The following is a 52,830-nucleotide window of genomic DNA, read 5'->3' as shown; positions in this document are numbered from 1 at the left end:
TTACCCCCAGTTTTCTTTAGTCCATTATTATCTGCCCCAGACTTGCCCCAATTGGCCTTTCATGATATAGAAATACTTAAGTCATAGAGCTTCATGGCGCGTGTTCATGAGAGTCGAGGCGATGTCATGAATGAATCTATGAATCTGCAGCTGTTCAGCATGAATGAATATATCTAATCCGTCCATCAGCACAGCCAGAGACATCAGCCGAATATGATCAAATACTGCCATATCTGTCCGAAAGAACAGATGTTCAATTACAGAGAGAAGGTTTAATACACACAAATATCGAAATGAAAGAATCTTTCGAGTCGAATCTTTTTGAATGATTCACTCACGATTCGGCTGCGATTAAAAGCTATCAAGAGGTAAGGTCATCAGTGATTATAATATAACGACTTAAATTGCAGTTTGTTCGTCACATAAAGCTATCATATGAATAAATAACTATATTAATATAACGGACGAGTCGTATTAGATCACTTTTATGATACTTTTGTGATGTTTTTTTGTCTTTTATTATTATTATTTTTTTGCGTGACAGCCCCCAGTAGGCTAACGTTACTCATTCACTTTCATTACATCGACAAGAAGAGTCTCCATTAGGCTACATATTCAAAAATGTCCCTTTGTCTTCCACGGAAAGTAAACTTAAGGGTTTGCACATGAAGGTGAGTAAATGACGGCAGAATTGTCATTTTTGGAAGAACTAGTCCTTTAATATGCATTTCAAGGATGATATTATGCATCGTCTGCAGAGCTAACGTTACTTACACAAAATAACATCTAAAGCGCATGTGACGAAGACAATATCTTTATGAACTTCAGAAAAATATTTCTTAGATTTAGGTAGGTACTAACAGACAGACAAACAGTTATATTCAAAACAACCCCAAATCTTACTAACTTACCATGATAAAGTGCATTTAAACAGATCCAACAATAAAATGAAGACAAAACATTATCTGTCGATATCTGTCTGTATAATGTTGGCCACTGAGAGTATAATGGAAATATAATTAACCACAAACCAACATGAGACTTCAAGTCTTTTAAATAAATGATTCTCTCTTCTTTTGGTATAGAATAAAATACCAGTTCAGGGTTCCTCTTTAGGCTGTTGTTGCAGCCAACTGCACAACATATTGCAGGCATTACTGAGACCGGCGGTCGCAAAGATGGCGGCGCAAAGCTACAGTGACGTCATGTGAATCGAATGAATAGCAGCCCGGTCTCACCCCAAAACGTCATATACTGACGCGTCTTGACCATGCGTCAACATACGACGAAAAGGGTACCCCTTTAACGTCAATATGAGACGCAGACAGAAGCGCACCAGCAGCGCCTCCTAGCGGTACCCTAACGCATACCTAAACCTACCCATAACCCGAATCGTCACATATGGACGTTATGGTGGTACCCTTTTCGTCGTATGTTGACGCATGGTCAAGACACGTCAGTATATGCGCCAGCCACAAAAGACGCGCTCGGCTGCTATTTGTAACCGAACGCTGCCAGCGTTTTTTTTTTGCTAAAAAAACGCCGTTGTCAACTTTTTCTTGTCAAAAAAGACGCTAAGTGTGAACATAGCCCTAATGCATTTGTTTAAATGTAGCTAAAATCAATTGTGTGCAACCACGTACCATACATTTTTTTAATTAAATTCAACGAATATTTTTTTGCAGTTTTAATGTATAACAAAAATCTGTACATACATTCATTTTTTGTTGAACTGTTTCCCGTTCTTTTCTTTTCCAGGTTAACCCTCACGGAAAATCTCAACACAGCAACAACGAGAGTGAAAAAGAGATAAAGGCACAGCACTCAGCACTTCTTTCTTTATTACATTGGAGTGCTACTCCACCTTTACTCATAGCATGAGGTCGATTCCTCCTGAAACAGCGCTGAGAGCCGAAAGAACAAATGCTCATTCCGTTGGAGTTTCTGAGATGCCATTAGAGAAGTCACTCGGGTTCATTCTTCTCTTGACACATAATGAACAACAGTAGCCAGACACAAACCCATAATCTGCTAATGTGTTGGGTCCTCATAGCAAGCTTCACTGGGCAGCTATGCCGTAATGACGCTTTTGCCCTCTCTTTTCCGTGTGCATGGAGACGTGAAGCTTCACAGCATCCAAACAATATGAACATAGATGATGTTTGTTTCTGGCCTGGTAAAGTCAAAGAGAGGATCACTTCTTATCATGTCTGATACAGCCATCCCTCTAAAATACATTCAAATGTGCCTTCGGTAAAGCACTGGTTTTCAATTTCCGCTTCAGAGACCACAGAGAGTATAATAAATAGTATAACCTATCTTTTGAATCACCCATTATGAAAAAAGAACTATAATAAAAGCTATTTGTACTTGAAACAGTTTTGTTGTTACACCCTAATGCACTTTTACTCTTTTAACGGAGTCCATAACTTCATAAACACGCTGAATTGTTGTGGCTATAACGTCAACAGTGCATTTTGGTTCAGCTTGTATTCTGATTTAATATGCATCCTTTGCTATTTATAGCGACATGTTGCTTGTCACATTTTAGAACAGACAGAATTCCCTCTTTAGTGGATGGCGTATTGTCAAAGTGATATAATTAGGTGTTCTCTTTAACAAACCGCCAGAGGCAGTTCTACACCCCTCCATTTCTTGTCCCTGTTCAGCCCGTGTATCTTCCTAAACAGGGTTTAGATTTCATCAACCTCATTTGTTTTCTCAGAATTGTCTGTTGCTGTTTAAAAGACAGATTTGCTTGAGTCTCTGTTCAATATATTTGGGCTCCTTCTTGAACGCTATAAAACCTAGTGTATTATATTTAATACATACATTTATCAGGGCTCTAAATGATCAGCATGATCAAAACTGAAAAACCTGTTGCACACAATCTACTACAAACCTCTTGCCCATTGATTGATGATTTATACTGTTTTAGTTAATAAAGGACCTTAATTCTAAATTCAAAAAATTGAAGTATAAGACTTAATATAACTGAAAAAATGTCCCCCTTCATGTTTTTTTTTTCTTTTTTCTTCCTGTGAAATCTTTAATGATCTTTATTCAGTAAACGTTAAATGTTATATTGTTAGTAATATTTCTAGATAAACATTTACTGGACTGAAGAAAATTATGTTTACTTGATTATCCAATATCCATACATCATTTTTATGCGTTTACAGTTTATTCTTGCATCAGGCTGTTGGGTAAACTTTATTTGTATCTCTTATCTCTTATTTGTATCTATATCTTTCAATCATCACTGTACTGAATTACATCCTGTTTTGCCCCCTACAATTCAAAGTACAGAGCTTTGATCATAAAATTAAGCATTTAAATATCATTGAACTAAATGATATGATATATTAATTTAACAAGCTATCAGAATTTCATCTTGCTTTTCAGCCATAACTGCACCAAATTGCATATTTTTGCTCAGTTTGGGCCTCTGAATAAAACTGAGGTGTTTTTTCTCATCAAGTGTGACTGTGAGCTATCATATACAGGTCATAAAAGCCTGATGTTTCAAATATAAAACAAATATAAAACACACAAAAAAATTTCAGATTGTGTCTAAAGGTTTCATTTAAAGAAAAATAGATTTTTCCTGACTATTATTTCATATGCCAGGCTTTACAGGGATAATTTTGTTATGGTGTCTCTTATTTTGAAAGTCTCTTTTCTGGTCATCTGTTGTTTTCTTGCCGTCGCCACATTTTTAAAGTGCTTCTTAAGAAGTCATAAGTGGCTTAGCTATAGTGAAAATCTGCACATAACTCTTCATGCCTTCTCAGGTTTTTGAGCTGAGAGGATTTTAAATGCAACTTCCAAAAAAAAAAACCTTTAAGCTTTGAGAATTACATTGCATAAAAGTCACATTCACAATCTCATATCTACAAATAAGTTGCAACTTCCAAAGTTCATTTGCGTTCCCACTTTATATTACAGAGATAGATTAACCAAAAATGAAAATTCTGTTATTAATTCTTCACACTCATGTCGTTCCAAACCTATACGATTTTCACATAAACATTCACCAACTCACTCATCAGTTGTGGTAAACGAAAGCTCAAGGATGTTCGCTTGACGTGTGAGAACAAATGAGGTTCATTCTCGTGTGTTAAATTAAAACTAGTAATTGAGTCTCTTCAGAAAATTGACTAATGGACTAAAAAATGGACTAAACAGCTTGATTCATATGGACTAGATTTATGATCTCTTTATGAACTTTTTGAAGCATCAAAGTGGTAGTTGCACAGCTGTCAAAGGAGGAACAGAAAGCTCTCAGATTTCATCAAAAAGATCTTCATTTGTGTTCCGAAGATGAACAAAAGACTTACGGGTTTGGAACGACACAAGGGTGAGTAACTAATGATAGAATTTTTTGGGTAAACTATCCCTTCTGTAACTACAATGCACTAACATTTAAATGAATCATTGATACAATGCACTGATTGTGAACATACATGTTTTTACATTGTACATATTTTTAATTTGCATGCAATTAGAGTTGCAATTAATTTGTGTAATAAAATCCAATGCTTGAAGTGGAAAAAAAGGGCCGGTACTCCTGTTGGGTGTTCAGACCGGCAACATGTGAGAAGTGCCGGCACGCAAGAAAAAGTGAGGGTACGCTACAGATTAAAATATAGAAGTTCAGGAACTTCAGGTACTGTGTACCGGTGCGTAACGGTCCACTTTGAGCACTGATTACACCTACAATTACCGTGTTGACCCTACACATACCCCTTAACCCACTGTTAAACCTATACCCACCACCAAACCTGTCCCTAACCTTAACCGTATCCCACCTCAACGGCAGCAATACACCATGAACACAATAAGTACATTGTACTTAACAATACATTTTATTGTTAAATATTAGTACATAGTAAAGACACCCAATATGTGTGACCTCATTTGCTTGCTTTATAATGAAACATTCAGTCATCATACCCACCCTCAAAGATTTCTTTTTATTCTGTGGCCTCAAACAAAATAGGAGCATGACCCTCACCCTGGTGGTTCTCATGTTTTGTGTGTGTAGGATGTTTGGGAAAGCAAGAGGACGTCATGTCGGTGCTGACTGTGGCTCTCAGAAGAACAGGTCATCCGACCTTCATGTGTGCGCAGCAGGGTTCGAGATGGCTCCCCGTACGCCACAAAAAGGTCCCTTGACACACAAACTAATTAATGTTTAAGAGCAAGAAAAAAGAGCAACCTTGGACTGTGTCCATTTACTCATTTTCTCTTGCCTTTATATTAGTGCATTCACAGTGCAAATCACACACGAGCAGTCCATACAATTCACAGGATGTAATTTAAGCCATTTTCTCTCTCTTCCAGGTAGATCCCTAATGTGTTTTGATATCTTTTTAGTATAATGTCATGAGACTCGTAGATGTGTGTGTTGAGCGGGATTCGGACCCTTTTGGGACGTGATGCACATGTAATAAGAGCTGTTCCCTGCGTGTCTGACCTTGCAGTGCATTTGGGCTGAGCTCATGCATAAATGCAGCCTCTTACAGTCCTTTTGGACATCATTATCAAACAATACACCAACTAGACAGATATTATTTGTTGGATGTTACATATCAACACTGTCAGTGTGGCTCCGAATAAACTAGCACATTACACAGATCTGTTTCATATCCTTTGTTGCTTTTATCATAGTGCTCATTTACAATATTATTTTTCATTTGAACAATATTAAGCTCAATCACATGCATCCAAATGTTACTGAGAACGTACGCCTCATAAAAACACATCCCACAATTCCTTCACTCTACTGCACTGTGATTGTCTGCCGCTAGATTTATCTTTATTTGAACTGAAAACAATGTGTGCATGCACTGCCATGGTCTTTAGGTATTCCGAGACTGTGAAAATGTCTTGCGTGTCAAGAAAGTGATATAAATTGAGAATGTGTTTGAAGTGAAAACAATCGCTGGTAGCAGGAAATCTACAAAACTCATCTGTAGAAATAATTACAGTTTGTGGAAGCTAATGGCAGTAATAAAAATGTTAAAAGCCTTTGAAGACGAGGCCAAACCATAAGACATCAATTTGGCGGTATTAAGGCACATTTCTACTTAGTTTAACACTGAGCACTTGGAAATGAGGGCAATAAAACAAGACTAAGTGCAGAGTCGTCTTGATTCAAAATGCATCTGCTGAAACTCATCATCCATTCGCCGCTGTAAACAGCTTTTTATTTGTTTGAAAAAGAATGGCTTTATAGGTCATATTAACTCATGTAAGTTTAATTAAAATGTTAAAGAAGATAAATGAATGGTTGGATAACTAGATGCATTTTGGTAGATGGATGGATGGATGGATGGATGGATGGATGGATGGATGGATGGATGGATGGATAGGGACTCATCACCTATTGGTATTAACAAAAAACACAATAACTAATAAGTTCATGTACATGCATGAATTCTTGATTTATCAGCCTCAGCGTGAATGCGGTTATGTGAGAGACCAGGAACTGTTTTATGTAGAGGTGAGGCAGAATCACAAGAATCGTGATGAGAAAGAGAGACAGACCTGGTACATCGCATCAACACTTCGAAAAGACATTTCCTGAATTAACACAGCAAAAAGAAATAGGCATTATATGAAAGCATTTGAGCAGAAAAGACCAGATCAGAGACCTTGCCCGATGATCTAATTCACATATAATATAATGCAATTGCATTTAAAGCTAATAAGAAGCGTCTTTTTATTTGAAACCGCATATAAATTGAAAGCAATACAGTCAAGATCAGGTTTTGTGGCTGAATGGGTATGGAGCTTATAATATGACAAAATGATTTGAATTTGAATTGTGTAAATTTGAATTATTTGCAAGTGTAATCTAACTAAATTGAATTTTAGGTGGTAGTTTAAATAGTTCTGAATTTGATTTGTTTTAAACGAATATTGAACGTTTGAAATTTAACAAATTGAAATGTTTTTATGGCTGAATTTTATAGACATGTATTTTCAAACAGCTAGTTTTTTTGTTCTGAATTCGTATAGTGCAAATATTCAGTTTAAAAAAATACAGATTCAAGTTTTCAAGATGAAGAAATTCTGAACTTCAAATTCAGTTTTCTAAAATTCAAGTTCAAAAATTCAAGTTCAAAAATTCAGATCTTACAGAAAGTAGGTCACAGGTCATCCACAGGGAAGAGTAAAGGATCTCAGATAAGTCGAACAGAGCATTTTGGCTGCACTGCAGTAGTTTTCTGCCGCAAACGCGGTGGTGGTTCAAGAGAATCCGTGTATCTTTCGTTCAGTCGTTTTTTTATTTAATATTAAGAGTAGAAAAATGAGAAAACAGCTTGAGTATTAGATTTCTTCTAATATTCTAGTAATAATAGTCCGCTGCAGCAGTTGCACGGATCGAGCTTACAAAACGCGTGTATTGCAACTATAGGCTACATTTAATTTTCTCATCAAACAACTAGACTAGCGAATGGCTCGGCACAACAGAAGACCCTAGAAAGGGCTTTCTCTCTGTGTAGACCAGCAGTTGGTCTGAATTTGCCTATTTTCTCGACTGTAGCCTATAGGCTAAGGCACGTTTTATCATGAAATACGCTCCGAATTATTCCAAAGTGACTCAGGCATATATAATGCATTTAATGTTAAATAATCTAAATGTTGACTTTCAAAAGTAGGCGCGCCAAGAAGGCTATTCTCTGTATTTTGGTTCATTTTTGGTGAGCGCCAGAAAGATCTAAAGAGACCGAGACGCGCTAAAGCAGCGCATCATGTTGTTTTATTTATTTTTCAATGGCATGATATTTTGTAGTCATTTTGAATGTACACAAATAAAAATATACATTTTACTGTTTCGGATGATGTCATATTATCTGTATGACTAAATAACAAAGTATTAAGTTATTTCCCAGCAGTGGAACAAATCCAAGTGATGGCGCTCGCGCATCGCGCTCTCACACAACATAGTAGGATATCAGTTCTGGCGTTGCTTCATATCGCAGACTGTTCATTATCAAAATGAAACACAGTCAACCAAACATATAAAAAGTTATTCTGTATAATTTAATTGGTCTGTTGTACAATATAAAGGGCAAGCTGTGCCACACACAGTCCCACTCCAAACATTTCCCTTGCTGTGAAGACGCTGATTTAGCCTATAGGCCTACGTGTATTTTGGGACTCGACTGAAGTATGAAGCCTTCTTTATATTAATAGTTAGCATCCACATGTTACATTGCAATGAAAACTTTTGACTGAATGAGAGATGCGCGACCGTTTCGATTTAAATAAATTTGTTTAGGCTTGGCGTTTATAAAGGGCACAATATAGGCTATTTTTATAGTCTGTAGCCTATATATTATTTTATTATAGCCTAGCCTACATACTTATTTTTCATTCTTGTTGTTTTTTGCATTCATTTGTCATAAGGGAAAGTAAAATAGGCAACACATAGCCTACATGTTAATAGTGTTTATCATGTAAATGCTGTATTTTATTTACAGGTCTTTTACACTATTGCTGAATAGGCTAATATATAAAAAAATAATAATAATAATTATGACGCCTTTCTCTCTCAACATGATCCAGTGTGACTTGCACTCATGTGCATGCGACTTATTTTCTGGCAAATACGGTCAGTTAAAAAATGTTGCTGTATTGTTACAAAATGCATAGAGTGGAGACCATTTGGGCCAAAAAACTAATAAACAAAAAAAAAAAATATTGTGTTCATTACCCCCACCCACATTTGGGCTTAATCACTGTTATTATTAGGAAATTGATTTAGGTGTAGACAAAATCAGTTATGTTTATTTATAAATATGAACGTACCTCGCATTTCCCGGACACTAGCCGTTAGTCTACTTCTTTGGCCTATTTTTTTTAGCTGGCCAGTTCTCAAAATCTGTGTGGAAAAGCTGCGGAGCGAGGAGAGAACGCACAATGGCTTTGCTTTGGAAGTTTTTTTTTTTTTTTTTTTTTTTTAAGTTTAGTTGCCAGAGAAAATAACACACCGTTTTGTTTAACATCAATTGATACTCAATATTAATTAAATAAATAAATATAATGTCAGAGAATGCACAAAGCGCATCCTTGAGATGTAAATTATAATAGCCTACATTTTAATAAAACACACAAGGCCTAGGCTACATCATAAAACTCAGAAGATTGTGTATTTTAATATATTATATTATAATACAAATAAAAAGGCGTCATACTTCAGTCGAGTCCCAAAATACACGTATAGGCTAAATCAGCGTCTTCACAGCAAGGGAAATGTTTGGAATAACAAGTAGGACTGTGTGCGGCACAGCTTGCCCTTCATATTGTACAACAGACCAATTAAATTATGCAGAATAACTTTTTATATGTTTGGTTGACTATGTTTCATTTTGATAATGAACAGTCTGCGATATGAAGCAACGCCAGAACTGATATCCTACTATGTTGTGTGAGAGCGCGATGCGCGAGCGCCATCACTTGGATTTGTTCCACTGCTGGGAAATAACTTAATACTCTGTTATTTATTTATAGTCATACAGATAATATGACATCATCCGAAACAGTAAAATGTATATTTTTATTTGTGTACATTCAAAATGACTACAAAATATCATGCCATTGAAAAATAAATAAAACAACATGATGCGCTGCTTTAGCGCGTCTCGGTCTCTTTAGATCTTTCTGGCGCTCACCAAAAATGAACCAAAATACAGAGAATAGCCTTCTTGGCGCGCCTACTTTTGAAAGTCAACATTTAGTCTTCTGTTGTGCCGAGCCATTCGCTAGTCTAGTTGTTTGATGAGAAAATTAAATGTAGCCTAGTTGCAATACACGCGTTTTGTAGCCTAAGCTCCGTGCAACTGCTGCAGCGGACTATTATTACTAGAATATTAGAAGAAATCTAATACTCAAGCTGTTTTCTCATTTTTCTACTCTTAATATTAAATAAAAAAACGACTGAACGAAAGATACACGGATTCTCTTGAACCACCACCGCGTTTGCGGCAGAAAACTACTGCAGTGCAGCCAAAATGCTCTGTTCGACTTATCTGAGATCCTTTACTCTTCCCTGTGGATGACCTGTGACCTACTTTCTGTAAGATCTGAATTTTTGAACTTGAATTTTTGAACTTGAATTTTAGAAAACTGAATTTGAAGTTCAGAATTTCTTCATCTTGAAAACTTGAATCTGTATTTTTTTAAACTGAATATTTGCACTATACGAATTCAGAACAAAAAAACTAGCTGTTTGAAAATACATGTCTATAAAATTCAGCCATAAAAACATTTCAATTTGTTAAATTTCAAACGTTCAATATTCGTTTAAAACAAATCAAATTCAGAACTATTTAAACTACCACCTAAAATTCAATTTAGTTAGATTACACTTGCAAATAATTCAAATTTACACAATTCAAATTCAAATCATTTTGTCATATTATAAGCTCCATAAATGGGAAATAGAATAGAAAACCGTGCAAAACACGCCGTATAGCGTGACAGAAAACCTGCTCTGCTGAGAACACCATTTTCTCAGTGAAAAGAAAAACGTAATAAATTCTTAACAAAATGAGTGAACTAAGACCAGGAGATGACATATGATTCACTGCGCATCGGAAAAGAATAAAACAAGCGAGAGAGGTTTTAAAATGAAAGTCATTTTCTCTCATAACAGGTGCATGCGTACGTTACTGTTTCTAGTGCTCTGTTTACAGAGAGGGCATTCCTGTTTCTTGCATTTTGTGTGTGGCTCTTACGCACTTAAACCTTTATCTTTTAAGAGTGGACGCTTGTGAGTGTGTGCCCGGTTCATCGTGCCTAACAGCGGTGCGACATTTTCATCAAAAGAGCAGCACTGCTGTGACCTACTGCTATAGCACTATTACAAACTTTGTGCTAAATACGTCGGCCGTTCAGTGAAGGTCAGACCATTAATCTCACCCTTCAGGAGAGCTCCAGTGTACTGGGTTTCGCACATGAGCACACAGTCCTAATGTATAGCGTGGCCGAGGTCCAGGGAAAAAAACTCTTTCCCTTTACAGAGCTTTTATGCTTGCCATTTTATGAGGTAATCTGCAACAATTACAGTTTTCACCAAGTAGAATATGCATTCATTATTCTCTGCTGTCTCGTCAGGTCAGTGCAGTTCTATGCAACGGTGTAGAAATAATTAGAAAAAAGTGGTAGTGGCAGGGGCAGTGTTTATCTCCCAAAAAGGGACATTGATAGAAACTTCAAAAGCTCCGTTTTATTTAAACTAGTAAGCTGCCTTGTTTCTGCTTCAGAATAAAAAATAAAAAAGGTACCTGTGACTTTTTTTCCTTAATATTTGCGACTTCACATCTCACAATTGTAACTTTATTTCAATTGTGACTTCATATTTTAGAACTGACATCATTTATCACAATTTTGCAACTTCACACTTTATTTCTTGTAATTACAGTTATTTATTACAATTACACATTTTTATCTCACAATTGTTACTATTTCTCACAATTTTGACTTCATATTTGATCATATTGATTTAATTTCTCAGAATTGCAACTACATACTTTATTTCTTGTAGGCTAATTGTGACTTTATTTCTCACAATTGTGCATTTATATACTCTATCACAATGAGACTTCATATCTTACAATTGTGATATTATTTCTCACAATTCTGACTCATAATTGCAACTTCATACTTTATTTCTTGTAATTGCAACTATTTCACAAGATTGTGCATTTATATCTCACAATGCGACTTCATATTTTACAATTATCTTTTTTTCCCTTACAATTGCAACTTTAATTCTCACAATTGCATATTTTTATTTCACAATGTGAATTCATATCCCACCATTGCAAATGTATTAAACTTCGGCATGAAACGGATATTGCAAAAATCTATTCCCCCCATTGTGATGTATATTCGAGTGAAACAACTTCTCAAATAAGAAAAAATGTCGGACGGGACCTGATTTTGATCATCAGGAATTGATTGGACTGATTAGAGATGTCGTTGCAAGAGGGAGGGGACATTTCTTTGATTTAAGATTATGAGGGCACATGAATAAAATAAATAAATAATTATATGCATAGATAAATAATTTATAATAATACTCCAATACTCAATTAAAAAACAAGAATTGTCAATTTTGATTTCTTGGTGACTTTAATTGACAAAATATTTTTAATTCATTACACCATTTTTTTTTTTTTTATCTTAACTAAGTTTGTCGCAATGTATTCTGGGATTGCTTTCTCAGCAAACATATGACACTACCATCACGCCTATAGCGCACTGCGTACGAACAACACTGATTCAGATCCTACGGTTTTACATGAGAAATGTGGAATAGAGGTGATGTGCATATACACAGTTTAAGTATATATGTACACAGCATGACACAACACACTCACATTCGACATGAGTTTTTCAAGCTGAATAATGTTTAACGATAAACATTATTAAATATTTGAGCAGAAACAGAGGCAATACTGAAGAAGACAGATCTAAGAGAGTGCTGTATGATAGACCAGTCCCTTGCGCAGACAAATAAGACTCCTCAGCCAGCGCGCCTGTGTAAATATTTGAACTCTACCCAGCAGATATCAGGGCCTCTAGAGAGAAAGACACTAGTTCAGGTGAGAAAGGGTTCATTCCCGTACTGCATGCCTGCTGCCTCTGATCTCTCCCGCAGCTCATGTATTCACGCTCTGCATACAATAAGTACATAAACAGAATGAAATCATCTGGGGTGCTTGTCAAGTCAAGTCAAGTCAAGTTTATTTGTATAGCGCTTTTCACAATACAGATTGTATCAAAGCAGCTTCACAGTATTAAATTAAAATAATACAACAAAGTTTGTTTCAAGAGGAATTTATTGATTGATAAAATTAAATTAAATATCCCCAAAATATCCCCAACTGAGCAAGCCAAAGGCAACAGTGGCAAGGAACTGAAAAAATCCATCAAGTGACCTAATGGTGTCCTAAAACTCCATCAGGTATGAGGTACTCCATCCATATGAAGACGTTGTTCTGCTGGTTCGTCGTCTTCATTTTCATCTCGCTCCGGCTCCGACTCTGGCTCGAACACGTAAGGCTGGATGGACAAGTCTTCCGTTGTTGACATTTTGTTAATAACGTGTGAATAAAAGTTTCTGTGCCGCTAGATAATCGTATCTCTGCTATCAAACTACAAAAATGGCCGAACGGGGTGGAGTTGAACCGAGTGTCACCGCTACAACCTGGAGAGGGGGCGGGGTATGAAGTGTCTCAATTGCATTTAAAGAGACTGCACCAAAACGAATTGCTCTCAGGCGCACATCAGAAAAGGGGTAGAAAAGGGGCCTGTGGAGCTATAATAATGAGGAATTAAGACCCAAGCATTGCAGTTCCGCTTTATATAGACCACAAATGTATGATTTATATGTAAAAAGGAACGATTTAAAAGCATGATATGTCTCCTTTAAGTTTATGAAGCAATGAGAATACTTTTTGAGAAAAAAAAAAAAAAACGTTTTCTCTTTTTTCTCTTCCGTGTCAGTCTCTGACGCTGTTCTGTGTTTTTTTTGCGCACAAAATTATTATATATAGAGCCGACTCACCTAGTTACCTCAAAAGTTTTCTGCATCCGGAACTCGAACTCGGCTCACCCGAGCTGCCCATAAGGCTATCAGCGCAGACAATATACCCAGTAAACAATTACCGTCTTTCAACGTTGAAATATGGTCGAAAATATGTCGGTTTCATCTAAGATCATCTAAGATACCACATGTTTTCAACTTATAATCTAAGACAGGATAAGTCTGTTATACAGTACATGCTAAAATAAAAAAAAATAAAAATAAAAATACCAAACCATGTTCATTATTATCTCAAATAAATTTAAAGAGTTTTACATATTCCATCAAGACGTTAAAGATCGACCTGTTTTCAATGTTGAAAAGTCGTAATTAGACGTTGAAGATTTACATCTATTCAACGTCTGATAGACAACTTTTTGCTAGCAGGGTTTTTTAACGCATCGCTTATCTTCAGAAGGACTTCATTAACCACCCAGAGCAGTGTGGAGCACTTTAATCATGGATGGATGCACTTTGATGGACTTCCAAAAAAATATACCCATTCACTCCCATTACAAAGCTTGGAAGAGCCAGGATATTTTTTAATATAACTTTTATACACATAGGATGGCTTCAGGCCAGGGTGAGTAAATCATGGGCTAATTTTCATTTTTTTTGTGAACTATCCCTTTAAGGAGCACTGAAAGAGCGACTGAGTGAAGGAGGGATGGTATGGGGGGCACATTGATGTCACTTCACAATTAGAGTTTCACCCACAACAGACATTTTTAAGTCCGGTTAATTGAGTTTGGCATTGTTGATTAACTATTGATGCTTGTGTGTAGACAAAACAAGAGTGAATAAAGAGAAAAGAGTATGTAAGCTATTAATAATGGTAGAGCTGTAGCGGTGCGTCGATGACGTCGACGCCAAAATTACGTCGACGTCATATTTTTTGCGTCGACGCTTCTTTATTTATTATCTATTTATTTTTTTGCACCATTCCCGGAGGTACAGCTCGCCACACACACACGTCTCCTTTCTCTGCAGAATGCCACAAATCCGCTCAACCAATCACAGCGCACCATTCCACGCATTGTAAACAGTAACGGTGGCGCTCTGACACCCGGCATCCTAGTTTTCCTTATCTACTTTGCACTTTTTGATCAACAAAAAATAAATAAAAATAATACATTGATGAACCTGTGGTGGATTCTGCCGTAGGGAAGAAACGTAAGCCATCGAAATCTAATCATTTACGTGAGGAGATTAAGAAGATGAGGCACGCGGGAGGAAGAGAAATGCCGACTGATGCTTGTTCTCACACGACAGCGTCAAACTTCTGTCGAATGCTGACACGTTAACCCCAGGGGATCTTTTAAAAAACGTTCAATTCTTGTACTCAAAGTCAACGAAAACCGAGCAGGACCTAAGCCATTTTACAGCTGATCGCCGTCAAAAAAGAAGGTCGCCGTCGTTCAGAAGGTATTTCTAGCGATGGCTGATTGAATGTAGCCTATGTTTAGTCCAGATTAGTATTGACCGAGTTCAGAGGCTGTCATATGTGGATCAACTTACTTTGTTGTGTATTTTCAACAGTTTCAATGTGAAAATTTACTTTTATATTGATTCAATGGATTAATTGCATGAAAAAAAAAAGGATTTATCACATTTATACTATATTATTCAGAAGTAAACATTGTAGCTGACAGTGTGTTTATGTCAGAATGTTTATTTTTAAACCACAACCTTCTAAGTGCTTCTTTTACCAATATATTTAACATATCTTTTGCATTTCTCATCCAAACAACGTCAAACTTGGCACTGCACTTACTCGTGCCCAGACAGCTGTCGAGTTTGAAATCCATCGGAGTAACGGCTCGACAGAGATATGCGAATAACAGACAGGATAAATAATTCCAATTAGTCGTTAGATTAGTCGACTAATCGATAAAATAATCGCCCGACTAATCGTTTAATTAATAATCGTTTACCCCAGCCCTAAATAATGGTCTTGACTGAGTTTAGAAAATGTCAGTTTTTAATTTATTGTCTGAAAATGTGTACAAACTAAAATGTGTAAAGGGCAATACATGTTTTAAGGCAAAAACTAGCATGGGTGGCTATGTCAGCCTATTACATTGTGCGGGTTATTCACATTTATAGCTCACCTTTTTAACAATTTATCAGTAAAAATCAAAGACAGAGTAAAAAAAGTCATAGGCTAAAATCATAGGCTATAAAATAAAAAAGTTTAAATGACTGAAGAGGAGTAAAATACAGATAAAATACTTGAATATATTCAAACTACAGTACATATTAACAAGGAAATATACAATCATGCAAATACGATTTAAAACATAATAAATAAAATCAAAATGTGTATGTTAAGGCACTTTGTGGGAATCCCGAAGCTGTCAACTGTGATTGGACGAGGTGAAACATTTTAATTCTTTTTGGGCAGGTTTTGAGCCAGCTTTGGGCTGGGACCTGGCAACCCTGCCTGAGATAGGAGGGCCTGCGAATATTATCTTGGACAAAGGGAGACAAACCACTAGACTAAACTAATGTTTTCATGTTATTGGTCATACTACACTTTATACTGAAAAATGATACAAAGAAACCTCTGACAGGTTGTAATGAAGTACTGAAAATGAAAATTGTCATTGTTCCACCTCAATATTTGCTGCTATAGGAAATGTTTGCAAAATTCAAAGGAAATCTCACTTTGCAAGTTTAACATTCTGAAAACACATACTGTAGAAAGAAGAAGAGGATTCTCACCACTCTTTGTTTTTGCAGCAGGGGAAGTGTGAATCTGTGGGGGTTGTGTTCAAAGGGCAAATAAAGGCCAACCACTTTTACAACCTCACTGTAGAACAATTCCTGATAAGAGAATGTCGAGAGAGACAATTTCCTCACGTTACAGCTGACATGCATGTGACTAACCTAACAGTGTGTTTTAACTCGAAAACACTTCCCTTGTCCACTATTCTCTTAGGACAGTATGAACATCTACATGGGTTTGCTCTACCTAACACGGCTTTAATATTAAGAGACGGTTTCCTTCTTCCTTCCTTGTCTCTAAATCTGTCACTGCAAAGCTGAATATGTCGGCATGGAAAGAGAAACTAAGGAGAGTTGTTACAGTGGAGCCGGTGATTTTCCTCTACATGACCAGCACTTTCATCGTAACACCTGCATATCAACAGATGATTATCACAAAGGTAAGAGAGCTGCTACTTTTTGTGATTTAAAGCAAGGGAGAGAGTGAAAAGGAGAGACATTAATCAAGTTGGTCCGGCGAGTCAGTGTTTTGTTCTTTGAACTGAAAAACAGGTCAGCAGGGTCCAGTTCTAGTACACAAAACGGAAATGCCCGAAGCAGAACCACGGAGCGCTTGGAGAATAGCAGTGGAGCTCGAGATGTACTCAAAACCCAAAACTGCAGCAGGCATTAATCAAGCCGAACCAGCCATGACAGTCCCAGAGCAAAACAATCACTCATGGACCAGATTAAACAATCGCTGACAGTCATTAGTCTGTATTCTGTTGCTGAGCTTCAACATAGACTATGCCTGAGAAACTTCAGGATCTTGATTTGAACTTTGTGGGCAACTGACTTGAGATTGTACTTTTTGGTAAGTTGACATGTCCAGCGATGTGACATACAACATCTGCATTTTTTTTTTTTTTACATCTTTTGCCATTTTAAATAAATAAATAAATAAATTAGAACTTAATATAATTAGGAGACTGCTTTGTATTTGAAAAATCTATTTTCATAATACATTTTTCATGGATTAGAAATGGACAAGCACAGGCAAAAAGATGATTAAAACAAATCCAGCCAGGCTCATGTCCTAATCTTCATCATTTTGCATTTATTGCACTTTCATTGTACATTTTAAAGTAATTTATACTTTTTACTTTGTCAGTCCAAACTCGCACATACTCACACACACACACACACACACACACACACACACACACACACACACACACACACACACACACACACACACACACACACACACACACACACACACACACACACACACACACACACACACAATTATAACATATATATTCAGTGTGTTACAGCAGTACGCAGGTTAATCTCAAGAAACCTGTCAAGATTACATTTAACCTCAAAATTATTATTATTTTTGTTGCATTTTTTCGAGTCAATTAACCACAATGTCCCCAAAATACTGTAAAAGTTCCTGTAGTTTATAATAATTAATAATAGTAATAATAACTATTATAATTAAATATTTAAATTAAAGTAATTTCTTTTATTTATTTAATTAAATTATTTATATTTATATATTTATAATTATGCATTTGGCAGACGCTTTTATCCAAAGCGACTTACATTGCGTTATCCTATACATTTATACATAGGTATGTGCAATCCCCTGGGATCGAACCCACAACCTTGCATTGTTAACGCAATCCTCTTACCACTGAGCTACAGGAAAGCTTATTAAATACATTTATTATTTGATAATATGTTTAATTTTAACCAGTATACATTATATTAATTAATTAAATAATTAAATCAAGTACAACAAATATACTATAATCTATACTTTCCATATTTCCATATTTGGATTTCATGCAAGTAAGTATAATACTATACTAAAATATTGACCAACTCGAAAATGTGTTGGTAATGTCCATTAAAATAGATTTTTTTATTGTAATTTTTATTGTAGTTTTTATTTATTTAATTGTAATTAATTGTAGTTGTTTAAATGTCACACACACACACACACACACACACACACACACACACACACACACACACACACACACACACACACACACTTTTACATTCAGATTAAATGAATTATATTTTTTATAATTTCAATACATTTACATCCTAATAAATAATAAAAGAGAGAACTTATGTCCAAAAATAACAATAAAAAATAAATAAAAATAAAAATACATATGTATGTATTTTTTAAAGTAAAGTATAATAGAGAGGGGAAAATGCATGAAAAATAATATGTGAACTACAAAGACATTTCTATGAATATAAATAATGCAGTGAATATATGCATTTGCTTAAGGGAGACGCTCTCCAAAACATGCAGCTGTTTTTAGTTCCTGCTTCTGTCACTTTGCTTTTTTTTCTGAGTGAGTGTCCTTCCTTTCCTCTCTCCTTTAAATTCTCTTACCCTTCCAATGAACTCTGCAGCTCCACACATAACAGCTCTCAGAAAAATGTGGATGAATATATCATATGAATGAGCACAACTCCACGCAGTGAAAACTGTGGAAAGATTAAAGAGGGTCCAATCATTTATTGCAAAGTGCTCATTTACGCCACTCTTAATGGCCTCGATTCTTGCCATTTGCTCCTTGATATCATCATATTTGTGAGGTTGCGGTTCGTGAGGTTCCCCGAGGCTTGTTCTTACAATAACTGAGGGCGTCCCCTGGTGCGATGAGTTACTGCCCGGGTTGTGCATCATTCCCATAATGCCTCAGAGCATCATTACTGACAATGAATAAAAACGTAGAAGTAGAAAATCCTCAAAGAAGCAATACCCAGTTTTCAATTTTAAAACATTTGATCCAACTAAAAATAAAGACTGTTAAAGCTCTAGTCTTAAAATGCTAAGGCCCACCTTAAAAATAATGCTGATCTAACTTTAGCAACTATTGTTAGCCTGTACTGTTATCTCATCTAAACATGTTATGAACACTTTTGTTCACTTACACTATGTTATACACAATATAATACGAGCAAGAGTACTATTGAGCATGGAGCCAGGGTTCACAGAAGCAGAAGTCATCATAGCTGGGTTAACTTCTATAGTGGAAACTACAACAAATATATTTTTTGTATTCCTGCATGTTTTCTCCAATAGCAAAAGAAAAATCCATGTTCGCGATTCTATGATTTGATAGATTTGACAGATTATGTTGGACAGTCACAGAAGAGACAAAGATGTATTTGTATTAGAAACACTCACACAGCAGTGTTTTCTGGAATTTAATGCCAAGGTAATATAACATAAACTATAATATAGTATATACTGTATAATGTTGTAAATGTACATCATTTTTTTATATAAATGAAAATAATAATAATTAAAAAAAACTACTAGATTAACAATGTTAATAACTCGTCATCACAGTCTGTTAAAAGGGTCCATTAGGATTAAGCTGATAATTAAGCTGATAATTGGAAAAAATAAAATCATGATTGCAAATATGATATACAACTTCAATTATGTTTATTAGGCCCCAGTGATGTTATGTTAAGGCATGGAGTTAGGGGTGGAACATTTTTTACATTTTCATACGATTCACATCACACCAATCCATACGCAATCAAACGGGCTTCAGAAAACACAATGCATTGTAGTCCCCCAGCACGTGTTCTCCCAAAGTTTAAATGATAAGCATTAGCAGTGCTTTCCCTGTGTACAAATAACTCTTTTAATGAATCTTTTCATGAATCGTTCAAAACAACTCACAAACTCAAGAGTGGGGTTTTACATATTACCTGCAGATTAAATTAATTTAGTCTCGAAATGAATTTTTCTGAAGATTCATATCAATACTGACACATTTGCAACAGCTTTTTGTACTAATTCAATTCAATTCACATTTATTTGTATAGAGCTTTTCACAATGCACATCATTTTAAAGCAGCTTCACAGAAAGTGCATGAGTCAACATTACAATTTAGAGTCATTAAAGATTCAATTATTGTTGTGCAGAAAAAAAATATACTTACACGGTTACACACCTCGGGTCGTAAGCGACCCTATACAATTTTTGCCAAAAAATTAATTGGAAAACAGGCATTCTTTTGTAATTTTATTATTTATTTTTGTCGTTATCTTGTTTATATTGAATTGACTGAGGAATACTAAGAAGGCTGATGTCTGATTTAAAAAACTGAATGAGGAGGAGGGTAGTGAATGACGTCCCGGGTCACTAAAGTGTTCTTGGGAGCTTGTTATCGTATAGGTATTAGCACATTAGCTAGCTATGTATATATGAAATGAAGTTTTGTTGCTGTTAAACTGTACGTTTCACCCAAGTAAGTAGATAGTAATATAATAACTCACTCTCACTTAAATTACTGACCTGCTCGAAAATCTGTTAGTGACTTAAAATAGATTTTTTGTTTGTTTGCGATAGACCTTAGTCAGGGTAGCACCCTGACAAGACGTTAATTTATTTTTTGACAGGAATGAAAATTAGGCTGCAAGCAATAGAAGTACACTGCGTTCAATGAATCGTACTGTTGTTTAACATACTGATTGTTCAGCTGATGAAACTTGTTTTTCTTTTTAAAACAAAGCTTTCAGTAGACAAAAAGCTCAGGGACATGCGATTTATTTTGTTGTTGTGTTTAATAGACAATGTTGTGGTGATTTAAATATCGATAATGATATGAATTTGAATCACTTTTGTCTTTTGTAGGTATGTCAAGAATTGCTCAAGAATGAAACCCTCTGCAGTAACTCTAAGCACCACAAAGAGGACGAGGAGATTCAGACGTCAGCCTCCTACATCCTTCTTCTGTTCAACACCACCCTGAGCCTGCTCTCCATCCCTCCGGCTATAATGCTGGGCTCCTGGTCTGACCGCACTGGCCGTCGCTCGGTCATGGCGTTCCCTTCTCTGTTGTCCATGCTGAGTGGGGGTTTGCTCTTGGCTGTGGCCCTGTTGGGAAACATCAGTGTTTACTGGACCCTGCTGGCCGCTGCCCTCACAGGCCTGACAGGTGGACATGTCTCCATTTTCCTCAGCTCCTTCAGCTACCTGGCCGACTTGACCATGGGCTCCAGCTCCAGTCGCACTTTACGTATGGCCGTGGCCGAGTCCATGATCTTTGTTGGCGGTACGGTGGGCTTCCTGCTTGGTGGATTTTTGGAGCAAGAATTTGGGCCCAAGGCAGCGTTCGGGGCTTACATTGGCTGCCACGTCCTGGCATTACTTTATATCGCGCTTTGGCTGAGAGACCCTTCGACGGGGAAAAATACATGTACATCTGCCTATAAAGAGGATACAGATGAGCAAAGTTCTCCAGCAGACCAGTCTCGGCTGTATATCCTAAAGTACGCCAAGCTGTCTTTCAAAGCAGTGTTCAAGAGGAGGTCAGGGCAGCAGAGACTGAAATTGCACCTTCTCATTCTCTGCACCTTCATAAATAACCTGGTGGCTGTTGGTCAGTACAAACACAAACACACACAAACGCACACACACACACACACACACACACAAACACACACACACACACACACACACACACACACACACACACACACACACACACACACACACACACACACACACACACAAAATATATATATATATATATTTTTTTTATTATTATTATTATTTTCACACAGTACAACACAACAAACTGTTGCTGACATTTTGTTTATTTCATATACATTCACTTTTAGTAAAGAGAGTTTGAAATGAAATATATACTGTATGAGATAATGAAATAATACTGCATAAACATTCATTTAAAAATAAAACTTAAAAACTTGCTGTTCCAGCTTTGAGAAGGCTGTGATGAATGATGAGTGCATCTAATACGTGCCCTGTGGTGAGTCGGCTGTGATGATGACACTGAGACACTGCAGGGAGCTTTTAAAGCACTCCATCTGAGTACTGTCACTCCTGAGGCCAGAGACACATGGGGATTTCTATAGATGTCTATACCATGATCCATAAAGTCTTAAAATGAGTTTTTAGTGGTCTTAAATATTAGCATCTTTAATTTTGTCGAATTTAATTGTCATTATTTGCATAGGTTCATAATTAACGTTCAATCATCTCATTTGAATTACACACTGTATTGCTTTGAAAAACATTGATCTTTGAAAGTCATGCCAACAAAGAGTTGGAGAGGGTGGACATAAATAATAATGTGTTTTTATGTGCATTTGTCTCTGCAGGGGATCAGTCGATCTTGCTGTTGTATTTGATGTACGAGCCTAGAGAGTTTACGACTGCCCTGTTTGGGGTTTTTAACTCTGTGAGGATGCTCTTGTTGGTAAGTGGTCTTGTTTAATGCAGTAATGCTTTCTCTGATGACTCATGTCTCTCAGCTCTCTCTGAGTGGAGATCAGTGGATGTCCTTGAAATGCCACTAAATCTGTGGATTTCAGGCTCAAACAGCAGTGGCCCTGCAGAACGGCCATTGACTGGACACAGCTGTGTATCTTTGCTTTCTCTTCATTTGATTCTCTTCTCTGCTAGCACACACAGCTGAGCACGAGCACAAGGTTTGCGGTCTCGGGCCACCAAGGCACCGTTGTCGTGTAAATGGGTGGCCGGAACGCATAAAACGTTTTCTGTTTTTGGTTGAAAGCGGTGTTGTGTAAACGGCCCCTAAATGAATAACTAATGATTTTTACAACTGAAATGAATCAATGCTGAACTTACTTAAACTGGACTTCTAGACTTCTTAAACTTTCTTCTAGCCCTTGTGCTGTGTTGAAAACCCTACAACACTTGTGACGTTCCCGGTCAAAAATGACTGACCTGCAAAAATGTGCTTATAAATATGTCGTTATGCTATATCACCAAATTTTGGATTCAGTCTTTTTGTCAGCTTGTTTTCTTTCAATTAGGACAGGTTTTGTATTTATTTTTTAAACTGATTGATCATAGGCCTCATTGATCTGAGCCTCACTGTTTCGAGGATAAAGTTCATCTCTGTGAAAAAGATAGCCTGTAATACTCAAAATAGTTTGTTTGTGCACATCAATGTGTGTGTGTGTGTATGTGCGCGGATGCACGAGTATGCATGTATCCACACATGCACAGGTCTGAGGCCTCTGAGACATTGTACATATGTGAACATGGACATGATGAACACACTATTTGCTTCTCTGATTTTCGACTCCCCCATTCATTTTCAATGGGCAGTCATTTTTGACCAATATAAGTTCAGATCAATGAGGCTTACGATCAATCAGTTTAAAAATAAATACAAAACCTGTCCTAATTTAGAGAAAACAAGTTGACAAAAAGATTGAATCCAATATTTTGTGATGAAATAACATAACAAGAGATTTATAAGCCATTGTTTTTTGTAGGTTGGTAATTTTTGACCAGGAACATCACAAGTGTGACTTTGTGCCATTTTGTATAAAATCAAAGCATTTCAAAACAAATTTCCTGGTTAAACATGAAAGCACACTAGTGTGATAAACAGTGCACACCCCCCTCCCCTCCCCCCCATATTTTTATGTAAAATTGACTAAATTATCCGCAAATAACGCTTTTTTCACTCAAAACCTGAGGTATGTAAGCTCAGATCAATAAGGCCTACGCTCAATCAATTCCAAAAAGAAATTTAAAACCCATCCTAATTGAAAGTTGACAAAAAGATTGAATCCAATATTTGGCGATGATGTAGCATAATCAGACATTTATAAGCAATTCTTTGTAGGCCGGTCATTTTTGACCGGGAACACCACACAAGTGTTACAGTGTGGAAAAAAACCCACAAAAAAGTATAAAAAAGTTTTTGGGAAGTTGTGAGACTCTGGGTGAGTAAAGTCAGTACATTTTAGTCCAATGCAATAACATTCCAAAATAGAAATTTCTGGTACGGGTCAAAATGACCCAAACATAAAATAAGGGCTAGATCTGCTCTACAGCCAAAACAATCTTTATTGCATTATTTTCCTGTTATCACTGTAAAGCTGCTTTGAAACAACCTGTATTGTAAAAAGCTCTGTATAAATACAGGTGACTTGACTTGACTTGACAATGCCCTTGCTCACACATCCCTTTGATAACCAAACATGCATTTTCTTGAAAATAATTTTTGAGATTTAGTCAGAAAGGAAACGATGGGGTGAAGATAAGGTATTGACACAACTCTTAACAGACAACACACCTTCAGTTTCAGCATCATTTAGTTCAGCTCCATACGGGCTGCAGTGAGACAGGACAAGTGAGATGTGTTCACTCACATGCTGTCAAAACAAGAATGTAGGTTTTGTGGACAGCAATGTTCCAGTCTTTATGACTGTGACTATAAAGATGTGCCATCTGAAATCATACTAAATGAGCAAATGATTGTCACATGTCAAATGTAATTGGGACTATATTTCAAAATTTCTCATAGTCGTACAATTGTAATCTCACATTGTGACAATATTTCTTATTTTAATCTTAATCTCAGTTACCTTTTTAATCTTTTGCTTTGAAGCAGAAACATGCTTCTATACATGCACTGGGGAGTGGATAATTAATATGAATGCATTGTTTGATGGTTTTATAGTATTTACATGTTTGTTTTTTGTAGTGCTTTTGTGCTATCTTATTTGCTAAAGGATATTTTTGGTTTGAAGCAATTTGATTTCCATTTACACTACCATTTGGGGTAAGTAAGATTTTAAATTTTTTCTGAAAGAAATTAATACTTTTATTGAACAGCAATGCACTAAATTGATCAAAAGTGACAGTAAAGACTTGTACATTGTTACAAAACATTTCTGTTTCAAATAAATGCTGATTTTTTAAACTTCTATTCATTAAAGAACATAATGGAAGCTTGTTTCTGCCACTGAATAAAAACTAAAAAAGTTAATTGCAACTGTTTATCTCACAATTCAAACTTTTTTTCTCAGAATTGCAGGATATAAACTTGCCATTCCGACTTTTTCCCTCAAGAATGGCATGATATAAACTCGCAATTGCGAATTATAAAGTCAGAATTGCAAGAAATAAACGAAGAATTGCGAATTCAGAACTCACGGAATTGTGAGTTTATATCTAGCAATTGTGATTCTCATTTGTCAGAATTCTGAGATGTAAACTCACAATAGTAAGAAAAATAAATTCCTCAGAATTGGCCTTTGTAAGTCGACTTTTGTAAAAAGTCAGAATTGTGAGATAAAAAGTCGCAATTATCTTAAAAAATTTTTTTATTACATGGCGGAAACAAGCTTCCATATGAACAAAAGAGGTATTTTAATGGTTTTTACAGTTTTTTTTTATCAAATGAATTGCTGAGCATAAGAGACATCTTTCAAAAGCATAAACAAATCTTAAGATCCCAACATTTTTAACTAGTGTACACTTCTCACAGATAGCATGAAATGAAGCATATTGAATACTGCAGTATGTTCTATTTTGGGAAGAAAGTAAAACTAGTGAATTGTGAGCTTCACTATTGATTGAGGTGCTCCTTCACCGTGGCATTAGCTGAATAGCTCTGCAGTTTGAGGCGGTCTGTGCAACAGTAGGGATGGGAAAGAGGTTGAAGGCAGCTTTGTTTTTGTCACCTGCCATGGGAAACTCTTCTTCTGAGCAGGTCGATGCTGTGTCTTAGAGTGACACTTAAACAAAGCCTGCCAGTTTAAAGAGCACCCTTCCTGATTGGTGAGGTGATGGCTCTCCATTGATACCGGGATGCACCACTGGGGTTCCAATCGCTTTGCTGCCTTTTGTGTGGAAGCCGAAGGCATCGATCCTGATGGAACCTATTATACACTCTGTCAGTAGGGGATGTCAGCTAGCGAGCCGCCACCCAATACGTTAAGCAAAAAGTTTTAATTAACCGCAATTGAAAGAGTCAATTGAGGAATAAAAAGGACAGACAAAGGAACTTTTTTAAATACAAAGGCATCGCGGAGGGGAGCTGATCTTGTGCTTCTAAAGATCTGAGGCATCAAAATCTTGGCTCACATGGCTCCACGCTTGCGGTTTTTATAAATGGCTGCAGGGCTGGAATTGACTTGTAATTAGGGTGGCGTGGAGTTGGAGAGGAATTATTAAACACTCCAGGCTCTAATGAGTTGATGAAAGTAAAAACACGGAGCGTTGACCTTTTCCGTGGAATGTTTATGCATTCCCATTATGTTTTCTGCTGCGAATCAGAGGCGGTGGCAAAGTCTGTTGACACGGGATAATTAAATCAGAACTGTTTGCATGAGCAGCGAGGGCAAAAGAGTCACGCCACGTCTCGCGCGCCTCTCACGCGCGTTCACACGCAAACGTGGAAGCAGGTGAGTTGGCTTTCAAGTGCTCTCAGCCGTTCTGAGTGAAACAGCCTGACTGCTTTTGACACTGTTTCATCAGGCACAAACCCTGAAGGTTAATTAATGCACTGGTTAGAAACATCTAAATATGTATGGGCTTTGTTTTTATACAAGCTGAACCCCAGAAATGTCTAGTGCTTAGTGCCGTGATCATGCATTTCAGATATTATGCAACTTTTATATTACATTATTCGACATCAGCATAATTTTAACAATTTTGAATGATCATAGTACCACCTAAATAATTGGTGATCAAATACAGGTGAAAAATTCCATAGATTTACACTGTAGGAGGGACCTGAGACAAATATCTCTATAAGCTAATAACAACAATACTCTAGCAACCACCTAGAAATGAGATACAAATCACAGCAAATGCATAGCAACATTATGGCAAATACATAACCAGGGCTTGACATTGACCAAAATTTTGACATTGATACCATGGGGAAAAACTGCCATGTAGATATTTTTTATGTTATCTCATATTTTTGGCAGAAGGTATATTAGGGTGGCTTAGCTAATATTCAAGTTTTCACAAGGGACTCTGGATTACATTTATGGGTAATGCTGTTAAAGTTTTAAAAAACATTTTTTATTGTTTTTATTATACATGGATCTTAAAGTGAAATTAATTTGGGTAAGCTAACAATGAACCCATAGCCGATTAGATAATAATGGATCCATTTAGCTTTTGTTCCGTTTACATTCTCTGCTCATTTTCAAAGCATTTAAATACAATAGGGTGCTTCAGTTATAATTGACTGAGCGTCAACCAAATGATGGCAGGTTTTTTTAAATCCTAGCACAGATCTAACCTGCTGTGATGCTCTCTGACAGGGCTTTGGTCTGCTGGGTCTATTCCCCGTGTTGATGAGGTGTATTAAGGAGATGACTTTAGCAAAACTCAGCGCTGTGTTCAGAATCGCCTCTTACGTCCTACTCGCCTTCTCAAACAACACATGGATGGTCTTTCTTGGTAAGTTCCCATCACTCATATGACTCATTTAAATGATGTATTGGCACAATGAAGCTCCTTGAAAAGATATTGTGCATGAAGAATGATCCATAAAATCATTGTCAAGTTAATTTTGCAGAAGGGTCAATGACATAATGTTCATTTATTTTGTCCAGGCCTGTTAATTAATTCAAAAAGACATTAAAAATGCAATTCATACATACACTAACTTGAATACACATCTTCTATGATAAGCATGTTGTTGCTTTCTGAATTAAAATTAATTTTGATATTGTATTAGTATTGTATTGTATGAGTGTAAAGTAAAAAATGCCAGGGTGAAACGTCAACTCTCCTGATATCATAATGAAGAAAAGCCCTGTGAAATACTGTAATTATTTTAAATATTATATATTGCACTACTGTCTATTAAAAAATAAATAAAAAAACATATATACTTTTATTTGGTAAGGATGCATTAAACTGATCAAAAGTAATAGTGAGGACATTTATGTTACAAAATATTTCTATTTCATTTGAACTTTCTATTCATTAGAAAAATTACAAAGTACAATTGCGTTCAACATTGATAATAGTAAGAAATGTTTCTTGAGCAGCAAATCAACATATTAGACTCATTCAGCTTTGCCATCACAGGAATAAATGACATTTTAAAATATATAAAAATAGAAAACAGTTGTTTTAAATTATAATTATATTTCACAATAGTACTGTTTTAGTCTATTATTTTAGACTAGTCTATATTACTCTATTTTTTATCAAATAAATTCAAAGAGATTTGTTACAAAAATATTTAAAAAATCATTAAAAGTAAAATGTGATTTACCGTGACACAGTAAGGTTTTACTCTCAGAAATCTCAAGACTGTTTTAAACAACACAACTGACCCTATTTTAAATCTGTCAGCGAGCCTCAAAGCACATCTCTCTTTCCTAAAACAATGTAGATTTCTTTTGTCTGTATGTGACATGCACAAAGTGAGCATTTTCCACTCGAGACCTGACATTCTTCACTTGAGCTGACTGTTTTAACAAGACAGTCAAATGGATAAATGGGTAAAAAGTCTACCTGACCAGACTTTTTATGGTTCACATCCTCACTTCTGTCTGAACTCCATGCCTTGTTCCAGAAGGGCTACACCTCCAAAGAAGAGTTCTCAGTGTGGTAAGTAATGATAACATTGTGGAAGACGGCCACTCTCAGGGAGAGACAGCCGGATCAGAGTTAATACTGTTAATTAATTAAATGATTGAGGAAATTGTTATTCTAATCGATGTGGTGGACTAAAGCCATTTAAAGGGAGATGAGTGGCGGCTCTGATGAATAATCAGTGCCAGGGAAGGTGGAATTTGCTTGCTGGTCTTTTCTTTTGGCTGCGATAATGAGGGGCACAGCGGCGGCACACGGGAGTCATAACCTCTATTCTGCTAGTACAGCGCATGTGTGGTGTGTGCAGAACCGGCACACACACTGACGCGTGCACAGATACACCTCACCGCATACGCATCAACGCAAATGCAGAAAACATTTTGTTCTCTTGAGGATCTGCTTTTCTTGATCATGCATGATCAGGCTGCCGAGACGAGCGAGTGACTTTACATTCTGAGCTATTAGGAAAAGCCCATGCTCTGTAATCACAATTACCTCTCAGAATTCCATGCATATAGATTAAGCTCATGAATTATTAAATATTCCATTTAGATTCACTTACTTCAGAACTGGTTACATTCTTCTAGTCTCACCAGATTAGTTAATTGTGGATTATGTGTAACTTTAAGTGATGTTTTTGTTGTGTAAGCTATGTTTTATATATGTACTGTAGGTCTGTATTAATTATTGTTTACTATTAATCTTAACAGTTTTCTAAAGTGGTATTTGTCCTGTGGTTTTGCAGTTGCTGTAGTCGGTGCTCCAGCTGGTATCAGCCAAGCAGTGATTCGTTCTTTGTCTTCTGCCATCGTGGGGCCTGATGAACAAGGTACTGTGTTAAAAATTCACATTCACACAGAACCATGCTAAGACAGAGAGAAAGCTAAAAGAGGTAAAATGAGAGAAAAAGAGAGACACATACCACAAACACGAAAGTACTAAACGTATGGTGGTACTGACATGTTGTTTTGTAAATTCCTGATTCTTTTTTAAATTTCCTTTTGGAAATTAATGTACAGTATGGTGTGAAAATGACAATTAATCTGCCCAAAACACATGGTTACTACACTTTTACTATAGAAACACCATGGTTAATTTTACCATAGTAAAATATGGAGATACCAAGGTAGCATTATGTTTTTTGTTTTTTTTGCTATTGTGGCAAGGTATTTATTTATTTGATACCATAGATACCATAGTAAAACCACAGAAACCAATAGTAATACTATGGTTTTAGGATTCTGACACAGCACATATTTTTAGACGTAGAATGGTAAAATCTTTTTTTTTTTTTTTTTTGGTAAATACCTTTTTGGGATTGGAAATGAACCAGTGATGATTGTAGTAAGACCACATATTTACCATTGTTTTCCTACAGTAACCATAGTTTAACTATGGTATTCGTAGTAAAACTGGAAATAAAAATGATAAAAAAAGTTAAAAACAAAACAGTTTCACTATATGTTAATAAACATGAACTATAAAAAACATAATACCACAGCAAAATCGTGGTTTCTGGATACCACAGTAATGAATTGTTCTGAATCTTACAGGAAACTAGTATATAGTATAGAATATAGTAATCATTCAGTACTATGGTGTTACCATCTAATACCATCACTGTGTTTTTTCTGTGAGGGCATGATCCTTTGTGTAATGTGTAATAATAATTTAAAAAATTGTTACATTTATATATTTTCTGGGTACTCAAAGTGCTTTACATAGAAAGGGGAATCTCCTCAACCACCACCAATGTGCAGCATCCACCTGGATGATGCGACGGCAGCCATATTGTGCCAGAACGCCCACCACACACCAGCTTACTGGTGGAGAGGAGACAGAGTGATGAAGCCAATCAGTATATATATATGGGGATGATTAGGAGGCCATGATGGATAGAGGCCAATGGGCAAATTTGGCCAGGATGCCGGGGTTACACCCCAACTCTTTTTCGAAGGACATCCTGGGATTTTTAATGACCACAGAGAATCAGGACCTCGGTTTAACGTCTCATCCGAAGGACGGTGCTCCTTGACAGTATAGTGTCCCCGTTACTATACAGGGGCGTTAGGACCCACACAGACCACAGGGTGAGCGCCCCCTGCTGGCCTCACTAACACCTCTTCCAGCAGCAACCTGGTTTTCTCAGGAGGTCTCCCATCCAAGTACTAACCAGGCTCAACCCTGCTTTGCTTCAGTGGGCAACCAGTCTTGGGCTACAGGGTGATATGGCTGCTGGCACACAACATTGGCTTTCTTCTCCCTGTTCGATCTACAAGCCCACAAATGAGCTGAAATACCGTGAGGAAAGTGTTTTGACCTTCACCATGACGAATTGAATTGAGTCATGCTTTTATTCTACATCTTTACTTTCTTTGACATTTGTTGCTGCTTGATAACGTAGCTAAAAGCCCAAGATTTAATCTCCATTGTCCTTTCACAAATCCTTAATGAGAGGCATCGCAGTATGCATAATTAACTGGGAAACTGAACACCGGCTTTCTCAGAAAATCATAGAATTATCAAACTCGGCTAAGTGGAAAACAATGCAAGAGGAACAGAGAAACAACAAACAACATCTTGAGCAGACTTTCATATTCATATCCACCCTCGTTTCCACTCACGCAGCATGCAGCTGAAAGCCAAACCGACAGGAAACATCCATTTAGTTTGTGGACTGGACACACACAAACATCTTTCTTCCCATTAGTTTTATTATTTTCCTGTTGATGCAAGAGTGATACAACTGTGAAAGGACATAGTGATGACAGGCCATGTCCCTCCATAAATGTACTGTTTTCACTGTGCAAGTTGCCCATTTCCACTTTGACAGCCTTTTCAGTGCTTGTGTCTTAGATTGCATGTGTCACTGAATCTATTGCAGTTACCAGTCATTCAGGGGCACTCACACGACTTCTAGCTTCTGCGAAGATCAATACGTATTGCATGTTCCAGGCACTTACAGGCTGCCCCGATGCTCCGCGACTCATTCTGCTCCAGTTAGTCAGAGCAGTCACGAAGTTCAGAGTAGCTCAGGGAGATATTTTATCAAAATGGTTTAAACCATTATTCATGCCAACAATCTACTGCACAGACCTCAGTTTCCGCGACCATTACTCTTTCATTCAGATAAAATCATGGGTTAGGAATTTCAGGTGCATCCATGGCATATTAATGAATCGGTACTGGTTTTATCCAGAACTGTTTAGATATCTTTATCAGTTAGTAAAGGAGGGTCACAGACTGACTGCTTAAAATCATGTTTTCAATGTAGGGGTAATTTTTGGGCTCCACTAATATTAAAATAATATTATAATCCATCCATCCAACTTTATCATACACTTTAAAGTCCCCCTGTAGTCAATCATTTTATCCCTTAAAACTCATCTTTGATCACCAAAATGACATATTTAAAAAAAAAAATTTCCTGCCTTAAAATAGCTTGAATGTAACTCTACACCCTTGCTTCATTTAGTATCCACAGTTCTACGAATATGCAAATTAGCCTCGCCTCCACTCACTCACACCAGTTCAGAAATCCTCTCGTTGATGATCACATGTTGACGTGATTGGTTACAAGGTAGTTTGTAAGGTCAGAAACACCAGCGATTTTGAACTGCGTTTTTGAGACTGTCTTTGGTTCACTGCCGTTTTAAGGAGAAATTACTCAGCAATGTTGTTGACTTATGCATTTGTACATGGTTTGTCTTGAAGCATATTGAAAACACCACATGGACATTTAAACAACATTAAAAGCTTAATTTTCACCACAGGGGGACTTTAAAGCTGTAACTTTTTGTGTTCAAAATTGATCTGAATCGATTTTCCAAACCGTGTTTTTGTCTTATCCTGAATCACTATGGTACACCTATAATAAGTGTTTATATTAGGACTATTTTAGACTGGTTCGGGTTGCACCGCTGCGGAGTAGCCCGGTACCTGCGTGACTCATCATAAACATAAACAAAGAGAAGTATCTCCGGCTACAATGTTCTTCCACGAGACACATGCAGTTCTGTTTATTAACCGCTAGAGTGCCAAAAGTTATGGACTGTAGCTTTAAACATCCAGTAAAACAATTCCCACCTCATACATTAAGGCCATTTATAATTTTCTATTGTCCGATTGGATTTCCCAGGGACCCCATGTACTTTAATGCACTATACTGTAGGTGATTTGGATAAAAGTGTCTGTCAAATGTAGCCTATTATTATTGAAATTGCAAAACAGGTGTTTGGTCTGAATTTTAGTATAATACTTTTTTGCCCCATAAACTAAATTAATTAAAATATTTCCCCTCAATCTTACAGCAATATCAATACTATTGAGACCTCCGTTTCATGCATGTATTGCAAAAATATTCCAAGAAATCTGTGTTAATCATGTAAAATGCAACATGAATTCACTCAAATGTATTTCCCACAGCCAACTGAGTCTGGTTCAGCTGAATTTCTCTAGACGTCTGTTTCATGTCTTTATTGACCTGAATTTTGCTGTCCTCAGGTGCCATGTTCTCCTTCTCTGCCTCAGTGGAAGCGACCTGCATCCTCATTGCTTCTACGATCTTTAACGGGCTGTACCCCCTGACCCTGACTACTGTTCCTGGGATGCCCTACATCATCATGGCGGTCTTCATGCTCATCGTGCTCATTCTCTTGCAGTAAGCTCATCATTCTTTTATATGTAAACTGAATATAGAGACTGCAAAATGTAATATATTTTTATTATTTAGTTTAAACACCATGCAAAAGACAGGGTACCATTTTCTTACCCTTTCTCTTATGCTCACAAAGGCTGCATTTATTTGACCAAAAATACTTGTTTTTCCGAGGAGGGACAAACCATACACTGGCGACAGGGTGTTGGGCGCCCAATGCATAAGGGCAACAAAGGCTATCTCTTCTGGTCTAAGCCAACAGAAGGTCTATTGTGGCACAAGTTACATAAAAATGTAATAAAGGTTATCAGTCCATCAAACTCTGCTGTGTATGGGGCTGTATAGCCTCAGACCAATCAGAGTGCCTATGAAGACCCCTGTCCACAGTCGAAAACGCCTGCAGTGGGCACACGAGTGTCGGAACTGGACTTTGGAGCAATGGAAGAAGGTCACCTGATCCGATGTGTCCCGTTTTCTTTTACATCACATGGATGGCCATGTATGTGTGCACCGTTTACCTGAAGAAGTGATGGCACCAGGATTCACTGTGGGACGACGACAAGGTGGTGGAGGGTGTGTGATGCTCTGGGCAATGTTCTGCTGGATATAAATACACATCAACAGCATTTAAGGCATGTGGTCATGTATATATAACATATATAACTAATCAGCAAATCAAATGGTCAAAATGATCTGCTGAAGTTCAGACTGAGCATTAGAATGGGGAAGAAAGGTGATTTAAGAGAGTTTGAACAGTGGCATGGTTGCTGGAGTATTTCAGAAACAATTGATCCAGTGGGATTTTCACACACATCCATCTCTAGGTTTTAGAGAGAATGGTCTGAAAAATTGAAAATATCCAGTGAGCGGTTGGGTCAGAATTTGGCGTAAACAACATGAAAGCATGGATCCATCCTGTCTTGCATCAACGGTTCAGACTGGTGCTGGTGGTGTAATGGTATGTCTTGGCAAACTTTGGGCCCCTTAGTATCAATTGAGCATTGCTTAAACGCCACAGCCATCCAGAGTATTGTTGCTGACCATGTCCATCCTTCTTCTGATGGCTACTTCCAGCAGGATAACGCGCCATGTCACAAAGCTCAGATCATCTCAAGATGGTTTCTTGAACATGAACAATGAGTTACTCACAATACTCAAATGGCCTCTACAGTCATATCTCAATGCAGCAGAGCACCTTCGGGATGTGGTGGGACAGGAGATCCGCATCATGGATGTGGAGCCGACAAATCTGCAGCAACTGCGTGATTCTGTCATGTCAATATGGACCAAAATCTCTGAGGAATGTTTCTTGCACCTTATTGAATCTATGCCACAAATAATTAAGGCACTTCTGAAGGCAAAATAGAGTTTAACCTGGTACTAGCAAGGTGTACCTAATAAATGGCTGGTGAGTGTATATATGTTTGTTCTACAACATAAATTGTAATCTAAAACGTTGCATTGGTTGCTTAAGTACACATCATTCATTAAAGCAGGCAGAAGTGTTAGGGCTGATTTCAAACGTTCATATTAGCCCATCTATTCAGTATTTGAAAGGTATACATTAGGACTACAACCTGAACAGCTCTATTTGAATTATTTGTATAGATCTTTTCACAATACTTGTTTTTCAAAAATAAGCTCTACAAAGAATAGTGCCTTAAACCCCCAGTGAGCAAACCAACACCACATTGGCAAGAAAAAACTCTCTAAGATATGTAAACTGATAAGGCAAAACCCATGGGAGGAACCAAGGCACAGTTGGGGAAGCCCTCCTTCTCAGGCTGGCACATATTTAAAAGCAAACGTAAATATGTACATACATGCATACGTAAATGTTCATTTGAACAGATGTCATCCAGCTACACAATATTCATTATAATAATATTATTTAAAATACTGGCTAATTTGTTTTTCAATTAAATGTCATGATCAGTGTTCTCCTATTTTTTTTTGCTTCCACAATTCACAATAGTACCTCAGAAATGCAGTGTGATTGTTGGCATGGCAACCCTTATGATCACAGTTATGGTCTAATTTTAATCTTAATTGCTTGCTTAGTGTCTGGGATAATTGTATTAAATAATTGTTTTTAAGGTAGTGACAAATGGAGCCATAGTTCAATTGGAAATACTGAAAACAAATGATTATTTTAATAGCTGGTTAATAAGATACTCAAATAAACAGATTGAACCGCATTGTCTTTCAAAAATATTTGAATTACCTTCCTACCGAATCAGGGTTGTCATCTGGTGGGCAACCAGGAACACTGTCCCTGGCCCATTATGTCCTTCTGTGGTATACAGTAGTATATCCCAGTGGTTCTTAAAGGGATAGTCCAAAGTTCTGTCATAATTTACTCACCCTCATGTCGTTCAAAACCTGACAGCATTTGTTTCTTCTGCAAAACATAAAAGAACATATTTTGAAGAATGCTGGTAACCAAACAGTTTTGCTTTCCACTGACTTCCATTGTACGGACAAAAAAAAAAAGAACTGGAACTGGTTACCAACATTCTTCAAAACATGCAATACCAAAATATGTTATCTGTAAATGATGACTGAATTATTATGCATGTATTAAGGGGGGAATATCCCTTTAACTTGTTTCGCTTTAAGATGATTTTGAAATCATTGGAAATTATTGGAAATCAATTGCCAAATCAACATGGTAGCACAATTGTTTATCATACTTAATAATTTACAGTTTCAAATGATAAAGGTAACTACTTAATAATTTACAGTTTCAAATGATAAAGGTAACTAATGTGATATTTTAATGCAAAGTTCTTATTGTTAATATTGTATGCTACGTACTGTAGTAGGCTTAACATGTGTTTTACTTTGAAGTATGTCTGCATCTCCACTGGTTTGATTTTTATTTAGTTGGGGAAGATGAGCATGACATTGTGTGCTGTGTGCTAATAAGTACTTGCATTTGTCATGTGGAGAAATACAGAGGATGGCAAATTAGATATTGATCCATCACTAGCGTATTCTTCAGCATTTACAATGAGAGAGGAATGAGCTTAATACACTTCCACTTCTCCACATGTACTACCTGTGATGTGACCACTACAGGTCTAAAGTCAATCTAGAGATTGAGGTCTAGATTTAAATAGTTGCTTAATGTTTCCAAAAGTAAAACAATCTGGAGTGTTTTAAAGGTCAGTCCTTATTTGGTGATTATCAGTATTATAGAAATGACAATTCACTTTTAAGGTAGTTAAGCATGTCTACATTGGAGTTTGTGCTGGTTTGAGGGTCTACGACTGTAGAATTAAATGCCTTGTTTGTTTATCAAACACTTTCTTCTAACATAATAGAGCACTGTTTTACAATAATGTGCATTACAATAATGTGATGGTAGTGATGGCTCTTGATAAATGCTCTTTATATAATGGTCTTTCCATTTGCCATTATGGACAGATGGGCTATGTCTATCAAAACACATTAATATCTCATACTCAACCTGACTACATTGTTACATTAGAGCACAGTGCTACTAGCAAGGTCATGGGCTTCCTGGGAAAGCATTAAGTGATATAATGTATACCTTTAAGGCAAATATAAGTTACTTTGAATAAAAGCATCTTCAAAATGCATACATTAACAAAAGTACATTAACACAAAATAAAGGATTATGTAAAGTTATAAAAATGTATATGTAAAAAATTATAATAATTTAAATGTTAAATCACATTAAACACAAAATTAAAATAATGTATGAGTGCTTCTTTCTTTCTTTCTTTCTTTCTTTCTTTCTTTCTTTCTTTCTTTCTTTCTTTCTTTCTTTCTTTCTTTCTTTCTTTCTTTCTTTCTTTCTTTCTTTCCTTTTGTCCATACAATTAAAATCAGTGGTATCTAGTGTATCTATCTTTCAAAATATCTCATATCATGTTATATAAAAGTGAAACGGGTGAGTACTGTTGAAAAAGTTTGGGGTGGGAAAAATATTTTTTTAATTAATACTTATTAATACTTTTAAAACTCAGCAAGGATGTATTAAATTGATCAAAAGTGACAGTAAAGACTTTAACATTGTTACAAAAGATTTCCATTTCAGTAACACTTTATTTTACAGTCCTGTTCCCCATGTACTTACTATGTACTTATCATAGTAATTGCAATAACTGGGTAATAACTAGTTACTAACCCTGAACCTACACCTAAACCTAACCTTTACCCATTACCTCATATTACCAGTACTTTCTTAGGAACACTAAGTACACGTAAGTGCATATACTGTAAAATAAAGTGCAAACTCTATTTCTTTCTTTTAAAACTTTCTAATCATCAGAAAATCATGATTTCCACAAACATATTAAGCAAAACATTGATAATGGCACCAAATCAGCATATTAGAGTGATTTCTGAAGGATCATGTGACATTGAAGACTGGAGCAATCACAGGAAATAATGTTTCTAAAATAGAACACAGTTATTTTAAATTGTAATAATAATTCCCGATATTTTACTGATATTTTTTTATCAAATGAATGATCACAGAATTTTCATCTTCCTTCTTTCAAACATTTGACAAGAAAAATGAAATAAATAGTATGAAAGTATATTCTATTTCAGTGAAATCCAAGAGTTTACGGACTGAATCTGTGCATTTTATCTCTAGTATATTTAGTTCATTGATGAAAAAAGATAACCTGCTATGCACAATCACAGTAATACCCCTTTCAAGGGGTTCCTCGAAAAGCTTTGATCTAGCTGAGCACTTGTCAGGTTGGCAATAAACAACTCTACCGCCTCCATTATCAGCCTTCAAATTGATTCTGACGTGCATTTGATGTTCTTCCTCAGACTATATAATTAAGTGATTGTCTTTGGTAATGAAGGCATTAAGTAATGTACACCTGCAATAAAGCCTGTGTGTGGTGGGTAGTGAAGTGTAGCGTAGTTATCACACCCAAGCTGTAATTACACCACTAATGGGCTGTTCCCAGAGGCAGTGCCCGCTCAGGGTCGCACAGTCTCCTCTGCGTCCCAAGCAGCCCGCTATTAAACCTGTGCAATTCAGAGGAAGACATACGCTCCTTAATCCATACTTAATCCATTATCCTGCTAGGAAATGATATGTGTCCAATCATAAATTGCAGGCCATCTTCTGAAAACTCAAATTACACCCTTTGACGCGTGGCTTTTTTATTTGCGTTGAGTGAATTTAAGCATGGCACCCATTAACACACAGTAGGCTCATTGGAAAACATGGACATTTGATTTTCCCGCCACTCCTTTGTTACCATGGTCACCGTCATTATGAGTTTGTTTGTTTCAGTTGTGTCTGGTTAATTACCTTTCACTGTGTCAGTACTTAAGTTCCTCCTTTTCCTCAGTTTTTTGTCCGGTTACGTTTACACTTATAGGGCCCTATCTTGCACCCAGCGCAATTGACTTTGTACACCGATGCATGTATCATTCCTATTTTGCACCCGCGCACAGCGGACTTTTCCTTCCACAGACACACGCCGGTAAACTTGGGAATTAACTTGCGCTCCCGGGGGCGGTTCAGCGAAAAGAGGAGGCGTGCTCCGGCGCAAACGTTCCCTGGTGCTATTTTGCAGGTTTAGAAAACAATTCCGCCACTGACCAGGAAAAACCTGGTCTAAAGTCAGTGGCGCGTTGCGCATGTTATTCATATGCTATTTTAAGGGCGCATGCTTGGCCATAATCAATGTAGCGTGTGCACAACGCGCATACACTTTGATTCTCTCATCTACACAGAAGCAGCAGTTTTAATTTTTGCAAACCATACATAATTACAAGGAAAAATATTAACACATGAGGGAAATCATTGTTGTGTCCATGAAGATGTGAAAAAATAGGCATAAATCTAGCTTACACATTTACCCAAATTATTATACGCCTGTTTAAGCGAAGCTAATTTGGGTGTGTTTCTCCCATCCCCAATGTCACTTCTCTGTGTTTTATGGCCCTGACGAGAACTTCGGTCTCCTCGGCTGTGAACCGCTCCTGGCATGCGTCTGGCAAATCCACCATTATAATAGCAATCCGCCATGGAACAAGCGCGCCTGCTTTTAAAGGGAATGTGAGATGTCGCTCTGATTGGTTTATTTCACGTTACGCCCAAACCACACCTATGAATAATGAAGCTACTTCAGACCAACCCATTTTAGATTTGCGTCGGGCGCAAGAGTCATTTATCCCGCTGGGAAAATAGCAACAGCGCCCAAGACCCGCCCACAAAGTTACTTGCGTTTCGCGCTTGATACTTGCGTTTCAGATCGTTAAAATAGGGCCCTCGGTGTGTATTACTATCCGTTTGGAATGTTGCCTGTTTTTGATTATTATTATTAAATTTCTCATTGGACTTTGTTCATCTGCCTTTTCATCTGTCTGCACACACCTGTGACAATATATTAGGGCTACCAATAGATTCATATTTTTAATCGCATACTTATCGTGAAATTAAGCATACATAATTAATCTTGTTTAACACATTCATTTTGCAATCATTTGCTATATCCAGCAAAGTAAACTATCAGATTGAAGGATAAATCTGACAAACCACTAGTTATTTTTTCATCATCATCAGTGGCAAGAGCATCACCACAGTTCCATCTCAGCCTTAAGTGACATTTTTATTTTATGTGTGTGTGTGCTTGTGCACGTCTTAGAATGTCAGTCAAACTGAGGAGGAATTGCGGAGTGCATGATACCTGACCCTCTGGAATATTGATGAGTCTGAGGAGGAATAAAAGCGAATAAAAGAAAAAATAATGACAGAGTCCGGGTGGGTGAGTAAGCGCAGTCTGCCTCCGTGGTGCCACTGACTCAACTCAAGTTTACACAGGGACTCTGGAGACTGCAGACTTAAGACCGGTCTTAATCCATCCATCAAAGCCTCTCTCTCATTACGCTCCACAATTACCGGGACTACGAAGGGCTTGTCTGTTAAAATCTAACTTCAAACAGTCTTTTTTGTATTTAAGCGCTTAGGCCCTCTTTCTTTCTCCTTCATCTCTGGCCTCATATTCAGGATTTCGAATGTGATTATATCTGCTCAAACATCGTAACTAGAGCTGTACTGTTTGGAGAGAGTGTGGCACATGACTCAACACGGATGCAAAACTGGTTGGATTTTATAATTAATCAAATCCTCACAATGGCCCTGTCACCCTAAGCCTCATCAAGTCCACATTTTGGTGACGTAGTACCAGATAGACGTGAAAGACCAATGGTGTGTCATTTGAGGCAGGACTGATGTGTTATTTAAGCGACCTGAAGATACAAAATGTCTTCTTTAAAAAAAAAAAAAAAAATCTGTTTTACCAGTGTTAGGTAAATTTACACGACAACAATGTACTAAATACGGAAACATTCCTTTGCATTTTTCGCGTACAGGCGATAACGATCCCCGTTCACATGGATCTGCAAAAAAATGACAAAAAATGTTGTATTCTGCTGCCAGGCCAGTAGTTGGCGATGTCACTATGTAAAGAAACAGTACGCGCCTAAAGACTGAGCACATAATACGCATGCACATGACTTCTCCGTTTTCACAAATTTGCGTTTTTGTAGTTTACACACAGACAATAACAATATCGGTTAAAATTTTTTTTCAAAAGTTTGCATTTTCAGGCCCCCAAAAAGCCATTATCGTGTAAATGAATGGCCAAAATGCATAAAAAAGTGTTCCGTTTTTAGGTGAAAACAGTGTCAAGTAAATTGCCCCATAGTGCTTATTTTCATTGTCCCTGTTCATTAGTTGTCATGGTTTCTATGTATGTTTCCATTTGTTTCCATGGTTACTCATTTGTTAATAGATTAATCCCACTTGTTCCTTGTTTTCTCCCTTCACTGAGGGGCCGTTTACAAGGGGCATGTACTGTAATTCAGCATTTTTAGTCGCTGGGATCATTTTAACCAACATTTGTACGCTTCAAGAAGTTCATAAAGACATCATACATGTAATCCATATAAATCTAGCAGTTCATCTAAGTCTTTTGAAGAGACTCACATGCTTTACATGATGAACAGACTGGGGGAAACAAAGAAATTATTTTCTTTGATAATTGACAGCATGTAACAAACGCTGTTGATGCAGCTTGACTATATGTACATAGCATTATTTTTTTTAAGTGTTGGAGCGGTATGATTGTAATTGTGGCACAATAATGTGCCAAGATGTTTAAGACATCTTGTTTTTTCAGTCATCCATAATGTAGAGTGTGAGGTAGAGTGTGAGGTAAAACTCATTAAGAATTCAGAACCAGCTAAAGATGTTTTGCTGCTCATTCAGGCAAAAACTGGCAGAAAGCCTTTTTCTCACATTTGTATTTTAGAGAGTTGCAAGAAGGATAGTTTTTCATACTTCATTCACACAAATATGCATAGCATATGCGTATATTGTATGTGTAAACATGCACTACTGATCAAAAGTTTGGAGTTAGATTTTGTTTTTGAAAGTATCTTATGCTCATAAATACAGTTAAAAAAAGAAAGAAATTAATTGTGAAATATTATTTAGAATTTAGTTTTTTTAGTTGAATATATTTTTGAATTTGTGTCTGCATTGTATTTGTTGAGCCCATTCTTTCTTGATGAGGCTATGAGATACTGGCAGCAGCATTATACAGAATAGTTTCAGGTAGACATGACTGACATGAGAAGCCATAAATGGAGTTTTGCTAAACCTCCTGTGATCATTTAAACTGGATTTATTCTGTTATTCATTGAAAACAAATCCACAGGTTGGACCTTTATTGCAGAGCTTGAAGCTAAAACATGCATGGCAGTTGGTCAATACATTCCTCTTGTTTTAATTGTTTATTTATTTATCGGTTCTACTGAAGAAATGTATTGGCGTTAGCCTAGAGGGAAGTACAGTGTTGAGACCCTTGGAGTAAATTGTGTGTCTGGTTACCATGGCGGCACCATGAAAATTAGTGTTGCTTTGTGCTCTGAATCTATAATGACGATGAGTTCCAGCCTGGAGATTATAAAAGAGATTTGTTAGGGCTGTGGCCAAAATATACACTGCTTTGACATCTGCACCTCAGGTTTTGTAAAGCAACCATTTTTTCATGTCTCAAAAGTCAATTCATATTGCAGAACATTGTTAAGATTAATGTTTGATGACTCTTGACTTTATTGGACAGACACGGGATGAGTATGTGCAATTTTGAATGCAGAGAGGAGGGCTTTTGCACGGCTGCCTTTAAATTTGCAAGACCTCTGAGACTTTGCTTGTTGTTCTATTTTCATCATGAATAATTATGATTTTTCTCAGCCAAACAAACAGCATGGAAGTTTTGCAGGTGTAGGTTATGGCCCAGTGCCTCAAATGATCCTGTGAACCAGGGCAAAATCTGAAGCCAGACAGGGTACATTTTAAACCTTGCATTGACTAACATTCTAAAATGTGCAGAAATTAAATAATAATAATAATAATTGTAAGGCCATTTAAAGGCCATGTAAGGCCACTTACAAAGACTTTTTATGCATTTTGGCCATTCATTTACACAACTACGACATATTGGGCCTGAAAACACAAATTGCATGAGTGGATGTCTCTTTATTATAGCTGAAGCGAAGCAAAATAATGCAAAATAATGCTAAAGTGATGATGACGAACGAACCACAAGAAAAAACAAAAAATTAACATACAGTACACAAGAGTAAATACAAGCAAGAGTAGGTTGTTTTTCACCAGTAACAGCACACTAGCTTCAGACAAACAATGGCACTCAAAACTGTTGTTACTAAGAGACGGACTTACCATTAGGCAAAGGTAGGAAACTGCCTTGGGCCCCCAAAATCCAGGGGCCCCTTAAAATGCTTTTTATATATGGATGCGCGTTCAGCACGGACGCGCAAGCGGTTGATGTGGTGTTTGTTACCACGACAACCATATGCCACGTTGAACATGCTTCTTCCCAAATCACTAAATCCGCCCCTGCTGTTACTAGCTAACATTACAACAACAGCATATCTCGGTTCTGTGAAACACAGCAAAACCAATGTTACTCGCTGTTACGATCCTCGGTATCTGCTTTGTGTGGGTTGTTGTTTTGTACATGTGTGCAGTGATTGGCTGCCGTCGGAGGAGCCTGATTGGCGGATCTACTAATTGAAGATGTCGAGCTCATTCAGGCGTTGGCCTGGTGGTGTGAAGACCTCCAGATTCCTCCTCCCGTCGGCAGATCCCAAAAACCTTCTGTTGATCACGTTAGTTTGTTTGTGATGATTTAATTCGGTTCTTTCTTATGTATTTAGGAGCGTAGGGGTGTCCTGCCATTTATTTTGACTTTGTTTGTGATTTGTTTATTTATATGGAGTTAGGGAAGTTTCATTGTAATTTTGTTTATTCCCTGATCAGGTATTTATACATGTTTTGTTTCTAAGTCTATTTTGTTTATTATTTTGGCCTTGGGGCACCCTGAAGCCATTGCTCCTTAATTTAATTACTTTTTCCACCTTAAATAAATTAAACTTTTTGTGGAGCTAAGAATTGTGTCTTTGGTGATCTGTCGGCTGGGGCTGGTTTCCTTTTACCAACTGCAAAAGTTCACGTCATCCCCGTCTTTATTGTACTGGGCGTAACACTCACGTATGGGGCGGAAACAACACAACCTCTGCGTCCGTTTTTAGGCCTTCCCGCATTGTTCTGTCCAGCGCTCTAAAGCTTTTCCAATATTAAAGCTCTTGTCTGATCATAACACTTCTTTTTCCAGTCATATTCCTCTGACTCTTTCTCTTTTGTAATGTCTCTCAGCCATCTCTCTTTCTACAGTCCTTCTTCAAATCTCCCTCTTGCTCACTCTGTCTCCTCCTCCATCACGACATACTACTGATTGACTTCAAGTGTGTTTTGCTGCTTTGTTCAATCCCGTTTCAACGTTTCTCTGAAATCATTTACTGCACCTTTAAACAATCAAAGCACAGTTTCCCTCACTCTTTCTCAATACGACTGTAATTTTGAATGTGCTGAAATGAACATTTCTGATACAATTTTGCAATTAATGTCCTATTCAGCCTCAGTGTGGCTCAGACAACGAGGTTCAATAAAACTTTGGGGAAATGGCAATGCCAGTGACCACTGTTTAGCGCCTGCACTCTCTCATTAAGCATGAAAATAAAGGCCTATCTCACTGTCTGCCAAAAGCCAAATGCATTCAGACTGAGCCGCGTGACACACCTGCACTCGCCTGACAACAACAATTATCTGTCCACACTGCAGCGCACTCCAACCCTCCGCAGAATCAGCACTTTAATTACTGTATTGTTAAAGTCTCTTTTCGAGATTGCATGAGGAGGGAATGGCTTCTGCATATTTATTATTGACCCTTCCTAGAATTAAAAAAAATATTATGCTCATTCTCATGTGCTCATGCCTGGAAAAGCAAACCTAGAATATTTATTAGGATATGGAGATGGACTTAGATTAATGTGTCTGAAAATGGGAAAAAGTGCTTCTCTGATTGCATATTTGCGAGTTGCAAGCAAAAGACTAATTCACCCAGCTGTTGCTGTCAAAAGTATTAGTCAAATTTATGGATAGCCCTTATTTACTAGCTTGAAATCCTGGCATTCTCTCCATTAGTATCTCCTTTTGTGGAAATCGCTTCAACCTGGTTTTTCCTGGATGTCGCAACACTTTACTTTTACAGATGTACTTTCAAACAAGAAACACATACAAATATCTAGTATACTGTATAGTGTATAGTTAACTACATATTTATATTGCGTAAAGGAAACAATACTAGGGTGTTGTGGGCATTGTTATGCAGTTGCTACAGTGTTCTAAGTGTTTTTACTAAGGATATTCTGAGTGGTTTCTGATTTCCGGTTATTATGTATGGCTCAGGTCCTTCTTTTGATGTAAGTCTATGGGATTTTTCCATATCTAGTGGCAAAAAGAAAACTAATAGCACACCTTTCCTCAATTCAACCCCCTAACCCATCACTAATAATATTTGTAATAGAATTTGTTAACTTGTATGTTCTGTTTTGGTTTTATTCTAGTTCCAGTCTCTTTTGTTCTGATTTTCACGCCATTGGTTTGTTTCCATGGTTGTTAATTAGTTCCCCACACCTGTTCTGTTTCTCCCTTTATTACCTCTTGTGTTTATAAGCCCTGTGTTCTTTGTCCGATGTCGTTTATGGATAGTGGATCCATGGGTAATTTTTATGGATAATGAATTAACTAATGCAAAAAATAAAAAAATAAAAATAATGCAGCAGCTATTAATATTAAGATGCATTAGTGAATGTATTTAGTATATATCATGCTATATACAGATGCTTTTCATTGTTAGTTAACGTTAACTAACCCATTAATTATTAACAAATACAACCTTATTGTAAAGTTGTACCGAAATATAAATACAAAAGTTATTTAAAATGTTACCTAAAACTATACAATTTTAATATTAATAATTTCTTTAATAAAAACATATAAGACATTTGTATTTGTAATATTATTTAATATTATTATATTGTGATATTATTTTAATATATTGTACATACATGTTACATGTATATATTTTTATTTAATAATGAAGAATTTACTTAAAAGTCATTATTATTAGTAGTAGTAGTATTTTTTTTATTTAATAATTATTATTATTTACATTATTTACCTCAACACAAAAACATCAAATATTCCATTTAGTTGCATTCCAAATATACAAAGATCTAATTAAAATCTATCAAAGGAAAATACTAATAAGTAATGCAAGTAGACCTGTGCAGGAATTAGGGGGCAAAACCAGTGGAAAACATACAGTATATCAGTTGCATTTATGCATGTGGCCAACACTTTTATTCAAAGCCACTTATGAATGCAGTCAAACTATACAGAGGAAATGAAACCTGTGACCTCACTTCCCAATGAGCTACTGAAAGCTACAGAGGCTTTAGTTTTACTTTGCCCTTGACAATGCATAAACCTTCATGTGAATTATGAATGGCCTATTTATGACACCTGGTGGCCTGGTGCCATTCCTAAGCCAACACTGAATTACACACACAAGAAGTTGTTATAATTAGGGGACAACCAAGCACTGAAGGTGCGAAGACACCTTATGTATCTGTTAGTATTCTTGAAGTCTATGGCAGTCCTTAGAAACGTTTGTGGTAAAATTATGAAATTTGGCACACAGATTTACATTTAAGCTAATAACATTTGAACCACAAGGACTAGAAATATGTTTTTCCTCTGATTCCTTGGCTCTAGACGAACACTATTTTGAATTTTCACAAAAAACTACTTTTTCGAGCTCCTCCTAGACCGTTGGTCCAATTTTGACCAAAAACCAGCTCAGATCTTCTTCAAACCATGCCGGCATAAAGTTATTAAAAGCTTTTAGAGACCGTTCTGGAAAACGTATCAACAAATTTGATGGCATGGTGCCAAGCTGATTCTGAGGCTCTATCTTGCAAGCCTTTGGCATATTGAAACCACATTTGTCATTGTCACCTTACACTGACCACACTGTATCAATTTGGAAATATTCGCCACCTAATGTTCAAAAGAGATAAGCAATTAAATCATATTAATAGTAGCTACTTGTATTTTTTAATTGCTGCTTGTTTATATATTTTATTTTGTCCTCTTATTTTATTGTTGAAAATGATGCATTTCCTCTAAAATGGTTTCATTTTATATAACATGATATGGTCAGACTGGTCAGGGAACACTAATGTAACAAGTATAACACGTTGAAAAAACAAATCTCCAAAAAGTACAAAAATTATAATAAAAAATAAAAAATTGGCAAGTTGTTGTACCCTGTGTGAGCAAAGTCAGTAGATTTTAGTCCAAAGCGAAAACATTAACTAGCATTTTGGGGGAAAAGAAAATCCTCTCACACAACATAAGGGTTAAATCACTGGTTTAAACAAAGAACAGAAATATGTTGCCTGGGAAGTGTTGACTTCTTTTGTTTTGTGGGAACTTCTCTTATTGTGACATGTCTCTTTGTTGGATTTTAGGTGGATTAGCGAGATGCCCGCCACTCATCCTCGTCTAGTGCTTTCAGATTGAATCTCCTCCTTCTGGGAAATTCTTCCAGCACAAAGTGGATCCATGATTGGATATTGCACGCTTTTCTGTGACAAACTGATCTTCTCTAAAAGTCCAACTAAATGATTCTGCATCCAGGAAAAAAAAAAAAAGTATTCATTTGTAATTCATGTAAGTACTGTATAATAAATTTCAAACTACAGAATGATTTCATGCAGCAAAGACTTTTCTTGAGTTCTTTCGTGAGCTGAAATGCAGTGAAGTCTGATTGAGCATGTGGTGAGAAAGCATTGATAACCTCTTAATAAAATTAAAATGCTAAAAGGTCAAATCCAGAATTGGATAAAGTAAATGAGAATCGTTGCCTGATAAGCCATTCACCACAATTAGACTGACACAGGATAGAATCCTAAAATCGTTTCACAATTAAATACATTTCAAGTCATTGTGGAAAGTTGAGATAGTTAACAAGCATTTCCTCTATTAACTGGGCCACAGACGTCTCTTTGCATCTCTTCATCTCAGAACTCAGAGTGGCAGAAAACCATATGGGCTCTGAAGGCAACCGCAGAACTTCAATCAAAGGTAGTCTGTTGGGGAAGGAACTAAATATGGAGAGAAAGATTAAATGGGAAGTTTGTTTATGGACTTTTGAAAAAGGAATATTTCTTTTTCCAAACTTTACATAAGCGTGCCAAAAATGAACACAGACGCTGTTCATGGCACATAAGCGTCATTGGTAGCCTACATGGACAAGCCTTTTCAAATCAACATGGAACGATGTTCACAACCCATTTCACTTCTGAAATCTGACATATTTCCAAGTGAAATATTTTTAAAGATGGAATTGATTGGATATAGTGAAAAGTGGTCTTTATTTTACCACATTTACACTGGTGTTTGTGGTCAGGACTTTTTAAATCCTTTTTTTTTTTCAGACAGGATGCATTACATTTATCAAAAGTAAAACATTTATACTGTTACAAAAGATTTATGTTTCAAGTAAACATTATTCTATTTATAAAAGAATAAGGGGGGGGGGGGGGGGGGGTGGTATGGGTACCACGGTTTCCACAAAAAACTAAGAAGCACAACTGTTTTCAATACAATGATAATAAATGTTTCTTAAGCAGCAAATAGGCGTTTTAGAATGATTTCTGTAGGATCACGTGACACTGAAGACTAGAGTAATGATGCTGAAAATTCAGCTTTGTCATCAGAGTTACGAATTATAATCAAATCAAAAAAGCAATTTTAAATTGTAATTTTTTTTTTTTTTTTACAATTTTATTTGTATTTTGATCCAGTAATAAACACATCCTTGGTGAGCATAAGAGTAAAGAGTCTTTCAAAGATATTAAAAAACCTTATCCAACGCCAAACTTAGTGTTATTTAGGATCATCTATAATGAAAGTAAATAGGACTAATTTTGGTGTTATCCTGACTTCAAATCATGCTAATACAATTATCGATCACAGATACACTGTGACGAGTCCTCAAAATGGACTGTGATACACTGCTATTATTTTTGTAACACTAATTAGCTCATTAAGCTAGCAATAATAAGTATGTTGAGGAACACAATACCATTTCTTTGAATGACACCCCTTGCTGCAGCTCATCCCAATCAAATCTGCAGCGTTACGATGTAAAACAGTATCTTGAGGCTGTTTGATACTGACTGGCTGATTGTGATGAGAATGAGAATAAGAGAGCCCTCTCAAGAGCCTTGGGAAGTTTGGACACATGCAAACACATCCAAACACACATTAACATACACGCACAAAGAGCGGTGAGGGCCAGCGTCTCCCAAAACTACCAACTCTGATAAGGCTGAAGAGAATCTCATTACAAGCAATACACACACACACACACACACACACACACACCGCAAACGGTTCCCATCAGTTGTAATTATCATTGGTATACCCAGTGCAAGCGCTGGCAAGTTCAATCCAATCACGGCACTGCAGCGTGACTGAAATTGAATTGTATCGTATTTAAATGATCAGACCGATACCAACCGCATCAAGACGGTTTTGCACAACTGAAAATGAAGTAATCCTCACAAAGCCATTTAGTGTGTGGCTCGGTTTTGTTCCTCCAGAATATGTGCACATCATAAAGCCAGGGCAGCTCAGTGTTTGTGTTTCAGGAGACTGCACTGCCCTTGAGCCCCAGGTACAGATGATGCTGACACCTACTATAATGAGAAATAGAAGACGCCATTGATTGCCTGGCACACATCGTGAAGCGGTCGAAAAAGCCTCTCAGAGCAATATCTATGCATAAGTATAGAAGAGAATCATTATTTTTCAATAGTCTTCTCTAATTGCAGCTCTGATCAATACAATTCCACACGGCCGGATGGACCAGTGGAGGGTTTTCCATTGCATCACTGCCCGCATTAGTGCTGACCGCAGGGGGTTTGTGCGCCAATATTGTTTGACAAAACATATCATTTGAATTGTATTGAGTGCTGTATTGAGGCAAGTCTAGATGGGAGGAGAGATATGACGCTTGAGTGACGCTATCATTTTGGGGTTCTGAAGATAAATGTTCAAGAGGCTGTTTTAAATGGATTTTCAAGTCACAGTCTTGGCTTGCAGGCTCAAACGAATCGGTGGAATTTTTTCACATTTTCTGTGCTCTTTGTTGGGGGAAAATGCTAAATGGATTTAAATATGGTACAGTAGTATGGTTAAACCGAAAAAAAAAGAAAAAAAATGATTAGCCATTATTAATGAGTCAAAATATATAATAAACACACATGCAAAGGAACGTGTAAAAATTTGTGGATGACAGACTTTCCCATTCTATTCAAAGCTGCAGAGATAATGTGTGGGTCTTTATAGAAGTGTCAACTGATCCTGTCATTGTGCAATGCTTGGTCAAACTTTATCTCATCTGTTGTGTGTATATATATATATATATATATATATATATATATATATATATATATAGAGAGAGAGAGAGAGAGAGAGAGAGAGAGAGAGAGAGAGACATACATACAACAGATGAGATCCTACATAAAAATAAGATCCTACACACACACAAAGTGTATATACACATACACACACACTATTTTTAACCTACAGTTTGAAGATATAGCAGGTCGTGTATCTTTTGTTTTTAACTTCTTATATTTCCTCCAAGCCTCCTATTGCAATTGTCAGTTCATGCATCAAACGAAGCAATTACAACACAGGCGAGCTTCTGTTTTCCGGCAGTCTCCTCAAGACTTGCTGTGTTGTCGCTAACAGCATTGCTGCATTTCACAGATGGTAAGAAATTCACATTCTCCTCTCCAAGGGAGGCATATATACAGTTAATACTGTACAACGCACTGTCTCCCCAATGCCAAACACATAAAAAGAGTCTTCAAACTGTGGCCCCTTGGCCCTGAATTAAATCAGATACTTGTGTGAGGCATTTACCATCATAACTCTGAATCTGAAGTGGGAGAGAAAGAGACGTAGAAATCTAAGAGAGAGAAATGGAAGAGGAAGCTCGCCACCTTGACACCCACAAACTCAAGACAATCACATCTGACACGCAATTTATCACTTGTCATAGGCGTGTTTTGTTAACATGTCACAGATGGACTTGCGGCACTGAAGACACATGGCTTGTAATTTTAAAGCACTTCAGATGTATCAGTTTGTGGCAGAAACACACAAACAGAGAGCTTCCTCTTAAATACTTCAGACGACGCACTAGTAATGAGAATGCTTAAGGTTTTGGGTTGTGAAACAACAAAAAATATGAACAAATATTGAATTACATGTGCATTTTATTACGTCTTATTTCAGTGATAAACACAACAATTGCATTCCTTTGTGAAAGCCTTTGTGATTAGCAGAGCATACAGCTAAAAGGTTTTGCCGATCCAGGTTATTTTATTTGCCTGAGTCGGTCCGTGTTTTTTCCTGTTTGTCAAAAACAATCAGTCAAGGAATTGCTTTCAAGCACGGCTTCAGGAAACAGCAGTGAAAATGGTGCATTGCTTCAAATCAGTCAACTTCAGAATCAGATAAAGATATGTTTGTAAATGGCATATTTCATGATGTTTATATCTAAAATTAATTTTAATACATAGGTAATTGTGGCTAATAACTGATTCACATTAAAGACTAACGTTATTTGTTTCAAAAGAGCACATTCCCTTGCCAATTTACTATTTATTAACTTTTTTTTTTTTAGCTTAGATAAGAAATATTATCATCCACATGTGGAAAACTGTGTAAATGACTGCACAAATATGTTTTGTGTGTTTAAAAGACTATTAAAAATACAACAAAAATTAAAAAGTAGATGTAATTAATATAATATAATAATATTATTACCCTTTGTATTTATTAAATATTACCTTATTCAATTCATCTTCTTCTTCATATGTTTATACAACCAGCCCCGTGACACAAGGGGCCATGACATTATTTAAAAAAAAATTTTATTTCAATATGGTCATTGAGGTTCGCTTATAATGTTAATCAAGTTTTTTGCACTATATATATATATATATCCTTTAGGACTTTTCAGTAAAGAGCCAATGTTATGATTGCCTAATGTCATTGCATAGAAAACAGTATTAACTCGCTATTATTTTTTTAACAAGGACAGTGTACATTAATAAACTTTTCAGTAAATGTGCCAGAGTTAGCCAAGGGCTATTTTTCCCTGGACAAAAACATAAGTGTTTTGAAAACATTATCCATATATCCATATATGGATAATCCATATATCCATATATCCATGTGTCATTTACAGACAAAGCATTATGAAATCATTCACTTACGGTTTTTAACGCAGCTGCAGTCAGTTTTATTCACATAGCTATTCTGAAGGTTTTTACAGAGCCTGATTTTATAAAACATTTTATTCCTAAAAATTTTTAGATTTTTTTTTCTGGCTGTTTATAGTATTTTCTGATTCATGTGTGATAAAAAGTGATAAAAAGAGATAAAAAGAGACATACAAAATCCCCTCTGTAAATGTATGCAAATTAGTGCATATTTAATAAGAGAATGCCTCATTTGCATATTTAAACATAACATTTCAATAAACTTTTTTTTTTGCAATTCTTAATGTAATCAATCAACTGGGGAAGTATGGTGATATCTATTTGTTCATTCTTTTTACCCTATTCACCTGGGGTGTCTTGCCTTAAATTTTAAATCCTTTAGATATGCAGCTAAAAATGGCTAAAATGTGCAATACTGGTAAATGAGGGGGCTGTACATCACCTACATCAGTTTGCAGTGTTTAAATACCAAGCACAGACACACTTTCAAACTCATTCATGAGAGCAGGATGCCATCTTGCATATTCAGTCAGAGCAGATGCTCTCTAATTGAATCGCATTAGACTTCCTAATGTGACCTTAAATTGTGAATGACGTTTAGATCAGATACTTTAAACACTCACTTATTCAGATCTGGATTTTCC

General features: G+C 36.6%; 1 protein-coding gene across 2 annotated transcripts; it reads left to right on the top strand.

The window, feature by feature from the left end:
* Positions 1 to 16,418: 16,418 nt before the first annotated feature.
* LOC309479267 (proton-coupled folate transporter) lies at positions 16,419 to 47,589 on the top strand. Of its 2 annotated transcripts, none has more exons than XM_082143297.1 (7): positions 16,419 to 16,773; positions 21,001 to 21,748; positions 22,491 to 22,588; positions 27,435 to 27,573; positions 29,468 to 29,551; positions 33,226 to 33,382; positions 33,554 to 35,896. In XM_082143297.1, the coding sequence occupies exons 1-7, from the start codon at positions 16,657 to 16,659 to the stop codon at positions 33,675 to 33,677; spliced, it is 1,467 nt and encodes a 488-aa protein (XP_081999423.1). In that variant the 5' UTR covers positions 16,419 to 16,656; the 3' UTR covers positions 33,678 to 35,896. The 2 variants fall into 2 exon arrangements, with proteins under 2 accessions (XP_081999423.1, XP_081999424.1); XM_082143298.1 differs by lacking the exon at positions 33,554 to 35,896 and adding an exon at positions 47,351 to 47,589 and having other exon boundaries at positions 16,425 to 16,773.
* Positions 47,590 to 52,830: the final 5,241 nt, after the last annotated feature.

Source organism: Leuciscus leuciscus (genome assembly GCF_965113295.1).
Source record: "Leuciscus leuciscus genome assembly, chromosome: 17".
Taxonomy (NCBI): domain Eukaryota; kingdom Metazoa; phylum Chordata; class Actinopteri; order Cypriniformes; family Leuciscidae; genus Leuciscus; species Leuciscus leuciscus.
Note: the sequence above shows the minus strand (reverse complement) of the source record. Positions and strands in the feature narration are given on the sequence as shown.

What these genes read in the sequence shown, in the direction of transcription:
- LOC309479267 (XM_082143297.1), top strand. Translation starts at nt 16,657, where the DNA reads ATGTCGGCATGGAAAGAGAAACTAAGGAGAGTTGTTACAGTGGAGCCG. An exon ending in AAATAACCTGGTGGCTGTTG is followed by an intron (nt 21,749 to 22,490) that starts GTCAGTACAAAC and finishes TTGTCTCTGCAG; the next exon opens with GGGATCAGTCGATCTTGCTG. An exon ending in CTGTGAGGATGCTCTTGTTG is followed by an intron (nt 22,589 to 27,434) that starts GTAAGTGGTCTT and finishes GCTCTCTGACAG; the next exon opens with GGCTTTGGTCTGCTGGGTCT.